The following is a 72,089-nucleotide window of genomic DNA, read 5'->3' on the forward strand; positions in this document are numbered from 1 at the left end:
TAGAACACCTTCTTGTTATTCCTTGCAGCCCTTGTGAAGTTAATTCTGTCAGTGCATTGGCTTTCCTGATCCCATCCCTGCGTGTTTGGACAATGTTTCTGTACTCTTTCCAGGGCACCATCCATCCATCCATCCATGCTTTCCACCATCCGAGCATTTCCTTCTTTTGCCTAAGTTTGACCAGCAGGTACTTGTTCAGCCATTCTGGTTTCCTACCTTTCCTACTTGACTTATTACATATGGGACTAAAGAGCTCTTGCACTCTAAGAAAAATTAAAGATACATTATATACTAAATTATGTATATTACAGATATATTAGATGTCTTCATCTGGTTACCCACTGTATTTCAAAAAGGCACAGGTCTTAAGTCCTGTGTCACACCTATGAATCAGACATCTCAGATACCCAGGGCATCTGAAATGAAACTGGAAGTCTGTGTCTGGGTAAAAGAAAATCAGCCTTGGCGAGATGAATTATTTTCTAGGCTCCACTGACCCTAAGCTGTCATTGTTTTTTCAGAAGCTTGAATAGTTCTCTGGACAGCTCTAACCAGTTGCTATAATGTTAAAGTGAAAACTACTACAATAGGCCTAATTGCCTTTTGATATCATAAGATAATTCATCTCTTCGTGACACTGCTGTAGTTAATGACATTTCTGTCACCATACTGCCACAAGGAGGTAGATATTGCCAAAGAATTGCTGAGTGAAGGCTTTATGTTGACCTCTCTCACTATACCTGTGCTAGAAAGGCCATTCTTTCTTTTGCCCTTCAGATAAGATAACTTATCTTCTTTCCCAGGATGATCTAGAAGTATATCTGTAGTCTAAAATAGCAGAGTACCTTCATATCAAGGTACTGCTCTCCATGACTCCTGAGTGACTACTGGTATGCCACTAACCTTATGATTCATTACCTCTGCATGATGGGTATCAGTATGATGCAGCATCAAAAATACAAGGCAGAAATTTGAATATATGAGATAATTTGATCTTTACAATGCCCAGAGATACAGAACTGGAAAACAACAACAACAACAAAAAACATTCTGGGGTTTAATTTTATGAATAATTTGTCTGGCATTAAATTTATAATATCAAAGTTATCTGGACTCCCAGGTAGGTATTTCTAGAGTATCTAAGAATAAATTAAATTATATTAAATGTTTCAAGCTTAACTGTCTAATTTTAGCCACCAGCACAAAATTTGCTGTAAATGCTGTTAAGTGTTGATAAGTACAATTATGTGTTGTTAAGTACAATTCAACTTCTATACAGTCATTCTTTGATTTACTTACTAAAATAAATGTCAAATAAAATGATAAAGTTATGTTGCTTTGTTGAGTAATGGATAGACAACAGAATTCTAGCATTCAGGTCATAAGTTATATGGTTAATCTATGCAATAGGGCAGTTGAACCATGAATGTTGTGAGTTGAACCATGAATGTTGTGGGTCACCACTTTTGTTGTGCGATGAAGAAAAGACAGTGTTTTTCATAAACTGGTATCCAGTTCTCTTTGATCCATGCTTTTGTGCAGCCTATATCCCAGGTGAAATACAGATCTTAAGCTAAAACATTGTATTTCTGCTTTTTTTTTTTTTTTTGTAGTTGTTGATATGTGTGACAGGGATCAGTGAAAAAGTAGCTATTTCCTAGTCAACCCTTAAAATCTAGTTCATTTCCTAGAAATGAAAGAGTCTTTTAGAAGATAAATTGAAAATTTGTTTGTTTGTTTCTCATTTTCTTCTAAATACTTTCTCATTCTTTACTGTGTAACTTTCTTCATTGGTAAAGTTTGCTGTCATTAAATACAAGAACATTTCCCCATCTTTTACCCAGACTGCTCAGTTACCCTGTTGTGGCTGCCTCTGCTGCCACATTCTGTTCTTAATTAGGTTTAAAGATATTTTGACTTGTTTCATGGTGTCACTAATGGTCTCTGGACTGTAATTGTCTTTTGTCACTAGTTTAATTGTTCTCTCTTTGGCTTTTCTGAGTGAGTTGAAGAGTCAGGAAATTGTTCTTTTTGTTTATATTTCAGATGGTTCCATCCACTTTTCATTTTAATTCTTATAAGGTTGCAGACATCTTCAATGCTGCTTCATTCTTCCTTATGTTATCCATTCCTCTCCTTAATGTGGACTTTGTGAGGACTTGACTTACTAAGTCTTCATTGGTGTTGCTTGCTAATTTTTGCTGCATGTCAGCTCATTGGATCATTTCCTTCACAGGAGAAAGGAGTGCACACATGTATGTGATTGTCTTAGCTATCATGCTAGAGAGTTACTATTGCTCTTCCTCTAAATTATAATATATATAAAGAAGAAATTCTTTACTCAGAGGATGGTGGAACCTGGAACAGGTTTCCCAGAAAAGTTGTGGATGCCCCATTCATTGTTTCTGTGATTCTACAATTCTATGATTTTATGAATTTGCCACTGCTTTTTTCCTGAGAACTCGTTTCTACAATAGGCTTGGGTTAAAGCACTCTCATGCCCTAAGGCCTTTCATGTTTGCAATATACTTTTTTTGCTACTGTGCTTGTTAGTATTGCTCATAACCTTTCTTTCTACATTTAGATGAGTAGTTATACTGATGGTCTGTCAGATGTGGAAACAAATAATTAGGCAATAACCACAAGCAATGGAAATAAAAGAAATCTCATAAGTTGACATGTTCTTAGGGAAGTACAGCTCAGTTTTACAACTGTGAATGTTATGGCTATTTTACAACATTTGCTAATATATCCTAATTGTTCTGTGGCCAACACCATAGAGCCCTATGTCAAAATAGATTTTAAATACTGCCACAGGGTGAGTATGAGGAAATAATGATAGCAATCTAAAATGTGACTAACTAATAAAATTTACCCTCTGAGCTTTCTGAAATATTATTTTTGAGTCTTTCTTTTGGTAATTGCAGCACCGTTGAAATCAAACGACCTGTGGCAATTCAAAGGATCTGAGAATTGTTCCCATTGTACTCAAACAATGGGATGAAGTTCTCGACATTAACATAAGCAAATATCCACTTCATTTCAGAAGAAAACTGGATGAAATCAATTATCCAACTTCTACTCCTGCAAAGACAAATGATGTGTTAAAATTTCTTGTATAATCATGTAAAGGAATACCTGCAGCTACGCTTCAAGCAGCAGTTTTTGTTTGGCTGGGTATAGATAGAGTAATATAACTAGTGATGATACTTTATACTCATTTAACACCTTTCATCACAAACTACATTACCAAACACTAGTTATTTGAGCCTTACAACATGTCTGTAAAAGGCTATTATACCATTGTGCAGATTGCACACAAAGATTAAATGGCTTGAGTTAGGCCACACAGAGAGTGAGTAGCAGAGCCAAAAGGAGAGTGTGAGCATTGGCTCCCAGCCCTGTGCTCTAACTACTGGACTCCACTTCCTTAATACTGAATTCCCATATCGTTTCTCTAAAAGAGCTACAGAAACTTTTGAGCACTTGATAATTTTTAGTGTAATGCTGAACTGGTTGTGCCTCTCTCCACTGCTCCTGCATGACACTGCATGATGTTATTCCTACATTTTTAAAGGTCTCATTTTTACAGGTTGTCCCAGGTTACCTGGCTCTGGGGGTCGATCAACCTGACATTGTGGTGCTCCTATTCCCTGTCCCCAATATACAACTGTTGCCTGCCGCAGCTTTGCTCTGCTAGCTTTTCTCATGGCCTCAGCGCTATGCCCTGAGCTCCATTGTGTGAGTGGCTGGACCATTCTGTGCCTAAATAATTCCTGCTATATGCTAGCTAATGTGAAACAGATGTCTCGTAGGCACTGGAGACAGCTTTTGGTCCTGCTGCAGCTGTCATTTCCCACAGGCAGGCAGGTAACAGATATTTGCCAGGCACAACCTTCCTAAAGGTTTGTGCTGCACCTAGTGTGTGCGTGCACCTCTGAGTGAGGAAGTGGGACCAGTGAGGAGCAATTCTTCATGTTCTGAGCATCTCCGGTGCCCAGAGATGAACAGCATCAATGACGCTTGCCCTGGCAGCTGTAGGCATGCCCAGACACCTCCCAGTGCATCACAGTCTGAGCTGGGGCTGAGCCATGTCGTGCCAGGCAATGTGGCATTGGCTCTGTTTCCCACAACCAGGACAAGAGTGCACTTTGAGCTGCAGGCTGCTCCTTTTGTGTTCAAAAAGAAGAAGAAAATAGCATTCACCAAGCCAGCATGATGTTGCTGAAATGAGGAAGAACAAACGTGGAGGAAAATAATAACAATAATGAAAATAAACGTAGGAAGTACCGGAAATAAAAGGGAGTCTTGCATGTTGCCTTTTTGTACTATAGGAACGGGGGGTGTGACTGAATATCCAAACCACCTCCGCCACAGAGATGCCACCCAATCACTGTGTGTGTGCTTTGCAGAGCTCCTCCCCTCTCCTTCTGGCTGAGCGGAGACCTTTACAGAAACTGCCTGTTCTGGATCATGCAGACTGTAACATATAAAAGCTGTTAGCAGCTCCTGTGGCCAGAAAGCTTCACAACCAGCAGAGTTTTGTTCTTTGGGGGTTTGTAATAAGAGACATTCCTTCACAAAGGTTCATATCACCACATAGGAGAGTGCTATATATACTGGGAGAACAATAGACTGTATTCTTTTTTGATATTATCCAGAGGTAAGCCATTTAGCTCAATAAGCTTGCTTTGCATGCACTTTTAACAATGCTCATCACATTTTGCTGTAGTTATGATCTGAATGCTATTTCTAAGATGTTTTCATGCTTTATATGTGTTCTTTTGCCTACTAGTTTATCTGTGCCACAGGATGTCAAAACAACCCATGCATAAAGGACAGGCATAACCTGGGATGTATTTTTTTTTGTTTTCAGAGCATAACATTCTGTGAGGTTTCTTGCAGTCTCCAAATTTAAGATATATAGTGTGGTTTATGGACTGAGCTGGTGTGCTACCACTGTCACTCTTTCAGGAGCACTACTAGCTCTGATCATGTAATTCAGGGTATAATGATATTTCATCTGCTGTGTTCATAGTAAGAAGATATTATCATTTAATGATAATATGGTAAGTGAAAATTGCTCAGAAATATGTGTTCTGACTGGATTGTTTTTGTAATTGAGCTGACAGAATCATTTTTCAGACCACAGCCTGTCAATTCACTTTGTCTTGCTAACCGGATGTTCAGAATCACATCTTTGACATCTTCTCTTCTACAGATCTGTTCCCTACTGCCCTGACTTAAAGCAGAGTACCTCTGTGTCCTTTCTCCTCTGGTCCCAAAATGACAGCAATCACTGCAATCAGTTGTGCTTTCTTATTTTCCATTCTCTGTGAAACAAGTGCATTAGTGTTACCCAACTCCACTGACCTACTCCTGTCAAACAATAATTTCACTGACATTGAGACGGCTTTGGCAGCTCATCTGGACTCTGCAAAAATTCCCAAAGCCAGGCGGAAGCGCTACATTTCACAGAATGACATGATTGCCATTCTTGATTATCATAATCAAGTCAGAGGCAAAGTCTTCCCACCTGCTTCCAACATGGAATATATGGTAAGTGAACTTCATTTACCTCATAGTAAAACAAACTGTAAGCCTGTGATTTTGTTTTCTTAAGTTGTGGGGATTTAATTAGGCAGACAAAATATTTTTAACTCTTATTGCTTAATAAAACATTATTTTTTTGCATCTTTTAGAGTTGTACTAAAATATCTAAATACCAAACTCTGAACCTTTTACGAGCCCTGTTGATTTGCCAATTCCATGAGTAGTTCAAGTGAAACTGCTGGGACCCCAAGTAATGAAGTTGTGATTTAACTGCTAGTTGGCCTGAAGTGGCATAGGATCATAGTGTATATGATCATAACATGTGATCACATGTGCCTAAAGTGCTAACCATTAGCAGTCCCATTGTTTTTGTGGAGTACATTGAAAGTCATTGTCCTGTTGTATGCCAAAAAATATAGTTAATATTTCTAATTTATTTCACAAATAGTACTTTCAGACACAATATGGTAAAACTGCATTTGTAAAGCAATTCATTTGATGCACTGTGTGTATCATGCTCATGGTTTTTACTTACTGCATATTGTTCACCTAATATTCTTATTTTTTCTCCATCAAATACAATGCTTATTTTAGATGCTTTTCTACTATGCAGGATTGCAATGTGTTTGAATGTTATGTTTGTAGCAGACACCTTTTCACCTTATTGGCAAATACTCATTATGTGAATTGTGTGTTCCTGCAGGTATGATACAAGTTACTCATTCTCCATGATTTCATACTTGGCACTTATAGCTAAAGCAGCATGTTTGCTGTTTCGTGTTCCAACTTTGAATGCGTGCATGTGAAGCTCTAATGTTAAATGTAGGTTGGCCAAGCAAAAAATATTTTACTTTCACAGCTAAGACAAGTTGTGTCAGCATCATAATATCTGCTTAAAGTCACAAAGCATCTCAGATGATGACAGTTAACAGTTTTGAGAAAACACAACACCATCAGCATGACATAAAAATGGGATAATAGTAATAACTTCTCCTTTTTAGCAGCTAATGACTAACGGTTTGGACATCTCTCTATCACAGATGTTACCTAAATCTGGATTTGATCATTTAATTTCTTAGCACATCCCAACAACACCTCAAAATGCTGAATGCATTCAAAACATTGCAGGATGAAGTCCTATAGCCATACCATAGTCTGAGTTTGAAGTTTGTGAAGTGGAAAGGTCAGAGACAGAAAAATAGAGAGGTCAGAAGTCAAGCTCAGTCATCATTTTTATTGCTGAGCTCTCCACTGACGTTTCCTTTGATTCTGCATAAATAAACTTTGTTGTAATGTCTGAGGGAATGGCAGCCTACCATGTCTTTCCTTGGCTTGTGTGTTTTAGAAATGTGCTCCTGCAGTTTGCTTAAGTGAAGCCAGCACCCTGTTGTATTCCCAAAAGTTTTGTGAGTGCAGTGTTCTTAGCCTGTTCAGTAAAAAAAATACTTCATAGAGAAAATCTTCTTTGATTAAATCTACATTTATTTCACTCACATGCTAAAACTGCCAAGGTTTCACATATATTTGTTGTGTGTTCTGCTGCAGCTTTCCTCTGCAATGGTACTGTGTGAGGTACTGTGTGAGGTACTTGATACAGAATCAAGACTGGGTCCATGCTCTTTACAACGTACGCATTACTTTTTTTCCTTGCTATTCTTACTATTGCTTTTACCAGTACCACCCAGCCATGGGATGTGCCTGTGTTTCTATCATCATCAGCCCCATCAATAGTCACAAGGTCAAGGTCTAAGGCTTTCTTTCACCTTTGTTTTCCCAGTTTGAAAATAGTTTGTTCTTTCATGCAGCAGAATTCAGAGCACCACATCAATTTACTTAGGTAATGCTCTAGAATGCAACTCCAGCTTGAATCTCCAAGTGGAAGGTAACCTCTTGGCTACTAATTATATTTCAGAATTAACCAATCCATGTCTGACTTATATAATGTTACAGAAAAAAAAAAAAAAGCCCGGTGAGCAACATCACACATAGGTGTGACAGCAACCTCAATTTAACTTCTTAACTTTGAGGCTTCAGAAAGGTTTTGGTCAGAAGGTCTAGAAGATGGCATGGTGTTGTAAGCCTACCAAAGCTGGGGACCCGTGTATCATTAATGCCCAAGTGAACTTGATCAGTTCATTCTTTAGTCTCTGTCTAATTATGTGTATGGCACAGCATCTGCTTTGTATTATGTGAACATAAGATTACTGCTGTTATATATAAATGAGACTGTGCCATTCAATATGCATTTCCAGAAACAACAAGCATATTACCATTACCAGCAGACAATATGCACAGTGCTGAAAGACTGTTACAGAGTGTGTGTTCCTGTTCTGAACACTATGGAAAAGTGCAGTGATAGTGATGAAAGTGGCCTTTTCCCATTAGCGATATGGTTTAGTGGAGGACTTGTTAGTGTTAGGCCAGAGGTTGGACTCGATGATCTTGAGGTCTCTTCCAACCTAGACAATTATATGATTCTCTGATATAAGTATCTATAGGTGCATTAGATTGTGGAAACCTCTTGTAAGTGTAATGAAGTAGAGATGGCCTACGCATGAAGTAGAGATGGCCTAAGCAGTTCAGAAACACACACACACAAAAATATTTTCAATTCTATTCTCTGTCCACAGTCCTACTAAATCGTGTTTTGTTCTGTTTTCCTAATTCTGTTAGGATCTCTTTTCATGAATGTCTGTCACATTCTTACCTCTATAAAAATCTGTTTTATTTTCTTCTTCACTGGTAAGAGCTTAGGGTTTAGCAATATGGGTTGGTTCTTTAATCTGTACCTGTTGTCTTGAAACTTTGTGTGCTTAGGACTTTTGATGAGAGGTCACAAAAAATGTCAAACAATGCACACAATAGGCAAGGAAGGTTCATCTGAACACTGCAATATCAGAAGTGGGGAGCATTTTACCTCCTTCTGGGAGAGGTGGGAGTTAGTGCTGCTCCATCCTGCTGTTGTATGCAGTCTCTGAAGTAAGTAGACAGATGGGGTGTCAAAAGCAACGATGGGAAGCATTGTTCAATTGTTAGTCCATAGAGAAAGAAACTGCATGTTTTATGCACTGTGGGTCAATAAGACTTTGGGTAATCTTTCTCTTGGGATGTTAGTACTCTATGAGTCATACTCCCCCTTCCCCTTTCTTTTTTTTCTTTTTCCTGGTGCTGGTAGTGCTGATGCCTTTGATTTGAAGTTTTTCTGCAAGTACAAGTCTAGACTTAGTGAGTGAGGAAAGGAAAGCAAATGAAAAAGGAAACAAGAACTTCCAAACCTATAATGTAGAAATAATGTCCTCTGCTTTTAATTTGGGTCTTTTTATATCCTTTATTCCTTTTCATCCAAAACTGTCATTCTGAAGCCTTCACTTGTGCCCTAAAAACTGATGCCATACCTGCAGAATAAAGGATGACATAATACTTTTGATCTGGTGGAGGCTGGGTCATGTGAGGTTCTGCAAAGATGAGTCCTGAGCCCAGTACTGATCAACGCAGTAATTAATAGACTGGCAGTAGCATGTCAAAAGTATAAAAGATGGGACAAGATTATACACTCAAAAATATGAAGCTAGATGTTTGTGGAATGCTGCCTGAAGAGCAGAGAAATGTTCTAGATAAACTTGAGCCTATTAATGTATGGAAGACGGTCTGATAGAGTTTCAATTCCTTTTTGTTCAGTGATTGCATAAGTTCTTTTATATTTAGGGAAACATGGCCTTCAGTGAATGTGTCACTTTTTAGGACTCAAAGTACTAACAGATTTCCAGACTAGCATGAAATCAATTAGCTTGGATATCCAGAAGTAGCTTCATGGCAACACAACAGAAGAGAGTTTCTCATGAGCCGGTGGCAGAGGAGTTGAAAGGAATGGAGAATCTTAGCTAACTCATCTTCTACTGAATTCCATATGAAGGAATGTGATAATATGGACAAAATAAATCAATAGTTGCTCTAAAATAAAAGTAATTGTGTTCCAAAAGAAACTCCTATAGTGTGGGCTAAGGCAAAATCACAAAGGAAATCTGTTCACTCTGTAATGCCCAGGGGTGGCCTTTCTTTTGCTAAGTGCTGAATATGGAGACTGCTTTGTGTCCACAAAGGTCTGCAGGCAATATGCAAGGTCAGTTCAGAGAAGGAAGAAAATAGTCTACTTAGTGGTCACAGATATAAATAACTTCAATACTGTTTCGTTCCTGAATGTGAAAGTCTTCATAAAATTTTCTTGCTGTCAAGGTGATCTTAAAAATGTTTTTTGAATATGCTACAGGTTCTGGGTAAGAAAAACAAAAAATAAAATGTTTTCTAACTACTTCACATTTTCCAAAGTCCTATTAATACCTGAAAGCCTTTCATATGAACATGGAAAAAGTGAGTTAGTGTGTTTTTCACTCCAATGCAAGAGTATTTCTGATAAATAAACTTCTCAACTTGTTTACCTATTTTTGCTGTTGTCAGTTTGGTTTCTTACAAACCAGTCTAAATCTTGGAGGACATTTTGTACTTGAGTTGTTTGCCCTGGCTCATCTACATTGTCCCACTGAAATCATCCATGCCTGTAAGGACTACATGACTAGTTTCTTCAAGATTTATGTCTATTGAGTTGGATAGGATCTCTTAATTCATATAGTTTATCCCCACCCTGTTGCAGGACTTCCTTCTGCATTAAGTACATATGGTTTTCATCTTGTCTGCTCCTGAACACATATAGTGATGCTGTCTCAGTCACATCTCTTGGCAAATATTTTACCTTAGGAATAGAAATGATTTCCAAATGTCTAACCTAAATATTTCCTTCCAAAACTCAGATAATTAATCTTTATATTCACTTTAACTGTCCAGTAGAACTTCTCTCCTTGTTTCATTTCAAACATTATTTTTCATATATTTACTGCCAGTTTTCTTGGAATTAATTAAGTTGCATTAGTAATGTATGTATATAATGGTTCCCTAATTTCCATGTGCATGTCTTATAATATTTCTGCATATTGGAGCCAATTACTGTTGCATTCTATTTAGAGCTTCTTTATTAGATAAGGGAACAGCAGTGTCAAACCAGGTTAGACATGTATTTAACTACGCATGTTTAAAGAGATAAGTACCATAATACAATGAAGAATTAACCCTAGACCTACTTTTTCCATTGAATAGATCTGTTCCCTTAAATCCTATATACACAGTGAAGGCTGAAATGAGCCAAGGCATAAAGATCTTAATCTGGTTTTCATCATGCTAGAGCACAAAGTAAATCTAAGTATACTCCACTGTAGTCTTCTAGGAGGAAAGATACCAAGGAGCTTGGAGCTTCTCCAGTGTAATTCACCTTTCTCAGTTGGCCATAGCTTTTAGATTGCTCTGTGCTGGTGATTCACAAGTGAGGTGAATGCAAGTGGGGTGTAATGATGAAATATATTGACTGGCTCCAGTTTTTCCTTCCTACGACTTGTATTTATGTTTAGACAGCTGAGTATGTCCCTTCCATCTGGTGCCCCAATGCACCAACAGGCGTGTCTGAAGATAATGAATGTCACGAATATGATTCCTCTCAGGAAATTAAAAGAAAGCAGAAAGCATTGAACTGATCTCTATGGTTATAGTTTGAGGTTTCTGTCTGCATGCCAACTTTGAAAGGAAGCAGTCATTTTACAGCATACCCAGCCTTTTATCCCAGCAAAGGCAAAACATGGTATCTGAAAGTAAGCTGAAAGAAGACAAGAGTAGATGGAGTTACTTTCTCTTAATTTTGTCAGAGTAGAGTTACCTAGCTTTCCTTTATCCATCAGGTGCATTTATCCACTTACCTATTTCCTACTGCACCACTCTCAATAATGGAATACTGTACTACTATTAGTGGCTATCAGTGAGATACAGGATGCTGCCCATTCTTCTAGCAGAATTTCAACTACAAACCTCTAGGAACCACATTCAGTATCAGTAACTAAACTGGTGTTTAGGGTGAAGACAAAGTTGATGCTAGCTCTGTGAGGTATAAAAGACACAAGTTATTTTCAGGAAGAATGACAGAAAGACCTGCTTAGGAGACGAAAAGAAAAGACCTTTCCTGGAAAGTACTTCTTGAAATATCTGAAGAACTTCCCCAGAAATTACATTGTTGATAAATACTATGATAAAGAATGACTGTGTTGAATATGTTTTGCTATGAGACCTCCTTTCCAATGTTTTGTATGTATTTTTAAAACACACATCACTTGATGATATTTTAAAACAGAATATTTACATTATTTAAATTTAGTGTTAGCAGAAAGCCTTCTAGGAGTTTAAGCAAACAAAAAACAACTTGGTAAAGTCTCTAATAGAAAAGCAGCCTGCCCAGGGTCCTCAGAATTAGACATTCCTTTATTATTAAATGTAGCACCTCTTGAACTTTTTGGCTGAAAACAGAGACAGGGCATTTTTCACAAGAATCTCAATCCAAAATACACAGCACTTTGCTTCATACATGAATGGAGAAGATAGTAACCTTAAACTTCTCAACATTTTTATCCTCTTTCTGTATCTGTAAAGAAGATCTGAAAAAGAGAATAGACTGTCCAAGTCTATGGAAAAGTGTCTCCTAAAACCAAAGCAAAGAATGTCAAACCCAAGATAACCACTTGCTTTAGGATGGAGAGAACCATCAGCACAGGCACCTACACCTGCAAATGCATCTGCAGGTACCCTGTGACAGGGTCTGAGGTCTATTTTAACTGAACTGAAAGTGAACTGTTTTTCCATCTCCATCTGTACAGTGTTATCTGTTAATCTGTATAAAGATAAACCAATCTTAAATTGAGATGCCTTCTTATGAGAATAAAGAACTATTGTTCTTGCTCTTTATCCTGAAGAAAGAAGAAGCTGTGTTTTCTTTTATGTCATGCTGCTATATCTTTCAGTTAAAGCTACTTTGAAAATAATAAGTGTTTTCTTTGAAAACTTTTAAAGAAATTAAGAACATTTTTGTTTTAATGAAAAACTTTGGTGGTTAGTAATAAAAAAGTAAAAAATGTAGATTATTTCCGTATAGAAGAGAAACAAAACACTACACTATGAAACAAATATTTTTTCTATTCACATGTTGTGGTTTAGATAAAAGGCAATTTGCACAGATGATATTTAAATTGATAAAGGTCAGAGACTTTACTCTTCAGACTTACGACAAATTGTCAGGGTGACATGGAGCTAGATGAAGTTTGGTCCTTTTTGTTACCAGTTCTGTGATAAGCTCTTGCCAACCAAAACATGCCTTGCAGTAGGTTAGGAAAGCACTAAATATTTTAAGATATGTAGCTCTGATATTTAACTTTTCCAAAAGCTAAACAAATAATAGCATATCAGGGAAGCTTATTGTTATTAAATATGACAGCCTACTAATTCTCTTTGTTTCTTATTGCTTAAAAGCCTGGTGCCAAACATGATAAGAAATGTGGACAAGCTTTAGAAGAAACAAATTGAGTATTAGCAATGGTCAAGCTTCAAATAATAGGAGTTTGAATTTGCACCAAATAGACAACCAGAAATACAAACTTCTATAAAATACAGACTTGAAATTGTCTTGAATTTTCATAAGAAAAGAATTTCTGGCAATGAGTTTTCTTGGACATCTGTTTGGTGATGCCCTAAGTTCTGTAAGTTAGACCTTCTAATACTGAGCCCTTCAAAAGTGTGAATCAGATGTTTGGAGGTTTGTTTATATGAAAGTAAATTGACTATAAACCATTGCACAATTTTACTTTGAGTTGCAGTGGAGTATTGGACAAGCAGCTTGATGTATTAACTGTGTTAATACAATCTGCAAAAAAAAGTACAGAACTGCAGTTCCCATCAAGACTTTTTCTCTAGGGGACAGACTTTGGGAATTTTCTGTGTAAAGTTCTAATTAGTACCTAATACGGTACCCATTTATTACCTAATGGGGAAGGATGTGTACATGCAGTAGGCACCAATTACAGTATGCACAGTAAAATGTCTAACAGGTGGCAGTTGAGAGCAAAAAGTATTTGTATTCTTAGAGAGAGAGAGAGCGCCTGGAGTCCAAATGATCTCAGAGACCAAACAAATACAAAAAGTTTGCCAAATCTGTCTATAAATTCCAATGACCTCATATGTTTTCATGACAGTATGTATTGAAAAAAGTGAAGGCAAAAAGACGAGGCTCTTTCAGTGACTCTAGAAAAAGCGAGCAGGTAGAAAGGCTGGTGGGTAGTTTTGTTAAGCTTTGTAATTTAGGGTAGTGGATGTGGTGGGGGGTCCTACAGAAAATTCCTGAACCTTAAAAAGCTACAGGTTCAGCTATACAAAAGAGAAGGGAAGAAGCTGTTCCAGGGACTCCTGCATGCCCTGCACGCTTCTGTGGGATTTCTGAGAAATGGCCACCACACGTGTGAGCATTATGGCCGGTGCAAGTATATACAGATGAATAACGTATGAGGACAAGACCTGCATATTGGGGGTAGGAGCCTACATCTGCTAATTAACTCTGGAACTTGAACTAGCAGCTGTGGAGTGCAGCTGCACAGATGGGCTGGAAATGTTGGATTTCATCTTTCAGCATCCCAATGTTTTTCTCATAGGTCGAAACTGTTTTAATTGAGGTTTTCTTCTTTCCTACTCTTTGCCATTCTGAAAATAAGTGTGGCTGATCTTCAGCTGGACAAACAAGCAAAAGAACAGGGTTAATAGAGAATAAAATTAGAAGTCTGATATAGAAAGGTTAATTTTTTGATCACTGCTAGAAGATGATCCTACTGGCCACCTTCTGAGGTAGATAGGAACTACTGTGGATTTGTTTGTGCTATTGGTACCAAAAAGAAATCTGAAGATACTAGTATGAGTAAACATATATTAATGACAAATAAGATGCCAAAACTGACAAATTGCCACTTTATATTATTATTACTGCAAAATGTAACTTAATATAGTATCTGGAGCTTGTCACTCCAGATGGACAGCTGGTGGCAGCAGGTTAAGGGGTGAGACACAGCACGCTTGCTTAATATTAAGGTCAGCAGCCCTTGACTGCTGGGTGCCCTGGGGGATTCTTGAGAGGATTGTGAGTGACTGAGAGGTGTGTGTTTTGCTTAAAATACTTGCTTTGCCACTGGGAAATTAGTAGAATATTACCCCAGCTGATATGTCATTAAAAACAAACAAACACAACAAAGTCCAATGTAAAGTACAGAGGACTGCTGCTAGTATTTAATATTTCAAGCAATGCCCCTTGTGCAGGTGAGGGGAGCTTCTGTGGTACTGACAAAGATGAGTCAGGGAAGTTTAAGGATTATGATGACTGCAGAAGAATGGAAGTATGGTTCTGCATTGTCTGAATGCTTTAAAATGATCTTTAGAAGACCCTCTGTTCGCCCAGGTTGAAAATATATCTTTATTTCCCAGTGAATGAATCTCTTCTAGCTACACAATATGCCTGCTGGCAATCTGAAGGAAGCAGTGCTCCTACTTCTTAGTTTTTTCCATGTTATCTCTGGGACACTGAAGGCAGTAAACTTGAATGCTTCAGTTTACACAGATATCCACAAGGAAAGAGAAACACTTTAATACAGTGTATTACAAAATATTCTGCTCACTTTTTGTCTAGATCACAAAGTCTTGTGATCCATTGCCATGAGTAATGATTTCAGGATATTTGCAGAGAAGGAGAGAATTAAATTTGCTTTGGTAATGGTGTCTCTTATACAGCAAGGAGTGTATAAGGGTATTGCCACATTAAATCAGATCAAGATATTTTTCCTGATATTTTCTTTTGTCACTGGAAATCTGCACTGTGAAGGGAAGGTATATGTTTGCCCTGAAAAGAAAACAGATAATTTTTGGCTCTGAAAATCAGGAAATCAAGAAAAGTTAAATGAAAATGTTTCAGCTTTCTCATAGAAAGTCGTCTTTACCTAAATAGTCAACCACATCTCAATAATGCTTGCATTATGAAGAAATGGACTACCAAGGGATAGACTGATTTTTTTCTCACTCTACATTTTCCAGGAGTAACAGATCCTAAATCTTTCTGCTTCCTAATTCTTAACTTACACAACTTTCAAATGGATATCATTACAGATGAATGTATCAGTTATATGTTCTCAGGTGTGGCCTCTCTAGTGGGGGCAAATAAAAATTAAGTCTTTAATTTACCTTTTTAGCTCTAAACATATTACTGTTTTATGTATCTGTTTTACTTGAAAGCTATTTCACTGCTTGAATCAGATTTTTTTTTTTTTGTCTACCTGTAAGGAAATTGAAATAAACATTTTATCTGTGCAAATTTTATTTTTACACTTGAAGTGGTGAGTCATTAGAAAAAGGCAATGTGAAATTATTCTTAGGGCTTGCAAATGGAGTATAGTGTTGACAGATATTACTGGTGGCTTTGGTAGAAGGCATTAATTGCTTTATGAGGAAAAAAAACACAACACACCACATCAACAACAAAAAAACAGACCATGTCTTCCAGATTTTACCAGTCAGATAAAAAATTTGAGGATAAGTACCGGCAACATGGAAAATGAAAATCATGATTTTGTTTTTATTATTTTTCTTTGATAGTATGTTGAAGAGTTGCAAGAGAAACAGGCACACATATTCATATTTATATAGTAAAAATGGTTTTTGTTTGTTTGCTTGTTGTTTTATTTTCTTTTTTTTTTTTTTTTCTCTCCTATTGAAAACCTATGAAATGTTGAGATCCTTATTTTTCAAATGAGGAGATGATATATTGCAGAAATAGGAAACAAGTAACTAGTATATTCTGCTATATATAAAAGCAATTTAAGAATATAGCAGTTTTACCTTTGCAGGGGTAGGTATTGTCAGTTTATCAAAAGAAAAGCATCTGTCAAGGGTCAATGAGATTTTCAAGACATTTGTCCTTTCCTTTCTTGACTTAGCTAGCCATAGTTTGCATGACCTAAAACATCTTAGAACTCATTTGCAGCACTCAAAATATGAGAGAAGGCCTTGGCAGGGGAAGGAAACCCTCTCTGTCTTTTTTTTTATCAAAATATTTAAAATGTTCTCTCTAAAGCAATAAGAAACCTCGAGGTGTGTGATCAGGAAACTGAAGTAATAGTAATACATTGCCACTGTTCTGTTTGAGCTTTTCAGACAATTCAGAAAATTAGGATCTTTCATTAAATGTACTTTCATAATGTAGTATGTTTCTGGTTCTTCAAGCTATGGAAAATCTCTCAGAATATCACCTGACATAGCCTTTTCTCCAGGTGTTGGCAGTCCTTTGGTTGGCCAAGCTGAATTCTCAGAAAGAAAGATCACATCCTAGAGTTCTGTGGGCTGCAAGCTGACATCTCACAAAGGCAACTTGGAGCCCAATGTTTTAATATTGGTTCCTGGCATAAATGTTGTGTAGCTTATATTTGGACCACCTCACTGAGGTTAATCAAGGAAAAAGCAGTTGTATGATGAGCTCTACTGATATGCACAGGTCCTGAGTCAGACCTTACACAAGAGAAAGTTTTTCTGACCTGTATGGAATTACATAGTACAGATACTATGAAGCCAGACTACAAGGACTCCAACCTATTGTACAGCAAAACTGAGTGGTGCACAGTGGAAAGATAAAGTCCGTAAAGGAAGATTTGGCATTAATTATTTTGCCTATAAACAGTTGTACCTATAGTATATACACACACACACACACGTGCGTTGGTAAAGTTACAGGTCAGAAATGACACAATCCCTTAATACCTTCAAAAGGCCGAGGCTCGATTTCACTGTCACTGAAGGTGAGCTCCAGAAACTGACAATGATGCCTTGAGTCCTTACTCTGTTTCAGACAGAATAGTTTAAATAATGGATATATGACTTCATTTATCCGTCATTCACAAATGTTCTCAGCAAAGTTTGCATATACAAGATGTGGTAATAAATGTTGCTGTAGTGCATTTAAAACTAGAAATAAGAAACTACAAATAAGACAGTAAACAATGAAGGTTAGTGTTCATTCTTGAAAAAAATACAACAGGGTAAATGTAGCCAGCATAGTGATATATTCACAGTAATTCAGCAGTCCGTTAGAAGGTTTGCAATAAGAATAAGTGAGGCAGAATAAGAAAGCTCCATTTAATCTGTTTCATGTAGACTTACTCAATGTGTTCTACTTGCAGATAAAATAGTGAAGTTTCTGTGTGAAGTAATCTGCTACTTTCAGCTTTAGCTTCCCCTCTGTATCAGGATTTGCCCCATAAGACGTGTTAATCAGGGTCAAAAGAGAAAAATACTGCATTTGAACTATAAATATTAGGAGTACAGTTATGACACAGTGAGAAAGAGTGGAAGAATTTTGTTTCTAAGTTCAGTTCATAGTTACAGTGGTTATATACACCATTCTTCAAATTAAAGCATAGCTATCAATGTGGAAAGGGAACAGCCAGTTATTCTTCTACAAATGTTTTGAAAAAGTCTTTGTAATACTGTAGTTGCTTCTAGTTTTTTTTTTTTTTCATTGTAATGCTTCTTCAACTTCATGATCATTTTATTACCTAAGAGGACAGTGGTGATTAGGACCTTATGGTAATAAAAGATAAACCAGCAAAGAACAAAAGGACATCTCCCTCCCCTCTACATATGTAAGAGTGACAATGACAGCAAACAACTACAGAAAGACAGAAAGGTGTGAGGGCACCATGACCCACTTTACAAGGTTTTCTTTGAGAAAGGAAGCTTCCTTTGCGGTCTTTGAGAAATTTCATTTAATATTAAAGAGATTTCATTTTATTCTCCATTGCTTATTATAGATTATTGGAATAACAAAATTTATTTGACTGTTTGTTTACAGAGTGGGGAAAATGATAACCTTGGGTTAAAGTCTAGCCTCACTGACAAAATTCCCACTGACTTTATTAATGCTTAGATCACATGTTGTATGAGTGCACAGAACACCCTACAACAACCTCATAGAACCTCAGAAAAGAGCTTTCTTGGTGTGGAAATGCTCTGTATAAAAGCACTAGCCTCTTCCCTATATTCGGTCCATTTGACAATTTTCAAGTGAAATGTAGTTTTGAAGTGTAGTTTTTCAGGGAGACAGAGCAGTGTAGAGAGCACAGTCAGACAGCTTTCTAGGAAAATAATCATTGGCAGAAGAAAGAAAAATAAATTGGCCAAAGGATGTTGACTTCGAGTTGCCAGTGGAAGTGTGATGAGACACTTTAACTCTATCACAGCTTAGTTAGATCCAGTTAGGATCCTCTCCAGGTGGAGGAGATTTCCGAGATCGACCGAATCAATGGTCTGGAGAGTTCAGGAGGGATATTGTGTGGCAGGAAGACAATTGCTTTCCCAACCATTAATGACTTAGCAAACAAAGGTTTGCTATCCCTGAGGAGAGAATGAGCAAAGTTTGGCACTGTGAGCCTGCATGATTAGTACGAGGATGAGTCACATCCTCAGATCTTGACCCACTCTGCATGCAAATCTTTTTTCTTTTTCCTTTTCCTTTTTGCAATTTTTTGTTCATATCAGGCAGCTTTCTCTGACATATTTAATAGAAAGCCTGTATTGGCCATCATTACACAGTTTAAAATTTTATTTATCAGATCTTTTTAAACATTTGTTTATTGTTTAAAATTCAGCTAGCTTTTTAATTTCTTCTCACACTGAAACTGCCCCTCTGTCTTTCGAGTTACTTCAGTTTCTCTTTTTAGGATATTTTTCTATTTCCATATATCCTATTTCTTTGTGTATAACAGTTAAGCCTTACATGTTCAAAAAGCCATAAATCCATTTGCCGCATTGTCCTACATGCCCAAAATGGGACCAAACTGAGATAAAAATTAATATAAGTGTTGACTCAGGATCAGACTTCTTTTGAAAGGGGAGAACTAGCAGTGCAGTCTCTCGCAGTTTAGAAAGTTTAGATTTTAGATCATTATAAGATAATTTTTATCTGATTCACAATCATTTTTTTCTGCCTCAGCCTATATTATTTGCCTTTACTTGTGCAGAGGATCTAGAGGTAGTCCTAAATGTACTGAGATCACTTTTCTGAGAGAGAGAGGGAGGAGGAAAAAAAAAAGTTTTTGGTGAAGTGTTTTGTTCTCTCCCATGAAATCCAAATGATTTGCCTAGTAGAAGGGGACTCCATAAAAGGGAAATTCACCAGCCTGTTAATGAAGGAGTGGAGGTAATTAAAAGAAGCTGCTGCTGATACTCCCTCCCTCCTCTCTCTCCCTCCCCCTTTATTCCTTATTCAGTGATTATATTTTCTCTTTCTCTTTCATGTTGGCCAAAAATGTCATATGTTCAGAGAATGGTTGAGATTGAGTAGATAACGGCAAGAAGAGTGAAATATATATATATATCGCAGTAATGTTTACCTGCCAAACCCATGATTTTTAAATGAGTTTGAAACAACCCCATATAACTTTCCCAGTCTAATGCTGCAAATGATTTCTGAGAACCAGAAAATGAAGCTAAAGAGAAAGAAAGTGGATTACCAATGTTCTCACTGTTCAAGGGGGAAGAATTCCCAGTTTTTAGAGGGTATTAATGGTGAAAACCTAATCCAGTCTTCACAGTTCTTTTAAACAGCTAACATACTACTTTGCAAGGCAATTCAGTATGCAAAAATACGCTGGGTGAAAAGCAGGAGCTTGGTGCTATTTGTGCAAATACAGTACACATTCAAATTATTGTGGGACTGCAGCCAGGTCACTTGGGAGCAAGCACACAAACCTCATGTTCAGCCTCCTGGCAGAGAGCACTCATGCCAGAGGCATGATTAATCTCAGCAAAGGAGAGTGTTTATGGGGTGTCACTGTACTGGCTGAGTTGCCCGTTATGGATGCACACCAGGCAGCTGTGTTTGGACCCACATGCTGGGTTCATATGCTTCTCCATTCCCCTGGGCCTGGGCAGCTCCAAGCATCGTCTGTGGCCCTGGCCTCTCAAGCACACTTCCCATGCACACTTTTATGCTAGTGCCTACTGTTGCCTCCTCTTTTAGCCCTCTTTTTGGGACCACTGTTAAACCACAGAGATTATAAAGGGTTATTTTTATGCTGGCTGCATTCAGCTATTTGGCTTAACAGCAGAGATAGAAATCAGAACAAATATCTGTACAGTTTTCTTCCTCTTGGACACTGGAGCATTCTCTGGGTTATGGACAGTGCCAAAGCAGCTCCAGGTCCCTTTCTTTTGTATGGTAGCGTGCCAGCTTAGCCTTCTTTACCTAAGGTATAGATATATCTCCTCCATGAAAATCCTCTGAGAAACTCCCTTCATTTTTCAGAGGTAAAGTCAAAGCTCTCTCTGGCTCAAAGACTATTCCTTCTTAGTATGCTTCTTCCTAACTCTTCTGTTTTGTCCTTTTTACTGGTGATTTTCTCTGACTTCAGTCTGGGACATTTCATGATCAAAATGTAAAGTAAATCTCTCCTTTAACCACCATTATCTTACTTTCCCTAAGGTGATTCACATTGAAGATCATTTGTGCTAAGGGTTCATATTGATCTGTGTTGCACTTCTTCAGCTTTAATCTAGGAAGTACCTCACCCACTCCATATTCGGAAAAGCTTTGTTGAATGATAATGGCAATTCCATAAAATTTACTAAAGTTTGTTCTGTTCACTTAGAGAAATGTCACAAACTACCAGGCAGAGTCAGGGACGTAAATTAATGTCCAAGTTCATGATCTGTGGTCAGCTCATTCACTCTGAGATTTTTTGGGAACTTAAAACTATGAAATCAGTGTTTTGGAAATCTGTATTAGCACATAGTACAGAAAATATTTGTGTTGTGGGCCACCTTATCCTTTGATAAGTTTATTTCTGACTTTGCTTCTTATTTCATACTTTACAGAACATACTCTTTATTTCGTAACCAGTCGAGATTTATGAGTTTAACTTTGTGTATAAAAAGATGTAATGGGCTGGGTAAGCATTTTTACCATATTTTGTTCCTGCTTTTCTACCTGTAATTCACTAAAACTCTCCTGCACCAAAACAGTCCAAACGGATTATTCAAAATTCATGTCTAATTCCAGGATCTAGAGCCTATTTGGGTGTCACTTAAACACTTAGATATTTATGCATGGTAGGATATTCTTCATCTGGAGCTCCAGTGGTGCAGCAGGTTCTACTGATGATAACTGTGTTATTGCTGAGGCCAGCCTATTTGTTGTGGAAAAAACAGCATGTAAGCAAACACGCAAAGTATATAAAGGAGACAGTGTTACTGTCATGTTTTTACCACTGGACTAGAACATAAGAAGTTGAAACAGGTCTTCTTACCGAACTGCTATCTTTTTATTTCAGTCAGGTAGCAGTGTCAGCTCGAACACAGAACAAAGTAGTGAAACTCATACTGCACCTGGAAACTACCCACAGTCTTTGTTTTTATGGAATCTCTTTTCTTGACCTTGTGGCCTCAAATATGAAAAGCTGCCACACACACTCTCGCTGGCTATAGATATTCCTGAGATCCTATTTCAAAAATGTTGGGGTTTTGCAGGGTATGTAATACCTGTGCTGAACTTTTCTTCCCTATGCGCCTGTACTTCTCTTTAACCTTCTGTGTTCTATCCAATGTTTCACTCCCCTCCACACATGGATCTCATAAATTCAGGAGGGAAAATGGCAGGTGAATGCCTGCTCCAGATAAAAAGGAGAAATATGAATACCTGCCTTCCTCTGATGATATAGGCAGGGATTCTGCCTACCTTTAGGGCAAATGCTGAAATACTGTTGCTGTTACTGTGCTGACCCATGATTTTCTGGATTCAGGAGGTCTTTGCCTAGGTTATAAATCTGTTTTTTCTTAAGTATGTTTTTGACTTAAGATATGTGTTATATTCTTTCACCATGATTGCTTTTTTTTTTTTTTTTCTGCATACTACTGCCTACTGGTACTTTTACTGGTGCTGGGGCCGGTCCTCTTTAATATCTTCATCAATGATCTGGATGAGGGCATTGAGTGCACCCTCAGTAAGTTTAAAGATGACACCAAGCTATGTGCATGTGTCGATCTGCTCAAGGGTAGGAAGGCTCTACAGGAGGATCTGGATAGGCTGCACCGATGGGCTGAGGTCAACTGCATGAAGTTCAACAAGGCCAAGTGCCGGGTCCTGCACCTGGGGCGCAATAACCCCAAGCAGAGCTACAGGCTGGGAGATGAGCGGTTGGAGAGCTGCCTGGCGGAGAAAGACCTGGGAGTGATGGTGGATAGTCGGCTGAATATGAGCCAGCGGTGTGCTCAGGTGGCCAAGAAGGCCAACAGCATCCTGGCTTGCATAAGAAACAGTGTGACCAGCAGGGCTAGGGAGGTGATTGTCCCCCTGTACTCGGCTCTGGTGAGGCCGCATGTTGAGTACTGTGTTCAGTTTTGGGCCCCTCGCTACAAGAAGGACATCGAGGTGCTTGAGCGGGTCCAGAGAAGGGCGATGAAGCTGGTGAGGGGCCTGGAGAACAAGTCCTACGAGGAGCGGCTGAGGGAGCTGGGCTTGTTCAGCCTGGAGAAAAGGAGGCTCAGGGGTGACCTTATTGCTCTTTACAGATACCTTAAAGGAGGCTGTAGCGAGGTGGGGGTTGGTCTATTCTCCCATGTGCCTGGTGACAGAATGTGGGGGAATGGGCTAAAGTTGTGCCAGGGGAGTTTTAGGTTGGATGTTAGGAAGAACTTCTTTACCGAAAGGGTTGTTAGACATTGGAACAGGATGCCCAGGGAAGTGGTGGAGTCACCATCCCTGGAAGTCTTTAAAAGACGTTTAGATGTAGAGCTTAGGGATATGGTTTAGTGGGGACTGTTAGTGTTAAGTCAGAGGTTGGACTCGATGATCTTGAGGTCTCTTCCAACCTAGAAATTCTGTGATTCTGTGATTATTTTGTCAGGTTTGGGATGAAACTCTGGCCAAATCTGCAGAGGCTTGGGCTGCTACTTGCATTTGGGACCATGGACCTTCCTACTTACTGAGATTCTTGGGCCAGAACCTGTCTGTAAGAACTGGAAGGTAAGCAAATACTATGAAATAGTTATTTTGTTACCCTTTGTAAAGCCTTTGGGATTCAGATCTTAAACTGATACAAGACTCATCCAGTATTATAGCAATAATTGATATCCATCTATAATTCACAGAGATTTTTCACTTGGGTTGGGTATTGGCTTAATACTATGCTCCTAATGATGTTTTGAGAAATGTACTTTTAGGTGACTTGCATCATGGGGATTGGCAGCAGAAAGTTCCAAAGTACCTTAATCTGAAATGACATATTTTTCTTTCTGCCTTTTAAATAAACATAGGTATCGATCTATTCTCCAGCTGGTAAAGCCATGGTACGATGAGGTGAAGGATTATGCTTTCCCTTATCCTCAGGATTGCAACCCCAGGTGTCCCATGCGATGCTATGGACCCATGTGCACCCATTACACACAGGTTACATAAATTACATTCTTCTATTCAAAATGTTCTGTCCAAAGATGGACTTTTCTGTGATGTATTTATAGCTTTCTGTCATATAAATGTATATATAATACATATGTATTTCTTTTCAATTTGGACTTCACCAATAATGAATATTTATTCAGATGGTTTGGGCCACTTCCAACCGTATAGGCTGCGCAATCCACACATGCCACAATATGAACGTCTGGGGATCTGTTTGGCGACGAGCTGTTTACTTGGTATGCAACTATGCCCCAAAGTGAGTTACTTTCTTTTAATATTGTTTATTTTTATACTGCATGCATGTTTGGGTATTCTCATAGGACTGCTAACTCATTTTTCTGCAGCCTGATCTCTATTTATGCTTTTTTTCTGCAGACTGCTCATTCATTCTAACATCACATTTGAACATGTTGCAAATGCATGTCTTTGGTATACAAAGAGAAAAAAAGAGAGAAAAAAATAACCTGATGTGCACAGAACAAAAGAAAAAAAACATTTTTTATGATTATTACTGTCACCATTCTCCTTGTCCTCTTCGTATGTGTTTGCTTAGCTTTACTTTTAATTCCTCATTTCTTCACTCTGTTGCATACTGCTATATGAGTTAGACTTCCTCAGGTAAGCTACAGGACTGTGTATCAAGCTGTTGATTTACTGTGAACCCACGTTTTTGCCCACAGGACACCTTTGCTTATAACCATGCTGCATAAGGGCAGCCCTAGCATAGATTTTTCTATAAAGCTCAGTGTCTACAAATCTCATCTTACCTTTCAAATTTGGGTCCATCAAATTATCTGTCATAGTCACCTGTGGATGACCCCTATTATGAGATAGCTGTGATAGTCTGTGTTAGGTTGAAATGAAGAAATTATTTTTTTCCCCAGTGTTCACTAGACATCAACTCAAGCGCATGTCTGGGTGCAGAATGAATCACTGAAGTGTGGATCGGGGAGAGCTTCAATTTAAGGTTTGGTTTGGACCAGTGCTTCAGAAGCAACATGGACAGTGTAAATGAATGGTCTCTCTGACCATTCATTTAATATATAATAGGCAGAGACATAGTTCTGTATAGAAGGCTAAGTATAATTAACTGAGCATGTTTTCCATAAAATTTTGGTCCAGGCACAGGTCCATTTGTGGTAAAGAATATGCATGAATATGTCATTATTCTAGCTGATACATGAGTAAAAGAAGTTTTAAAGATTTTGCAAATTAAAAGAAGATAGGATTTACTAAGAAAACTGGCTTGAAAAAATGGCCCTTTTCCTTTGGAAATAAGTATCTCTTTTTTCTTTTCTCTTTAATATATACTATAAAAGGATGTTAAGAAATGAAGATGAGGGTTATCAGGCAACAAAAACTGAACTGAAATCAAAGTTTATAAGAGAAACACAGATACTATTTTTTGTATCACTCAATTTGGAAAAACAAAAATAAAATCTTCCTAGGATAAATCTCTCATTGTGTTAAGAAACAGCAAAAGAATGGTTTCAAGCATTAGGCATTACTGAAAATTGGCACACTGTTTATCTATCAGGTAGCAATTAAAGACATTTTATATTTTTGCAGCCTAAAAATCCATGTTTCTCAAAAGGCAAACCAAAACCTGGAGTTACAATCTTCTTCTCTGGAGGAGATTTTTCAGTATTTATTTGTTTCTTAGGTTGTAGAATCAGGGTTTTGACATCTACTTCTTGCACAGTTTCAAGAAAGAGTACTAAGTGGACTTCCCTGGTTTAAGGTTATATTCCTAAGAGTTAATTAAAATTCAGTTAAGGACACTGAGTTTAGAGACCTGGAGCATACATTCTGAAGTCTCTTTCTCAGTCAATAAAGGCTGCATCTGTCTGAGTAACACAGAACATCAGAAGCTTCTCTAAAGGAGAAGGAGATGTTATTATTACCTACTTGAGTTATTAAGATTGGAATTTGGTAAAGATTTGGGGTTTAAAACTCCAATAACTTTCACTAATACCATGTTGTAATGCTGAAAAAATACATATGCTTCAGAAATCAGGAGAAAAAAAAGAAAGGTTAAGGAGGATAATTATAAAATTTACAAAGATCCTGCACCTGGTTAACTAGAATGGACTCACAGAAGTCAGCCATGTGTTGCATTGAAAGTGAAGCAGAAATCAGCTTTCAGCAAACTCTTCCTGGATTTCCGTATCTGTTATCAAACTAAATATATTTCCTGAGCACTCAGTCTGCTGTACCCATTTGGAAGAGAAGTAGAAACGAGCAAATTATTTGAGAGATTCCTGCTTTCTTCCAAGGCACAATCCAAACCAGGGCCTTTGATCCAGTGTTATTGTCTGGGAGGTGGGGGGATGAGAAAATGTTGCATAAATAATTTTGTTACACACTGGTATATCACGTCCCATGCAAACTAGAGGAAAGATCTCTCATGAGTGAGACGTAATGTTTAAATGGAAATCTAATTTTAACTTTTTGCCTACCTCACTTTAAAAGCCTGGGAATTTATATAAGCACCTAAAAGTCTGAAAATGTTTTTCAGGCATTTCTAGATCTTCCAGTTACCTCTAAGTCTGGACCACTCTCCAGACTTCTATTCTTTTTCCCCAGGGCTCTGTCACAAACTCTAGAGATCTATTCACCAAGTGGGAGCCCTCCACCTCCCAGTAATACCTGAGGCCCCTACAAGTTACAAGTGCCCCAATATAGTTCTTTTTAATATAGTATTATTATTACTGTATTAATACTTGTCATCTTCCTTTTTTTTTTTAATTTTTTTTTTTTGAACTGTGAATTCAGCCTCAGAGCTTCACAATGTGGACCCAAGGCAATGAAACCTGATACTCACTGAAGACATATAAAGGATATGGAATGAACCACTGTCCTGGGATGACATGGTCATTCTTCTACTGCTTTTTTGGGGGGGATCAGTATATTATTTTTCCATCAGTAACCTACAGAAATATATTCATGTATGTTTTCAGTAATGGAGCATTTGGAGCATATCATGCAAAACATTCACTTTAATCACTCAAAACATGTGCTGTTAATGAATATTTGTTCTTCCTCTCTCAAATTGCTAAGTATTTTGTTTCCTTTCTTATTTTCAGGGGGAATTGGATTGGAGAAGCACCATATAAAGTAGGAGTGCCGTGTTCTGCTTGCCCTCCAAGCTATGGAGGCTCTTGTACCAACAACCTTTGTTTCCCAGGAGTAACATCAAATTACTTATATTGGTTTAAATAAGTTAATGTTTACATTATTTAAAAACAAAACAAACAAAAAAAAATGGATGAGTAACAAGAAGCTTGTATATTGAATTTTGCACATGTTATATATAGAGAGATCCTGTAATAATACTCTGATGTTTTCTTTTTGTATTCTTTTGTATAATTAGCTTTCAAAGTATAGTATAATTTGTTTTAAACCCTTTGGGATTTATGACTCACGTTAACCTGTTTAGATGAACATTTTGTAAAGGTGAACAAACTAATTTTCACCTTAGCAAGTGTAGCTTCCTGAAGATAGGTTCCGTTAAAAGCACATGGAAAGGTACTGTCAACTTATACTTAAAATATAATCTCCTTTTAAAAATAATAGGTCTAGAAAGAGAAGGGTCATTGTTTAATACTGTGCTTTAAAAATGGAGTGTGACATGCAAAGAAACAATTTGTCCTCACATTACCAATGTTTCTTCCTATTTACACCTGTGCTTTCATCTGCAGTGTCAATGGGACTCTGAGCAGAGGAAAACATATGTGCAAGAGAAACTGCAGGATATTACCTACCTCATGCACAACATTAATTCATTTATAGTGTTTCAAGAGTTCAGCACATGGCTGCTGCTATCATCAATGATGCCTGTGTGTGGACAGGAAAAGTAGAATAAGAAACCACACCGGCCAAGAGGCAGTAGCTGTTAACTCACATGCATAATCTTATCTAGGTAGAAAGCTACATCACTATATATATACTGGTATAATCAGTACAGCCAAACTTTATATTCCCGTGTTTTTGAACATTACATTCACGATGGTATAAATGTGCTTTGCTGCAGTTTTTCCTGTACAGGAAGGAAAATAAATATATTTCTACAAAGCAGTCTATATCAATACATGACATCCAAACTAAGCCTTTTACACTATTATCTCACCAGTATATATGCTAATCCCCTGACTGAAACTCATCCGGGTAAAACTTTAAGATGAACCTAAATGTAGACAATAGGATTTCCAAATAAAATATTAAAAATTAATTAAGTGACCTTAAAATTTCATACAGATTTGTGATAAATATTTCAAATTTCTAAAGCAATTGGCAGTGCCCTTTAAAATATGTTTTGCTATTTCCTGAAAATATCTGTATGAATTATTACAAAACAAATTATTCACACCCTTTCTATAAAAAACTGAACGTCTTATGTGTGCTTACTATAATCTATAGCATACACCCATAAAGAGGGCATACATTTCAAGCTAGACTACTATACAGGTAGTTCTCTTGAAAAAGAGATTGTAAAAAGGAGGAAATCCAATGTCTACCACAACTAGTATGCCATTGAAATAGCCGAGTCTTGGCTTTATATTACATGGTGGAATGTACTCCACTTTAAGTATATATGTTTACTGTGCTTGCACTGCTACATTTAGACCTCTGAAGTTTACAAACTTTGAAAAGTAATATTGAGGAGAGCAAGCAGAACAACAGAGGATAATTCCACTGGTGCTATGTGTCTTTAAGTCACTAATTAAGACCTTTTGAAGGTGTTTGAGACAGTCTTTTACCAGAATATGAAATATCATATTGGTGCTAAAACAAACAAACAAACAGAAAAACAAACACAAAGATGCCAGACCCTCTCCATCTGTCCATAATATGATCCCTCAGAGAATGCCAGCAACTGATCTGTGGCTCTTCAGACTTCTGATTAATGACACTCCTGTATTTGACAGGACCATAAACAGAGAATTATATTGTCTTAATATGTGTCCATGTTTTAAAGGGACAACACTTGTAATATTCTACTTTTATCCTAAAAATTATAATATGTATCATTTTCTTTGTGGTTTCAAATGGACCTGGACTTAGCCAATGCTCAGTGAAACGCTTTGGCTGAGTAAAATCCAGTACTGTTTTGAGAGTGAAACACAATCTCTTTGTGTCATTTACATACACATTGAAAGAAGTCAGTGAGACAAAACTACTATATGTGTAACTAGTCCTCAGCTAGCACAGCTTTTGACAAAGATGCATGGAACAGATACATTTTTATTCCACATAAGAATTCTTCCCCATAGGTAAAGACAGTACAGTTAGAACAGTGCACCTTGAAATTTTCTTATATTTATTAAACATATATACAAGATAGGAAGCAGAGCATAAGCAAAAGTTCAGGTTAAGCCATGGAGCCTACAGCAGTAGGTCTATTAAGAAATGACTATGCACTTTGGAACTTACAACTTATATGTTGTACGGTACACTTTCCAAACAGGACTAGACGTTGTAAATTAATTTATAATTCTGTAATTCAACTGAAATTATTATAACGGGTATATATGTTATTGTATCTGTTATTTTTTAACTTGCTACAAATACCTTGAGTTTGTGGAATATTTTGTTTTCTGTGGATATAGAAAACTTCACTTTTAACAAATAGGTTCACAGGTTTTTCACAACATCCTGTAATGGTGCTAGGCATTAACTATTGTAATCACACTGTAACTAACAACAGCAAAAAATTATCTGGGTATAAGCTATTTCTTATGAGCAGCTCCTGATAAAACCAGCCACTAGCACTCAAGCATTAGATGAATATTTTTAATTGAATGGAGACAATTACAGCAAATCAGAAATTTGATTAACACACAAGATGTTTATTTCCACTGTATTTAATTATTAGTTTACTATCTGAATCTCCCCACTTTTGATCTTATTTTTCTTTTGGGTTGGATAATGACAACAACAGCAAATAACTACTTTGCTTGCCAGTGTCAGGGCTGCCTGATTGTTTGCCTGATGCAAAGTGCTGCTGGAACAGAAGTACTGAAATACGCTGAAAATTTCAGATGTTTTCAGCAGTTCTCTGATACATGTTGATGAAAGTTCTTGATGAGTTCAAGGTTATGCTGAAGCAAACTACCCCTGGTTGCTATTCTCATAGCCTTAAATATTTGTAGTAATTCTTTCTGAGGACAGTAGTGTGCCTTTAAAGAAATCCTGGCTGTCAAAGAAATTAGCTCAGACTTTTGTTCCATTCTAAATATAAAATTATGAAAGTATACACAGACTAGAATAAAGCTAAAAATATTCATGTTCAAAATACTGTGAGAGGTATAAGAGTAATAATGAAGTAGTTGTCATGAACTATTGAGTGCAACTGTTTATACGATAATATCTGCTTGTGATTTTTTTCTCTTTTTTTGCTTCATTTAAACATTTCAGATGATGGGTAGCAATTGATACATTTTGGTGCTAACCTATTTGTTCTGGTGCTGAAGTTATACACTATGTTTGTGGAAGAGGAGTTTTACTTCCAATATTACTGTATACACTCCAGGGTTTTTGAGATCTTTTCCAGCTAAGCATATAATGCTTTCAAAGTACATTTTTATGGTTTATTCAGGCTCTAATGAGAGTTTTATTTGCAGCAGAGAAGAAAATGTATTCCTGTTCAAAACCAAAACAAACATCATCACAACAGCGAGGTGCCTGTGGAAAAAAATATGTGGAGAGTAAGACCTCTGAGAGCTATGATCTCAAACTGATGCTGAGCAGATCTGAGTGATCCCAAATCCTCTCTCTGGAGTAATAAATGACTTCAGAAAATCCAAGCTTGACCTTGCACACTTAGTCTTGAGAAGCTGTGTGTTCCTCTTCTCTGAGATCAGTTTGTTCCACTCTGAATTTGAGATGAGCTGGACCAGGCCTCAGTGAAGACCACAGGAGAGTTGATATAACCTTTATAGGGCTGAGAAAGTTGAATTCCACTAGAGATTTGGAGACAGCAAAATGAGACTTGAAGTTCCCTACCAACACGGGGAAATACCACAGTAATCTGAACGAGGAGACCTTCCAGAGCAAAGGTGCTCTATAACATAGCCAGGATCTAATAGAAAGAAATATATCCATATCCATACCTTATAGATAAATGGATAGATAGGTAGATAGGTATATGTATTTATAGATTGCCTGTGAGGATCTGGTTGCAAGCATGGATGCCCTCTTGTGGTTAAGAATGCTAATACATATTTAGATTAGATTTGACTTCCAAAAGTTTTTTTTTTGTTTTTTTTTTTTTTTTAAAGAAATAGATATACATTTTGTTAATTTTCTTTAAAGTTTATGGCCTTGATTTTAAAGATATGTGACTTAGTCTATCCATTATCTTTGAGAAAAGTGGTCCATCACAAAAATCTTCTATTTCTTAATTTTTTGTCATTTGTAAATACAGAACTAAATCAAAATTATATTGGCTGTTGCTTATCTACCATACAAAGTTCTAAAAGTAAGAGGTAAGGCAGCTATTCAGATGTCAGATGAATTTTTGATTACATTACTTCAGATTCAGCAGTTCTCAAAAAGTAGGGGGTGGAAGTCTCCTTACTTAGATAATACATTCTACTGATGCCTAATAAAATGTGGATTTTAAAGGTCCAAATTACACTTGCAATTTGCCCATTATTGGGCAAAGATTTCAAGATTTTTTTGTTTTCAAGATTTTTTTGTTTTCAAGATTTTTTTTTTTTTTTTTTTCTTCTGGAATAAAATGATATCACAGAATTTGAGCACACAGCATATTTATGGTGCTTTTTAAAATAGAGAATTCTTAGGCTCTAAGAAGAGCATGAAATTACTGTCAATAGAAAACTGAAATAACAATAACCTTCTCAAACTGCTTTATTTCAATAGAAAATAAATTGAAAAAAGCAATAAAAAGAATAACATATCTGATTGATTCAACATAGAAAAAAATATAATTACTAATGATGGCTTCAAGATTTTCTTGCTGACCTTCAGTTGCTGAGTTTGTCTCAGGATATATTTATTTTCTGTTAGAGAAGAATCTTTTGCTCGTATTATAAGGGAATGCATTCTAAAATTTATGTAAGTTAATGGAGCAGGCATAAACTTTAGGTAGTTGCCCCACTCTGCTGAGCTCCTCCAGGTGTGAAGTGTGAGAAAACCAGACTGAAATGGTTTCAATTCAGTATCATTTTCTTGTCTTCTGCCAAAGAGAAAATTAAGAGTGAAAAAGAATTTATTATTCCTGCAGCTTTTGGCATCTTATCATTTGGCAATCAGATTGTAAATTCTTTTAATACCCCTCATACTGACAATCCCTATAAATTATGCTTAGGTTGTTTTGGACGGCAGGAGAATAGAAGGGCTGTCCCTCAGCTTATATGTTTAACTCACTACAGCAATTCTTTTTCAAATCACTCAGCTGTTTATCATATTACAAACTCATTAGAGCTTCAGTACATCATAAGTGAGAAATCATCTTAGATATGTTATTTAAGGTAAAAAAACCTGTTCTTCAAGAGTGAGTGGTAATTTTGGAAGGTAGTAGCTCTGAGGAGTTAAACATCTTGTTTCATGTAGGGTGCTCCTAAGTAATAAATGGTGCTTAAAAGCAGGGTTCATTTAAAAAGCAAACCATTTACAGTTGCTTTTCTACTTCTATATGCTTTACAGTAAGGAAGGAAGATTTTTCTGAGAACTGAATGTGCTGGGGATTGGAAAATAATTACATTTTTAATCTTTCTATGTGAACCCAAGCTCCCCCATCCCCCCCCCCCAAAAAAAAAAAAAAAAGTATTTATACAGTGAAATGTCCTTTCTACCCCTCTCATGTATCTTCAACATTTCTGGTTTAGACGTTATTTTTTTCCAATAATTGTGTATGTGACATTTTATCTTTTTTTTTTTTTTTTTTTTTTTTTTTTTTGAGAAGAAAGCTTGTGTAACACATACAGTGAACAATATACTGTTTTTTTCATATTGTCGTTTGGTACTATATACATGCTATACATGAGATATAAATTTGTATCCCTGTTTCAGCCTTTACTACTTTGAAACTATAAAGAAATGTACGTCATTTTGATCTATTTTGTAACATCTATGCAGTTAAATAAATAAGTGAAATGATCAATACTTACACTTGATGTTCTTTTGAGGCATCTTTTGTTGTTTCTTTTATTCATTTGCTCTGTGGAGAAGACAAGTTTTCAGAGAGCTAGTAGAAGACATATCTAACTGAATTCAGTTTGAATATGTTTATATAAAGGTGTATGCTTTATATGTGAGCTTCATTAAATACTTGGAAGTCACCAGAATTGTGACATATAACAGTACTGAGAACCTGAACTCTTCAGTAGAGTTAGTGGTCAGGGGATGTTTTCTTCTGTGCCTCTGGGTAAGCTGACAAACTGGAACTCAGTCCAAAGACAATCATAGAATGTTTGAATCACAGAATGGCTTGGATTGGAAGCGACCTTAAAGATCATCTAATTCCACCCCCCTCTGCCCTTGGCAGGGATACCTCCCACTAGACCAGTTTGCTCAAAGTCCCATCGAGACTGGCCTTGAACACTTCTAGGGATGGGGCATCCACAGCTTCTCTGGGCAACCTGTGCCAGTGCCTCATCACCCTCATAGTAAATAATTTCTTTCTAACATCTAATCTAAATCTCCCTTCTTTTAGTTTAAAGCCATTACTCCTTGTCCTATGACTACACTCCCTGACAAAGAGTCACTCCCTAGCTTTCCTATAGGCCCCCTTTAGGTATTGGAAGGCTATAAGGTCTCAGTGGAGCCTTCTCCACTGAGCTAAACAACCCCAAATCCCTCAACCTGCCTTTATAGAACTTGTTCTTCAGTCCCTTGATCATATTTGTGGCCCTCCTCTGGACTCATTCTAACCTGTACAATGTCCAGGTTTTGGCTGAGATAGGGTTAATTTTCTACCTAGTCACTGGTACGGTGCTAATAATAATGTTGAAAATAATGCTTTATAACACACTAATGCTTTAGTTGTTGCAGAATAGTGCTTACACAGACTCAAAGACTTTTCTGCTTCTCATGATGCTCTGGCAGCGAGGAGACTGGGGGTGCACAAGGAGCTGGGAGGATACAGAACCAGGACATTTGACATATACTGACTGTGGCATACCACACCATATGATGGCATACTCAGCAGTAAAATCTGGGGGAAGGAAGGTGTAGGAGAATGTTCAGAATGATGGCACTTGTCTTCCCAATAAACTATTATCCCTAATGAACCCTGCTTTCCTGCAAGTGGCTGAACACCTGCCTGCCAATGGAAAGTAGCAAATGAAATTCTGATTTTGCTTTACTTGCACAAACAGATTTTGCTTTACTTAGCAAATGGTTTGTATCACAACACACAAATTTTCTCACTTTTATACTTCAGATTCTCTGCCATTACACCTGGGCGGGTAGTGTGTGAGAGGCTGTGTGGGGCCGAGCTGACTTCTGGGATCAATCCATAACAGAGGATATCCACTGAGGCACTATAATTGACTTGGCCAAGTTCTCTTCCATGGAAAGAACTGCAGACAGAAAAAGAAATTCTTCAGTACCTGAGCATTTCTTCCTCCTGGGATGGTACCAAAGCTGTAAGAACTACATTTGAAAACTAAAAGCCAGAAATATATATTTAAAAGAAAGAAGCAAGCTATGTCATGAGAACAAAGGAGAAAAAAAGGAGGGACATAAGGCAATTTAAAAATATTAAGAGTTGTCATCACAAAGGCTATTCAAACTCATTGTGAAAATGCTTGGTTTTCTTTGGTTCATTCTTCACATGCAGGAAAATTTGAACACAACAAAATTCATTTTTCTTATAATTCAACATGACATAAAGTTATTTTACAAATTGTTAAGGGTTGATGTCCAGAGATGTGCTAGTCCAAGTGCAGGAGAAACTTTCTGAAAATTTCCCCCCTGGATACAAGAAAGATCTGAAAAAAAAATTTAGAGATTCAGTTGGGAAGATATGATGGGAAAGAATAGAAGGAAGAACAGATTCTTTCAGAATACCACAATGAATTTCTCTAATACGCTCTTTTCTTTTTAATGATATTGTGTACTTTTCATTATACCTGTTTATGATGTAGACATTCGCTGAAATTTGGGATGAATAAATACAGCCCAAATGTTGGCACTCTCTGGAAATGATTGTAATAGCATTACATCAAATATAAGTAGATAGCCAACAATATTCAGTGTTGTTGCTCATCTCTTCCTAACATGAGCACAGTACTATTTGAACTGTAACAAAAATAATTTGGTTTTGCCTAATTGCTTACTTTTGGATAGACTTGATTTGATTTCCTGTTCTCTCCTCCTCTCTTGTTTCTCCACCATCTTTCTCTTGAACTATGAATTAGTCTGCAGTGTTTGGAAAGACAATGTTAAGTCAAATCAATCCACTATATTCTTTTTCTTTTCCCTCTGTTGCCCCTTTCTTTGCATCTGATGCTGAAACAGAACTAACAGATGGTCCCCAGTGTGGGTCTCCCATAATTTCCATCAGTTAATCATAATTTTCATCATTTTCACACCCTGATTTTCTGTCTACAGAAACCAGGAGAAGCTGATGTGTATGTAACTCTCACCTGATATGGAGGCTGGTTGCAGGTGGGGAGTGTTTTCTCAAGTGTGGGAACTTGAAATCAGTTGCATAGCCCATACTTCAGATACAGGACAGGCAGACAGTCCACATGTAGTTGCACTATGGCTTGGAGTGCTTCTGTGTTATTGTGTAGTGGTCATTGTAAACTCATGTACTACTGGATTATTTTATTTTATGTTATTTATTTTATTTTATTTTATTTTATTTTATTTTATTTTATTTTATTTTATTTTATTTTATTTTATTTTATTTTATTTTATTTTATTTTATGTTATGTTATTTTATTTTATTTTATTTTATTTTATTTATTATAATTTTATTCTGGAGAAAGTGTCTTCTATTGCAAGACAGTATGTGTCCCCAGAGTAACAAAGTGATACGATAGGTAGTCAATGTGGCATCCCAGCCATTTACAGACTAGGAGAGAGGGAGACAGCTTCTTCATGAAATCACACAGTGCTTGGAGGCCCAGTCATATTCTTTGACATTAGTATTTGTGTGTGTGTGTGTGTGTGTTTGTAGGTTCTGTGTGTTTTCTTTCATGTTAGTAACACAATAAACTAAAAATTAGAGGGACAAACAGGCAGTTTTGTCCTATTTGATCCTTTTGTTGAACAAGGGGAATATAATAATAGTTGCATTCCTTACATATACATTATAACAGGCCTTTATAGCAACCTCATGAAAATAGGTAATGGAAAATAAAATGAAGAGTTATCCATAATGGGTAATAGGAATTGAGAATATATTTCCTCAACTTGGCAGTGCTTATAGCATTTTTTACTTTCTGTGGGATTTCTTCTCGAGCTCTAACTCCATCACTTTGAATTCTCTTTTCATCTGAGGCAAGACAGGTTTATTCGATTTGGTCTGTAAAATCTAGCACTGGACTTGCTCCACTGTATTTTTGTCAAAAAAGCTTGAAAGTATGTCTGTAAGCCCCAAACTCTTGAGTTCTTGCTCAATTTGCAGTACATACATCTGTAGCTGCAGCCTGTTTTCTGTAGATATTGGCAACAGTGAGAAATGGTAGTTTCAACCAACACAGACCTCGCATAGTGACAGGAGCTTATTGCACCTAGATCACATCCAGAGTCTCCCCTGTAACTGAATGAGCATATAGAATTTCACCATTATTAGAAGCCAAGGTAGATGAATCTACATGTTTTACAATATCATTTTACTATCATGTAGAACAGCGCAGAGAGTGGCGTGTTAATATCCATGTAGGAGACTAAATGTATTTATGTTTTTTAAATACCATTTTTTCTACTATATGCTCTTAATATCTTTGTGGCTTTTCAGGCACTGTAGAATCCTTGGCTTTCTGCTTTTGGTTAGATTTAAGTTTGGCACCATTTTTTTTCTGCATTATTCTTCAAAGAGTCTTTGGATCTTTTCCTTGTTTTAGGGATCAGATATGTTAATATATTCTTCATATTTAATGGGATCTACCTGATGACCTTTCCAGATAATATTCTCTTTTGTATGTTATTTTTTATTTTTACCTTTCTCAAAACCTCCAGTTCTTCCCATAGTTGTAGACATCTTCATAGTTCTTCCTATAGTTCCCTGCAGCTCTTCCCCTATTTCTAGACATCTTCACTCCTCCCCAATAGAAAGTGTACTACTTTCCAAGTATTATGCTTTATACAAAAATTTTCTATTTTACAATTGGAAAAAAAAAAAAAAAAAAAGCAAACCACCACCATATGTACAAGCATAACAGAGATGGAAGTCTGAAACAACAACACCAAAAAACAATGTCTCCCTAAGGGTGTGTTAAATGTGCACAGACATGTGGTCTATTTTCCTATGGGTAATGCCAGAATCCTGCTGTTATATCAGACATGGAAAAATATTTGGAATTAGCCATCTAAAGGATTTTTCCCCTAGCAGGTAGTGGAAAATAATATATATATATATTTTACGTATCTGTTTGATTATTTTAGGTATGTCCATAAACAAAAGTAAGCACATTGTTTTTCTACAATGACCATTGAGTGTGTCTATTTTATTCATTCTTCTAACAACACTGCAGTCACTCAGAGCTGTATTTCAAAATGTAGGAACAGCATAGTTCAGTGAGATGAATGCAAGAGTATCTCAAAATTAGATGTCTTCATCAGTCTCAGGGTACCTCTATTTCCTTTCTAGACAAGGACAAATGCAGCTGGACCTCATGATGATGCAGCAATATTTACATCTCTAGTATCTGCTTCACTTGCTTCCACAGTTATATTTTGAAACCTTCACACTAATATAGCCTTGATGGTTATATAAAAAAAGCACTAGAAAAAGGTCTGAATGTACCTTTCAAACTGTACTGCAACTCAAGATTCATAGGTAGGAAATATCTGTCCATTACTTTGACCCTATCCATTATCTCTGGAAACTCATCTTAAAGTGAAGGTACTTGCAATGGGTACCCAGACTGTGGTACAACCTGGCTGGATGGTGCACAGTAGGCAAAGGTCCTTCGCACATTGAAAACAGAGTCAAATTCCTTACTTGTTTTATTTCTTTTATTTCCAAAGCATGAACATTTTTCTCAAAATGAATGGAGTGACATACTTTTAATCCAAAAACATATGTTCTTTATTGAAGTTCTGTTATAAGGTTGCTATCATTTCCATTATTTACTCATCCATTTAGGTATTCTTTTGTAGAAATAAGCTTACCCTGATTTTTAGCTATTTATCTTCTATTACCCATAGCTTCTCTGGCAATAATATGAGGAATGCTTCAGGAAAAATCAATGATTTTTTTTGACTTTTTGACTATCTTTCCTTTTATTTGTATCCATTTATCATTGCCTTTCCATGTCAAAAAATGTTTCAGCTACAGTCTGCAATCTTTTTGATATTTTTGATATATTTTCACCTTTGCTCTTTTATTTCTTTTCCAGGTTTTAATTACTCCAGACAAGGTATTTTCTTTCTTTTTTAGCAGGGGACTAGATGACCTGCAGAGGCTCTTTTTCTTTCTTTCTTTTTCTTTCTTTCTTTCTTTCTTTCTTTCTTTCTTTCTTTCTTTCTTTCTTTCTTTCTTTCTTTCTTTCTTTCTTTCTTTCTTTCTTTCTTTCTTTCTTTCTTTCTTTCTTTCTTTCTTTTTCCTTTCTTTCTTTCTTTCTTTCTCTTCCTTTCTTTCTTTCTTTCTTCCTTCCTTCCTTCCTTCCTTTCTTTCTCTCTCTCTCTCTCTCTTTCTCTCTCTCTTTCTCTCTTTTCTTTCTCCCTCCACTCTCCACCTCAGTTGGTACCCTAGTGTCTGTGGATATTAATAATAACTTCATAGAGCCCCAAGTAGTGGTACTTTCTGGAAAACTCTTTCCCGTAAATACTGCTATTTGTGTACACATACCATTATATACACCTACAGCTATGGAGTAAAAGAGCAACCCTTTGAAGTCAATGAAAGTTGTTAATTCCATTGGAGCAGGAATTTCTCCTCCACTAAACCTATGACTTCTGCTTTTCAAGACCTTTCTAAGTAGTATTACTTCACATCGGCTAAAGAGAAAAGGACCTTTAAAGATATCTGCAAGCTCTATCTAGTTCTCCAAAACGTATAAAAGTAAGTATTATTGAGAGAGGGAGTTATACAAAGGGGAACAAACATCAGAAGGAGCAAACTGCCAGCTGAACCAAACTAAGCAAATGCAAAATAATTAATTTTAATTAATTTAATAATTAAATTTAATTAAATTTAATTAAATAATTAAATTTAATAATTAAAATAATTTAATTTTAAGACTTTGGAAAGTTCTTCTCTATAACATGCTACTTATTTAAGTTTTTGTGCAATGAAGACATCATAATTTGGAGCTTGCTTTAAATGTAAAGACTTTTACTGCATTTACAAAACAAACAGAGACATCAAAGTCTTTAAACTGAAAAGGACAAAATAAGTAAAGTATTTGATAGGGGTAAAAATTGACTCCATTAAAGGTCTTTATTTTCTAAAGATAAACAATCTTGTTTGTATGCAGAAAACCTTTTTCTTCTGACTGGTGCTTTCAGAAATGATTTTCTATTCTAGATTCTCATTATTATATATATATATATATATTGTGCCTCATGTTTTCTCCAAAAGTATTTTAATTTTTATCATTATTTTAAAATATTTCCTCTACCTCAACTTATTTTATGGTATATCGCTTGGTATGCCTGACAATGTTAAGACACTCTTTTGAATCTTTTCAAATTAGAAAATATTGGTACTTAAAACTGTAACTTTTTTTTAATTTATTATTATGTATTTTTTTCAATTAATATGAATTCAATTAGTTTTAAGTGGTATTTCAAAGACTTATTTCCATGTATTTTCAAAATTTCTCACAATTATGTTAATTAAAATTTTATTCCTCTTCACAAAGAGGAGGAATAGGAAAATAAAATAGGAGAGGAAATAAAATAATAGTCCGTGCACCATATGGTAGAGCACCTGGGTAAAAAAGGCAAGATCCCCAAATGCCACTTGATTTTTTGAAGGGATAACTAGACAGAATATAAATTCCTTAATCCAGGAAAGTGATAAATAATCTTACCTTCATACCGACTATGCCTGCTAGTGTATGAGCACAGCCTGTTAATCTCTTTTCAGAGGTGCAAGCAAAAGTGAATTTTGCCATCCCAAGCATGAAGGGCTGGAGCCTTCTTCCCAGGAAAAAAAAAAAAAAAAAAAAAAAAAAAAAAGTTTTCTATTGGTGTTTGTTCCTTCTGCTGCCAGGGAAAAAGAAAGAAGGCTAAAATGGTGGCAGCTAGTGCTGCTTCTATAAATATTTAGTTTGTTTCCATACTGTCTGTTTGTTATATAACTCTAACAGTCTGATGGGCAAAAGGGGTCTTAGAGGTAATTTCTCCCTCACCCTGAGAGGATTCAGCTTCTCTCTCACACTTTCAATAGACTTCTAAATAGCATAGTTTTCATGGCCAGATAAGCTTTTATAAAGGCTAGATAGGCAAGTAATGAAAAGCCAGGTATGCCAGACTCATGTGAGAAGACCAAGGGATAACAAAAGCAGTCTCCTAGTGTGGTTTGGTTTAAATAGAAAAGTTACAAATCCCAGCCACAGCTGTCAGGTCTGTGGCTGCTATAGGCAGTGATTTTAGCAAGCAAAATGTGTAACATTATGCATTTCTTTTAAAACATAGAAAGTAAATGCAACTGTCCTGGGAACATAGACTGGAACTCACCAGCCACTGAAGAAGAATGTGAGTGGAGAGATTTCATGTCCTCACATAGGTTGGGTGAGCCCCAAAAAGAGCTAAGCAGAAGCTAGCTCTGAAATGTATTTTTTACCTTATCCACTCATACAGGAAAGAAGTGGAAATAAAACCAAATGCTTGTTAAACTAACAGTAATGCTCTCTTGGGTGTTTTGAAATGTAAAATGAAGGAATGCCTCATCAGATAATCATGGGTCTTATCCCACATATAAGGTGGGGGAGGGAAGGAAGTGAACTCGCTTTTTCATAGGATCACTGAAAGCCAGATTTTGACACTTTTACTCCAGTCGTGTAGTTGAAAGGGTTACTGGATGAATTTAATGGAATTAAGAGTGGAGTAAGATAATACAGTGGCAAAGTCATGGTGGCAAAACACAGACTGCTCTATTTATCTGTGCGTGTAAAAGTATATGCAGATCTGCACATATTCCTAAGCTTTCACATTCCTCATCCATGAGAAGTTTGGCAAATCTTAACATTACTACAAAGAGTATATATATCAATCCATAGAATTAACATTGTAACTTTTTTTCTCCTGTGGTTTAGCCAAGCCTGACCATGTGTGTGCATTAGAAAGCCTTGACAAAAGCCAGCTGAGGGCTGAAATGTTGGGAATTTGCCCTCTTTACTCTTATGAATAAATCTTTATTTAAAAGCAAGGAAAAAATCCTCTTGGCTCAGAATATCTCAGCATGCTGACTGTGCACAAACCAAGGTTGGAATAATCATGAGTTACTGTGAGTTGTTTTTTTTATTGACTCCTTGTCATGTTTTTTAAAAAAGAAGTATTATAATTTCTTATTGCTGTACATCAGGTGCTTGCCAGATAGTTAAAGAGGGACAGCTGCTAGCTTTCAGAAGATGCCAGTGGAAGATCTGATATATATTGTTTTAATTTTTATTTTTAACCAGTGTGTTCAGAAACCAGTGTATTAATATGTTTAACCAGTGTATTCAGATAACATTCCTGTAAGAATATAGAATCTGCTTGCCTAGAATCTCCTAGAAGGAGCACTAGGAATTTTAGACATCTTTTTAGAAAAGAGGAGAAAGGCAGTGAAATTTGCACTGTGTGGTGAGCTAACTCTTCAAGGACCAGCAGCAAGTGTTCTGCAGGCTTCGTTTTGAAAACTGTTTATGTAAATGATGCCAAATGAATGCATATTCTTATATAACTGGTGAGTTTTTATCTGTCTCTTTTTACCAACCCATAAGGTGTGCACTGAAATCATCAGTGCTCATCCCACTGCTACTCTTGGCATCTAGGTGCCAAGACAACTGGAGGCCCATAAAGAGAGCTTAGAGTGAAAAAAAATCAAAACACTGGCTGTCATAAAATCTAAGCACAAGCTCTATTAGTGTTGTTATTAAAGCAACTATTTCAAAAGGATGCTTTCAGTTTTCCTTCAGTTTAAAGATTAATTCTCATTATTTTCCAATATTTTCTTGGTTTATAATGCCAGATAAGCTTTCTCCTGTTTGTGCAGATATTATAATAACCATAGGTGTTCTCTCTTGTTCTATCCTACTTCTTACATTAAACATCTTTCAGTTAGCTACAGCTCCATTGATCTGATTTGGCACTAGCCCAAACAGCAAAGTTTGCCAGCAACTGGTGGGAGCTGGTTCGGATCTACCCAGCAATGCATGTCCCGGGAGCAGCCCTACAGGTTTCTCCCTTTAATGTCATGTTACACCACCGTGGCTAGGGGGTGTGAGAATTTATCAGAAAGGTGGACGTGGAGAAGACCACAACTTCATTAAAAAAAAAATATGTGATTTGAGAAGATCCAGGACAAGGCTTCAATGCTTCTACTGTGTAACAACAATGTAGCTTTCCTACAATATCCCTCTAACACCTTGACTGTCCTCCCCACTTTTATTGTTAAGAATTGAGTATAATAGGGACCTCACAAAGCAACACTTGAATGCTTATGCTTCTTATGGCTTATGGTCTACTAGCAAAATCACAGTTCTCTTTTGCTCCTGGTACCTGACTCTTATTTTTCTATACAAACTCTAACTTAGAAGGATCTAAAATGTTCCCAGAGGAAAGACCAGGATTCAAGTCTAAGTCCTGCAGCAATTTTGCTTTTCCTACTGACATTGTGAAGAAGATGAAAAATCTGCCAGATTAACTCGCAGCAACAAAACCAAGAATGCTGCTGGCCTTCCATAATTAAGCACTAATCAGAATCAAAGTATTTTAAAACTACACAATATCTGTAATTCACCTGTAAGTCGGCAGCAACGAGGAAAGTTACAGATACAAAAAGGAAGAGTCTAAACCCTGAGGAAATTTTAGTGAAGTAAGTAACAGTTGCTCTGTGACTGAACCATGGGAGACCAAGATGTTTTAGAAGAGCTGGGATCCACACTCAGTTGTTTATTATGTGCTCTCTCTCTTCCTTCTAGACATAGCCATAGAATAATAAATTTATCCCACTTAAAAATCAGTTCTGTAGCAATCATTTCACTTTGAATTAGGAGGTAAGCTGACTGTGAGTACAGTCAAGCTTAATGGCAGTATTAGCAGCAAAGCTGCACATCCATAAAGAAAACATGAGGGAAAAAAAATGCTTAAATACAGATATATAAAAAGCTTACCTGGATAAGAGAAAAGAGATTACAGATCCTAGCATCTGGCAAGTCCCGTTATTGACGAGGTCCACTCAAATTAAATAGACAAATCTATCCCAAATAGCCTACAGGTCCCCATTTTCCTGAATAGTTTCCTGTTCTTTCAGCATAATAGAAATATATTTTGAGACATACAAGTTCTGAGAAGATAAACCAGTTAAGTTATTAGAAGGAAGGTTCTCTTTCATATATTGAATTGGTCCTGAGACTGCACATGCTTAGGCCCAGATGTTGAACAAATACTTATGCTACTTCTTTCAGCAAGTAGCTTCCCCTTATATTTCAAAAGTTTAAAGTTTGCATACATTTGAACTGTGCACCTAAACTCTAGATATTCTAACAAGTGGAAAGTATGATCCTACTTTTTTTTTTTTTCTTTCCTGTTACCTGCACTCCAAATCAGAAGGTGATATTAAATACAAAGAAAAGACTTAAATCTGTCTGGATATAGAGATTAGAACTTGAGGAAGAAATGAAAAGTACATTTTGACATTTTGGGAATTGTTTGTAGGTAAACTAGCTGATAAGTCAGTAAGAGCAGGATGAATAAGAAGCAAGGATGCAACTGCAAGACTTGATCAACAAACTGGAGATGGCTCCAAATGATACATCAGGTCAGTGAGGAGATGAGTAAGCCTGGAAGTCAAGAGAAGACAGAAATCAGAGAAAGTGTGAGAAAGAGGAAATGCATAAAAGGTAGAAGGCAGAGTAATCATAAAGGTGATAGAAACATGCCCATTAGATTTAACTGAAGTGACGGTTATAATAAACCTCTAGTTTAGATTATCTGCTGTCAAGGATAAACATTTTTTGGCAAGGATAAACAATTTTTTGGCAAAATAAATTTTAATCCTCATAATTTATAGTTCTACGGTACCCTTTATATACCAAAAAAACATTTCTCCTACATTCTCTATCACTCTATCATTAGGACTGTTATTTTAACTTTTTGTTTTGAAAAACATTCAGCCCTCTAATAGCCGGTCAGAGACAGAAGATTTATTTTATCCCTGCTTTAAAAGAAAATGGTCTTAGATGGCAAAGTTTACAGAAGAAAAGTGCAGTGAAGTAGTTCCAATACACACCAGTTTTTCCAAATGCAGTGAAGCTACAAGGTAAGTCAGCCACATGAAGTGCAAGACAGTACTGAACAACAGAAAGAAGTGATATATTGTTAAGACCAATCCTGCCTTGGCAGTTGGCAGGGAGACAGTTTAATGACCTAATGGGTCTTTTCCAATTCTCACTTTTACTCTATGCTAGCTTTTCTGACTGAGCAAGTTAAAAAAAAAAAAAAAAAAAAAGTGGGGGGGGGCAACCAACCACTGAGCTCTGCTCCATGGCTTTCAGCACAGAGGCTCCTGTTTTCCATACATGTAAGAGAGAAAAAAAAAAGTAATGATCTAGGTATTTTGTCTTCTGCTCTGCTTACTCATCTCCTCACTGACCTGATGTATCATTTGGAGCCATCTCCAGTTTCTGGTAGCTGTGGATATTCATTATCTCAGTCAAGCCTCAAGGGCTGGCAGTCAGCCTGGAGGTAGCTTTGTCACCGGCCTCTGTGGGACAAAGAACCCCATTATAAGAATGACAAACAAGAATGAGTTCCAGATTGTGTTCAATATTGGACATGAATTACAACAATTTTCTGCTAATGGAGATTGACTGAAGAGGATAATTAATTTACTCACTCAGCCACTAATTCGATCAATGAATCCTTATTTTGGAAAGCAAAATATGGGTCAGACTTGAGCTTTGAGATGTTTACCCTACCAAGGAAGATTTTCAGGGAAGGAAAAATATTCCTTATCCTCCAAGTTCACCATCTGGTGTTCATGTACGTTGTTTTAAGGAGAGGGAAGAAGCTGACAACATTGCTGGTGATATTAGAGTGACTTACAGCCATGGTCTGTCAGATATAAACTTCTTTCCATGATCTACATTTACGTCAAAACAGATAGAAAGTGTTATGATGTATTTCATGTAGAGAGGAGTTTTATTTAGAAACAGAAGAGTAGATCTCTATAGACCACTGCAGTTTGCATTCAGTCAGTGAAGACAAAGACAAACTTCAAATGTTTTGGGGAACTAAAGGGATAAGAAAGAGAGAGACATCATATTGGGTAAGAGGATATGAGCATATTTGAAACAAGTGTGGTTAAAGTCTGTGTAGGTCAGGATAACATTTTTTATATATATATATATATGCTTCTTCTAAATGACTTTTTTTTTTTTTTTTTTTTTTTTTTTAAGTGGCTTAAATTTTAAAGATTTGTGCTGACTTTATATGTTCTGCCTATGGCCTAGACAGAACACATAACTGCTAGTAACTTCAGTCAAACAGTGGAAGCCTTACTGCTGTACCTTTAGCAGAGAGAGCATATCATATCCACATGAGGTGAAAATGAGAAGAAGAAAAAAAACCTCCCTACAGGGTCTGATCTAAGGTTTCACTATATAATAAGTCTTCTTGTTCTCTGTCTACTTAATGAGGTGCTAGTAAGAGAATATCTTGAAGATCATATGAAAATCAACATGACTAACCAAACATAATTTCACCACCTACTCTTCTTCCTTTAAACAAAGTATTTTAGAAAAGTATGTGTAAATCCATGGGATACAGTACTGCAGCTGTCATCACAGCAAGTCAGACAATGCAAGAATTATCTTTTCAGAAGCTGTATTAGACAAAATGTATGTTATATGATTTTTATTGCTTTTTAATTATGCAATATTTGTTTTGGATTAACAGCACAAAGTGCTGAGACTATGCAATGCAGCCCATTTTATGCTGCTCCTGGAGTGTTAATGATTGCATTTCGTCCAATTAAGTCATTCTAGTTGTGTAATCTTTAAATTTCAACAATTTATTTTTCCTCTCATTATTTATTAACATCCCATAATCAGATATTACAAAATCCTATAAAAAACAGACTGTACAAAACCTAATATTTATTCTGTAAGTGGAATGTCATTCTTCTCTAAATAAAACCCAGTAATTGTATTAATATTCTAGAACAGTAAAAAACTGTTCTAGAGCCTGTTCTAGGAGTCTTAGGAATCTAGTTTGCACTTTCCTGCTAATGCTTTATTTTCCTGATGGCCATATGTGGAAGCCCAGATGATCATTCTGACAAGATGCACTGATCATAAAAGGTTCATAAGGTACAGCAACAAAATAGGTAGTGCCAAACCATCTGCCTTCAAAATTAGATATTGAAAATACATTATTTTGTAACATCTTGGTCTATATTTTATTTTCTTTTGGAAAATAAAAGAATTTGGGGAATTTAAGCACAAGGTTTTCCTATGATGTTATTTTATAATACAAATACAATGTCATAATATACATGTATGTGGTCAAAATCAGAAAAACAAAAACAAAAGAAAAAACACAAAATATTTTGATTGATTCAAAGTGAATTATTAAAAAAAAAAAAAAAAAAAAAAAACATATTTTCTTTTTATTTTTTTTCCAAAAGTTTTCATTTCATTAAATGTTGTAAAATATCAGAATTTCATTTCTCCAGTTTAATTTCTTTTATTATATAATAGTCCTTGGGATTATTTTTTTTTTTTAATTCTAAAAACCATATATTTTTTTTAATCTTTACTTGCAACATTCTGTTTGAAATTATGCATAACCCTGCTTTTTTCATATAAGTTTCCTTTTTCAAAATCTTAAGTAGAGGAGAAATTTATTTAAAAGTCTCTTTACAGTTTCTAATTCTAGAATTGCTAAGATGAAAGAAGACAGGAACAACTGTTAGCTTATCAATGTTGGTAACTTGCTATAGATGGTATAATTTTTGCCTATATAATTCAGTTGATCCATGTCTACTTTTCAGAAGAGAGGACTGACACAACCTGTTAGCATACGAGAACTGTAGCTTCTTCTGTCTATCCTAAAGTCACAACCTTACTAGTTACCATGTCAGCTAGCACTGCCAACGAATATCTGCTATGGAAGACGGAAAATCACGGAATTCTTAAAGACCTTCTAAGTGGCCTTATCTAAGGAGCACAGTCTTGGATCCATCTCTCTTCTGCAGCAGGGAAGGAAAATGAGGTTAGCAGTGAGAAAGTACAGGGAGTGTAACATTTCCTGCTGTGTATACTACTGCATCTACCAACATGCCAGCATGAGAAGAAACTTTCACATTGCTTTTCTTCTCTTTTCTCACAGATTTTGGGATTTTCTGCAGGAACACTTATGGTCCTTTGACAGTGAACCCCCTGCTGACACTTGCTGAGGACATTTTACAGTTGTGCAAAATGACTTATCTATATTGAGAATGGGTACTGCAGCATTTTTAACTTCCTGCCTAGAGGAATTTATGGACTTAGTTTCAGTCTGTTGAGGGAGTGACCAAGAAGTATGAAGCAGCTAACACTAGGTCAGAAAACGTCTAAGGTATTCATTAAGAAATGTTGAGGTGTGCTCTCATAATTGTTTATTAATTGGGTGGCTTGATTAGGCCCTTCACAAGAAGCAGAAAATCATGGTAAAAGCATTGTAGTGGCACTTAAGGATCTGCTTAGCTCTGTTAGGAGGTAGCTTCATATAAGTACACCTAGATTTATAGGGAAAATGTGCTTCATCATATATAGCAGGGCTACAATAGTGGTCTGAAGATCTATGTTTTTTTGTAGTCTCTTAAGAGGCTCCATTTTTTTTTTTCTTGTGGATCAACTGCAAGCACAGGGAAAGTTTGGACATGAACTGCTGTGAAGGAATAGCTTGAAAACCATGATTAAGGCCAAAGCAAGTCCCCTACTGAGAAATGCAAAGAGATGTTTATTTTCAAAGGAAAATAACAGTTGGTTTCAAAACAATCTTGTGTTTCCAACAGAGTTATTTGTAAGAAAAAAAGTATAAAAATATTGGAATGAAGTGCAATCACAAGAATGTAGGGTAAAGTTAGCATTTTTACAAGAGCAACATTGTCATTATGAAAAATTCTAGGATTCTGTCTACCTTGCCAAAATATACATAAATATATATAATGTTGTTAATGACAAATATACCTCTAACACCAGACAGTATAATTATGTGTGAGCATTATTATAAAAGCTAAATAGGTGTTAATTGAGAATTTCCTTTTTTGCAGGCCCCTCCCCTTGTCTCCAAGATCATTAGATCCTTGTCAATTGCCAAGTCCCCTCACCACAAGTCTGGACTGAACTCAGGGCAGTCAAGAGATGGAATTGACCCAACAATTCCACTGTGTGACTCCATTTGCAGTGTTGAATAGAAGACAGTCTTTTTAATTATGCTCTAGCACCTGTTTGAGATCAATCTGTAGCCGTAGCTGTTGTATTCCCTTGGAGCTGGCAGAAGTACATCATAAACACATTGTTCATTTAGTTGAAGGCAAAGCAAACAAACAAACAATCTAACAACAACAACAACAAGAAATCCACACACCTATCAACTGAAAGAACTCTATCCTTCATGTACAGACAGGAAACTATCAGTGGAAACAAATCTCCCACAGTGTTGAGTTAACTGCACCTCATTCTAAGGGTATTCATGGTGAGCTGTGTAATCATAGAATCATAGAACAGCTGTCATAGGCAGGGTTGCCACCCACTAAATCAGGTTGCCCAGGGCCTCATCCAGCCTTGCCTTGAACACCTCCAGGGATGGGGCATCCACAGCTTCTCTGGGTAAACAGTGCCAGTGCCTCACCACCTTCTGAGTGAAGATTTTCCTCCTAACATCTCATCTAAATCTACCCTCTTTTAGTTTAAAACCAATTTTAAATCCTTTTCCAATCATTATCTGCATGAGCAAACAGTTGTTCTCTGTATTTTTTATAAGCCCTCTTTAGGTATTGAAAAACTGCAATGAGATGGCCCCGGAGCCTTCTTTTTTACAGGCTGAACATCCCCAGCTCTCTCATCCTTTCTTCATAGGAGAGGTGCTCCAGCCATTTGCAGTTCCAGGACGCAAGTACACATTGCTGGCTCATGTTGAGCTTTTTGTCCACCAGAACCCCCAAGTCTGCAGGGCTGCTCTCAATGAGCACTCCACCCAGTCTCTATACGTCTGTGATTGCCCCGGCCCAGGTGCAGCACCTTTCAGTTGGACTTGTTGAACCTCATTAAGTTCATGTAGGCCCACTTCTCTAGCTTGTCCAGGTCCCTTTGGATGGTATCTCTTCCTTCTGTTGTATCAACTGCACCACTCAGCTTGTTATCTGCAAGCTTGCTGAGAGTGCACTCAATCTCATTGTCTATATCATTGGTAAAAATATTAAACAATACCAGTCCTAAGACAGACCCCTGAGGGACACCACTAGTCACCAGCCTCCACATGGTCATAGAGCCATAATCATGTTATTATAGTTTCATAAATACAAAAGCAACATTTAATACAATTAATTGCCTCTTGGGTACAGATAGTGACTATTCTTGGTTGTCAAATACTTTTGATCTAAGATTTATATTACTAAGTTCTTGCATAAGATAATGAATGTGATTGTTAGGAAATTCCTGGAGCCTCTCAAGTATCATTCAAAACTTTCAAAGGAATGTGTTTCTGTTATTTTCTCTGCTAAACCAGAAAAAAGTATGACCCAAGTTCTTTCACCAGAAAAAAAACTTAAGATTTGCTTTATAAAAATAATTCTGCTTTTGCTCCTGTGTCCAATGTTTGGGGACACTATATTTTTTAGAACATAAACACGTACATGTTACATATACATATATATATATATATATATATATATATACATATATATATAACACATATATGTTACATGCCCTATGTATAAAAAACATTACTACATATTTCTCAGTCAAAGATTTAGAGACTTTTATTCAAAACAAAGTACAAAGGAAATGAACTTACTGACTATTTTTATAAAGGTATAAATCAGCAAAAGTAGGTTTTCTAACTCTGTAAGACAGGAAAAAAAAAGATATTACTGGAATAAATAACTAGACTGGTAAATAAAAATGGAGGCAAAATTGTAAGCTCTCAAGACTCTTCTGGTTGACATTTAATCTGAATATATAATCAGAGAAAATCACTGCTAAGATGCTGTCACTGCTCTGCATTATTAAGGACAGCAAAGGAGCTGAAGTCCTTTTTTAATAACGGAACAGTAGGACTAAAGGATTTCACAGGGTCCTAACCAACACAAGGATTATACTGGGTGGGACAATGCACAGATAAGGATTTTGAAGCTACCCAAGGAATCTCACCATTCAGGTTTATGAAAGGCATTATATGAAAGACAAACAGGAGCAGGGGTGAGAGACCCAAGTGATTGGTTTTTGCATAACAGACTGCATTTAACAGGTTGTCTCATAAATTTATACTTTTAGCTATTTGTTTGAAAGCAAAAGAAAAAACAAACAAACAAACAAAATAATGAGAAGTACATCTCTCTTAAGTGTAAAGAGACTGATTCTAACAAAAAGAGATGATGCACTTAGGAAACTAATCTTTCCTCAGCGCCATAAGACAGCTGTTGTGGTCAGACTGCAAGCTTGACATCTGACTCTCAGAAGGAATTTTTCAAGTTCCTCACAGGTAAACGAGGTACAAAAGGGAGAGAAAAAGGTAGCCCAAGACTAGTAATAGATATCTATGTCACTTCTCAGCATCTTAGTTTTGAGTGTAACAACAGGGTTTCAAAGTCTATTCCCCTTCCTGACCTGAAGGCAGCATAAAAGATGATACAATAATGCTATGACTTAGTGATATGACTTTATCCATAGCTTTGGTGAAGATGCTTCAGTATACAGGAAGCTTGCAGGTCCCAGTCTACCCTTTCCAGGAAGTCCCTTAATTCATGGGCAATCATTCTCATATCCTCATGCATTTTTTTTTTAGTACAAAGTTATATATTCTGTTTGAATTACAAGAGAATTGACACAGAGACCGTGCTTGAATATACCACATCCTGGCTGTTTATATTGTCTTCTGAGAGTGGGAAAAAACTTCCCACTGCTAAAGGATGAATCAAAAATGTTAAAAGCACACAGAGCTTTAATCACTGGATGATTGAGTAAAACAGGAATTACTCTTTCAGCCGGCTTGGGAATGTGTGTGGGAAGGGGGTACACAGGGAAGTGTTGATAGGTATGATTGCCTACCAAATCAAACTGTATTTTGAAGGAAGTGGAGGAATGCATGTTTTATGAGCCCTGAAGGAGTTGAGCTATGAGAGAGAACTAGGCAGTTCACTGCTGTCAGATTAAGGCAGATATGTACATATCTACTAAAAAAGGTTTTGGGGCCATAGCAACATTAGTAATGGAAATATGAGCTCTGAAAGAGCTCGGTTTTGATAGTGTTACTTGGCAGTTTCATGACTACCAGTGTTAGAATCATAGAATATCCTGAGTTGGAAGTGATCCATAAGTATCATCCAACTCCTAGCTCCACACAGGTCTACTCAAAAATTCAGACCAAGTGCACAGTCCAAACAGTTATTAAACTCCGACAGGGTTGGTGCCATGACTACGTCCCTGGGGAGCTTGTTCCACTGCATGACAAACCTTTCAGTGACGAACTTCTTCCTGATGTCCAGCCTGAACCTCCCCTGTTGCAGCTTGACACCATTCCCATGGGTCCTATCACTGGTCATTAAAAAGAATAGATCGGTGCCTGCCCCTCCAGTCCCCCACATGACGAAGCTGTAGGCTGCGATGTGGTCTCCCCTCAGCCTCCTTTTTTTCCAGGCTGAACAGGACAAGTGGCCTCAGCTGCTCCTCATTCCCCTCTAAGCCCTTTACCATCTTAATAGCTGTTCTCTGGACACTCTCCAATAGTTTCACATCCTTTTTGTACTGTGGTGCCCAGAACTGCACACAGTACTCGAGGTGAGGCTGCACCAGCACAGAGCAGAGTGGGACAATCCCTTACTTTGACCAACTAGCAATGCCGTGCTTGATGCACCCCAGGATACGGTCCACCCTCCTAGCTGCCAGGGCACATTGCTGGCTCATATTCAGCTTGCTATCAACCTAAACCCCTAGATCCCTCTCTGCAGGGTTGCTCCCCAGCAGTGTTGACCAGAAACAAAGTTTAAATGAAATTTAGATGCCTAGGTAGCCCTTGTATATCCAATAATTGAAAAGGCAGTCAAAAGACAGGTAAAAGACAAGGAAATAAACATTAGAGCTGATTTTATTTGTATTTTTTAAGTAGTTCCACCTGGGCTAACCCTATTTCCTACTGATCCAGAATCAACAGAATTCACATATTTTATACCCATTGAAGATCTGGATTTTACTTGCTAATAAGATTTTCACTGAAAATACTTGAAAGCTTTATGAAAATGTCTTTGAGGCACACAGACCCCTCTTAACTAAACTCAGCCAATTACACAACTAATTCAACAAGATGAACAGACTCATTTCAGATCCTTTGGAATTGGAGATTTTAAGTGCATTTTTTGTGTTTTTTAATGTTTATTATTATTATTATTATTTAACCCAGTTATTTCTAGCTAGTTACATTTCTGTAATATGGTGACATCATCTGATTTAAAAAGAAACGTGTTGTCTGTGCATACAAGGAAATATGACATAGAACATCCTAATTCATCAGCATTTTAGTACTTGAAGGACAGTTTGCTAAGCTTTATTTAGCTGGTGTGAGTCTTTCAGCCTCTCAGAGTTTTCACCAAACATGTCTTCTTTTTTTTTTTTTTTTTATGTTTATCATAATAGTGGCACAAATGAACTGAGAAGTGTGACAAAGGTTCCCTCCTGATAAAGGCTAGCCAGATGAAGCATTTTGCTTTCTTCAGTTTTAATATGCTTTTATGGAAACCTGGCAAGGCAGATTCATCTAATTCATCGTTGGAGTTGATAATGTTGAGTGACATCTCTTGGTTTATGAAAATTATATCCTCTGTCCTTTTTTTTTTTTTTTTCCCAGATAAGAGTTATGGTTTTATCGACTTTGCTGTTTTGCCTTTTGAACCCTTCATTTTCTCCATTACTTCCCTATTTATTTGTCTCTGTCACAGAACTCCACCTCTAGTTATGAAGGCAGAAAGCACTGAATCATTATGAATTAGGCAGGGCTGAGAAGACGCTCCAAAGGGATTGCTAGCCAGGGAGAATGATGGTCTATTTCAAAAGGGATCAAGCATGTTCCAAGGTTGCTTTCAAATATAGATCTCCCTCTGTACTGCCTCTGTTTGTGTGTGTGAAGCTTTTATTTTGCTTAACCTCCTGGTACCTGCTAATGATGTGATTATTGAAGCACATGTGTGCTGCAATAAAAACATGATGCACTTCCTCATATGTTTGTTCATCAGTCCTCTCTATTAGCTGATCTAGTAGAGTTGCTGTTTTAGCTCAGTGGGTGGAGGTTTGTGGTTTTGGAACCCACATTTAAATCCCAGTGCTGTGTTTGTGGTTGGCTGATGATCCTGGGGTCAGTATGTCTGTGGTCACAGATCATTACACCCTGCAGACAGCAACTCTCATAGCACAGCACCAGAAATTATACCCTGTGAACACAGTTGTGTCTTCTGAACCATCTGGATATTTTAAACTCCTAATATTTTGAAAATTGTGCACAATAATTGGTTTTAAAAAGAAGCTTTTAAATAAATTTTACCATTTTATACATTGTAAGAATTTTGTGTTTCTACATACATTAGTTTTCTCGAGTCTGGTGATGAACAGCAAATAAAGTTAATATTTTTTCCTAACACATAACAAATAAAGTAATTTGAGAGCATCTATGTAAAAAAAGCACAATGCTTCCACTGTCTCCAGAAGATATTGGATCTGTCCATGGGTACAAGACTATGTCAAATTCAGACCAGGCACAAAAATAATGGGCCAGTTTTTATTCATATTGAGTATTAGTACAGTTAACTACATTGCCAAAATCTCTACATAAACAATTTCTATATCCCTACCTAAAGAAACACAGAATCAAATCATATAGCTTATACTTTTGGAGTAAGGCAAAAGAACACATGCAGCAGACTCTTGTACTTGGTAAATATGGGTTGGATGTTCTTTACAAGCTTGAAGACTAAGCTGTAACCTGAAGTTACAACATCTGTGACTCACAGATCTGAGTAAATATTTGTTTGTTTTAGTTCATTTCTGCTTTACCAGAAAAGGAAGAGGTTTTCTTATGAGTCTCTGGATGTCCTGCAACTTTCTGTAATTGCTGTCTTTATATATACAAATATTATTTAAAATGACCTGGCATATATGAATATTCTAACCAGACAAAATAAGATAAAATAGTGGGACTTTTTTTTTTTTTTTTAACGTACATGTGCTTCCAAAAATACACATAAGTTTTTTAATACTCCCTTTTGACCACTGGATAAAAATGTATGCATTGGAGCTCAAAGCATGTAATCAGAGTTTGATTTTATTAATCTTTTGCTTATCAGAGCTCCTAAAAAAGGAGAAAAAATGTGATGAAAAGTTATAAACAAGTTGACTTATTTCATGATATATCAGGATTCTCAAGGGTGACATTTTTTAAAGATTTTCTGGAAGAGAAATCAATAAGAGCTCTCAAAACTAATTTTATAAATTGATACAACTCCCTTCAGCTATGATCTTTAAAGGGCCATATGTTGTACATGGTATAGATCTATTAATAAAGTAACCACAGTAAAACAACCAACCCAGCAATCAACCAAAAAACCCAGGCACTTCAGAGGCAACATGTTTTGGACTGTGCAATACTTTAGTGTTTGCAGACTATTATACACTGTAAAAACATATCTCAACTTCCAAAATTCAAATCTGAACAATTTTAATTAATTCATCTTTAGGTGCCCTATTTACACACATGCACATACACACATACATATTTAAACCTAACTGATTTCTAATAAATTAAGTGAACAAATAAGGTCTATACCCTTGTCTGGGACAGAAACAAAACAAAAACAAAACAACAACAACAACAAGAAAAACACCTTCATTTTTTCAGTGAGTTTATTCACATTAAGGCTAAAAAGTTGTGTTAAAAAGTTGTGTTTGTAACTGCTCTCTTTACAGTAGGTGGATTTTTAGGAAGAAATGATGAATTTAGCTGAGTCTCATATTCCATTTAGCTGAGACCCATATTCATTTAGCTGAGTCCCATGAGTTTAATGAGTCCCATATTCCCATGCTCAAAAGAGCATTATTAGGCTCTATATCTTTTTATTTTTGAACAAAGGTATTATCTCAGACCTTTCACTGATGCCTGGTGTGCCACCGCTTTCCTACTTGACCCAATGCACATGACAAGTTTCAGGAGGAAATAGATGACTCTTGACTATTTGAATTCCAATCTCCGTCTGGTTCTGTCTAAAGCCACTCCTACTGCTAAATATCCTTAACTGTTATCTCCTATTGCCTAGTGTTTTGATTGGTCTTGTTTGGGCACCTGCCTATCCCAAGCTCTGCCTTTTATTGCGCAGCCTGGAGCAGCTCAGGAAGCTGTAGTCTGAAATCAGAGACAGAGTAGAGACAGGTAATTATCACTTAAAAAGTGATGCACTTGTGCTAGCTCTGAGTTGCCCTGTTTGGAACATGTTCAGTACCATCTGGAGAACTAACAGGATGCAGACATTCTTACACAAATATTATAGAGTAAGGAAAAAAAAAAAAAAAAAAAAAAGGAAGGGGGGGCGGGGAGTTTTATGAAGCTTAAAGGAGCTTATGTTGTCCAAATGGTGAAGAAGTTGAGTGACTGAACTGACTCTGTTACTACAAATGTGCTCTACCCTCAAATGAGAAATATTCATTACCTTAAGATATGATAAAAACCCACCATGTAGTATGGGATTCCCTCATATTAACAACCTCTAAAGAACTGTCCCTGAAAGTCATGGGCCCCATCCACATAGCGTTTAATCATAGAAACACAAAACTCAGTAACTTTACTGATATAGACATTGCTTTTCTCAATCATGGAGACAGCCACAACTCCACTGTGGTTATCAGGAACTTTCTGCAGAACAAACATGAGAATGCTACGTTATGCTTGTAGGTATTTTGTGTAGCATTACCTAAACATAACCGTTTTCACTGTTTTCTGAACTTGGGTTATACATTCCTGTGCTAGGCAGAACTAAAAGCTTATCTCATTGTGCTCTATAGGTAGCTTTCTTCTCATCATTCTCCACCTCTGCACTTTTTCTCAACTTGTTTAAATGGTGTACTTGTAAAACTCCAATATTTAATTTCCTGTGAAAGTAATTGTCCCAGCATTTAGTTCCACCATCTTCTCCCCAGCCTGCTTTCTGCATACTCTCCCTTTGCTTACTCTCCCTTTTAACCATCTTTGCCTACCATATCCTCCTACCCTTTTAGCCTCTATAGCCATCTTTTAACTAATAGATTATGAAGGTCAATATGTATCTGTCTAAAAATAGCAATAACTGTATTGTGAAGTAATTCAGTAGTAAACAGAAAAGGCAGAAAAGCAATCAAAATACTGTCTCATTCTTGAACTAGTATATATCAGAATGCAGACTGCAAGGCAGAAATCATACAGATTGAGTTTCTCATCTATACCTAGTCTATCTCAGTGCAAATTGTTATGGTAAACAGCAACATAGTATCTGCTATTATTTTGTTCATTTTCTTTTCTTTCAATGTCCTTCTGATATCTCCTGAAAACTTATATCAGGTAATAAAGTTTCCTGTAAAGGATAACTTATTAAGGTGCACATGCAATTACTAAACTGTCTCATAGTCACTTAAACCATCAAAATCATAGATTCCCAACTACATTTTGTAGCCTCAAAATCAATTACCTCACAATTATTCACCTATTGTTAGAAAGGCTATTTTTTTTTTTCTGGAAAAAAAAATATTATTATTGACTAAGTAATATTCCATAACAATAGAGGATAGAATGTCAAAACTGGAGAGAAGGGAATAAAGAGTTTAAAAAAAAAAAAAAAAAGGGGGTAGATTACCACTGAAATACTAGTGTCATGGTTGGATGGCCCACCCTTGTGTCACGGACCAAGCCCATTATTCACTGCTAGCAGATCATGTCCACAAAAATATCTCTGTTGAAAAAGTTGGTTCAGAAATATGTTGTATTTTATTCCTCTTCTTTTTCCATTTCCCTTCTTGTAATGACATTAAAAACCATGAAATTGCAAAGGCAAATCCAGTGGCTGTAAAATAAATACAAAAAAATTGCTTTAGTTTCATCTAAGAAAGTAGAGTGGACATTTCTGAGTCAAATGTTGTACACCTAAGTGAACAGATACAGTGTGTAGATACACCAAAAATTGTAGGCAAGGATTGAAGGATAAGAAGAGAATAGGACAGTCAGGTGTATTCAAAAGTTATGGAACATGAGGATCTTTGGATAAAAAGAGGGAAGAAATTTATATTTTGGTCTCATCTCATTGAACTAATCTTGGTTTACTGCTAGTTGTTTGCTGAAATAGAGTAGGATTTTCTTGCAGCACACTAAACTCAGATTTGTCCATAGCAAAGAGTCTCGTTACTTTAACATTGTAATTAATGTCCTCATGGAAGGTGCTTATTATCATTGGCTCTACCTTGTCTGTAATTCTGACAAACTAACAGATTGAAGGAGACTGTGTTGATGTTGCCTATAGCTGTTTGTGGCTTTCCCATTTGAAAGAGTATATTAAAGTTGGATCCAGATTACAAATGTTTAACCTGGCAAAGAGATTTGGTGGCCTCTTAAACAAATATTGTGTCATTAATATAGCAGTATCCATAAATGGGACTGGCGACATATAATGCTGCGTCTGTGGATATTTTCAAACTCTGTTTTGGATCCTTAACTAACCCCATTCTGTGTAGGTATTGCAGTTTTACCTCTTCAATATCTAAGCATAACAAAATAAATTAAGACTGTATTTTTAGCCTTAACTCAAAATTCTCAGGAGTTTGTGGTTTTAAATGAGACCGTTAGTATTATCTGGACTTAGACTTTTGTGGTTCAGTAGAAAATATACAGTATTCAGTTTTTCACTTTTGGTACATACTTACAATGGCATTAAAAATAGTGAAACCTTTCAAGTTTATTCAAGTTGACATAATGAACCATAATTACATTGTTTAGCACAGTTTATTGTATAAATACAAGTTTAGTACTTTTTATTTATTTATTTATTTATTTATTTATTTATTTTATTTTTTCCAAATGAATTTTGACCCAATGGCAGAACAGTTCTTTGAACTATTTATGCTGATTTTTGACATGATACTCAGAGATGTATTATCTCCTTCCAAACCACTGAGCTATAACAATGTTGTTACAGGAAAGAAGATAGGGCCAAAAAGATATGTGTATTGAAGTTAGGAAAAAGTTGCTGCATGGTAACTAATGTTTAAACAAGAGCATGGTCTTTTTTAATTTAACTAATTTAATTTATTTTAATATTTATTTTATTTTATTTTATTTTATTTTATTTTATTTTATTTTATTTTATTTTATTTTATTTTATTTTATTTTATTTTATTTTATTTTATTTTATTTTATTTTATTTTATTTTAATTTTTACTACCAAAGCAAAAAGAGCTGTCTCTCTTTTGCAAACTGTAATCTTTAGTGACTAGGTTGAACAGCTCCATGCCACGGAAGGGACCACAAAATGGCAGGTCTGTCTTTTGGCCTTTTACTGTTAGAAAGGCATCAGTGGTACATGCCACTAGTGGCAAGTCCCCTACACTTTTGCCTACAAATTGCTGTTAAAATATTCTGTATCACAAGACACATGTTAAATTCAGTCCTTATGGAGGCAGCTGAGGTCAACAAATGAAATCAGTAAGTGGAAATCTTCTTTTGCAGAGAATTTCAGCATGTGACAAGAAAAATCACTGATTAGGAATGTTTTTTACCTTGATTTTCAGATTATCTTTGTTTTGTTTTTCTTCCCCTTTCTTAATGGTCTTCTTGTCAAGGGCTCTTCTCTTTATGAATACCATTCAAAAAAGCTAGTCAACCATCTGAAGAAAGTGAGGACAAAATTTTTCCAGAAAAAGTTTTGTGCTTCTGCAACCATCCACAAAGCAACTCTTTTAATAACTATAGGAAATTAGGAAATACAAATACGAGTTCTTTATTAAAGATACATATGTTCCACATGGCAGAAAAAAAGAGATTCATGTTGTGTGGAACAAATCATAAGTATGTTTATGAAGTGTGTGTCTTTTTTTCATTTATCAGATGTCACCTGTGTACCTTTTCTGAAATATCTTACACAGTCTACCCTTTCAGGTAGTTTTTGAATAGCAAACATTCCTTTGATGGTACTTTTCTGTGAAGAGTTCCTACTGCTACCAAATAAAACTTGGCATATTGCACATAGTGGAAAAGAACCTTCCTTCTCCAGGCTCCAGACTAAACTCCATGCCTGGATTGCTGCAAAACCTATGATTTTATAAAGTAGATATACAAACTTCCAGTAAGACAGTTTTCTTATGGCTTCTACATTTATTAGAATCATAGAATCATTAAGGTTGGAAGAGACCTTCAAGATCATCTGGTCCAACCATCACCTTATGGTTGACATTATGGACCATAATGTCACCCCCTAAACCATGTCCCTAAGCACTATGTCTAACCTTTCTTTGAACTCCCCCAGGGACAGTGACACCACCACCTCCTTGGGCAACTCGTTCCAATGCCTGACTACTATTTCTAGAAAGAAATGTCCCCTAATTTTCAACCTAAATCTCCACTGGTGCAACTTGACACTATTCCCTCTAGTCCTATCACTAGTTATCTGTGAGAAGAGGCCAACCCCCAGGTCCCCACATCTTCCTTTCACTTAGCTGTAGAGAGCAATAAGGAAGGTCCCCTGACCCTCCTCTTCTTCAGACTAAACAACTCCAGTTTCCTCAGCTGCTCCTCATAGGATGTGGTTCCAGGTCTTTCACCATCTTTGTAGCCCTTCTCTGGACACGTTCCAGGGCCTCGATGTCCTTGTACCGAAGGGCCCAAAGCTGAACAAAGTACTTGAGGTCCGTCCTCACCAGAGCTGAATACAGGGGGGACAATCACCTCCCTGGTCCTGCTGGCTACACTGTTCCTGATACAAATTGAAAGGGCCAACACAGAAAGATCTGTATATACATTAGCATGTCAGACAACCAGCATTCTATAGGTACAGAAGAGATTATGCTACTTAAAGAGACAACCACTAGAAGGAATGTCTCATCAACTTCTCAACAGTGATCAATATCTAATCACAGAAGAGACACAGACTTCTGTGAGAAACAAAAGTTAACAGAACAGAACTGTTAACAGAACCAAAGAAAACAATCACCCAAAAAGATCAGAGAGTACAGGATAGATTCTGATGTTTATGAAAATGTTGGATTCCTATGAAACAGAAGCTCATAATCTGGGGGACAGTGTTAACTTGCTGGATGTTGAGGGGAATGATTGGGCAGCAGCTGGTTGGTTACATTCACTGCAGAAATATTACAAATAAATAAATAAATAAAAATAATAAAAGTTAGTAGCTTTTCAGTGTTTCACTGCCATCTACTGGGCATATAGTGTATTGAGAGTTTTTACAATTTAAAAAATAAAATAATTAAAGAAGTGGGTAAAACAGCTTAAACATAATTTTCCTGAACTAATTTCTTCCATGAAAGAAGTTGACCTCTTGATATCTATTGTGATTATCTTGTAGTAAATGCAAGTGAAAGACTTAATGCATGAAACTAGTATGTCAGTAATTTAAGAATTCAGGCCAGGCAGATCTGATGGAGCCCCAGAAGGAAATGAAAATGGAACATCCTTGAATAGTCTCTCATTCTGGAAAGACAGGTAACACGGGGCTTTCTCATTTACAAAGAGATCAAGGTAAGGCAATTCTATAATAACAGTGTAGTTTAAATGTTTATTACACTGCATATAGGAAAAGCAAAGTTTAAAAAACAAAACAAAATAAACACAAAAAACAGTACCTTCTTTACACAGACTTTCCTCAAGGAAAGTAGAGTTCACCTCATTTGTGTTTTCTTTTTGAAGTATAAAATCATTAATATATTTATTCATGATTCATATCTAGACTTACTCCTCAGTTAGGCTAGGGATCCTTGAGGCTTGCAGAAGGTCATCATTCCCTCAAGAAAACTGTAATAAAATTACTAAATTCATTCCCAAAATTTTTTCTTTATTCTATTTTGTAACTGTAATTTTGTGTACTTTCTATCTATTCTTATCTGGGCAAACTAGAATTAGGTATTATTCACCAGTTACTACCACTTAGAAAAAATACTGATATTCTGTTACTTAAAGACATGAGTAAAGCCAACAGAAACAAAGTGCCTCCTAACTTTTAATCACTCATGAGTTACTTTTTATTGTAACATTTACTCAAACTCTAGTCTAGGTTTCCTTAGACTTAAGTTGTTAGGAAACTACTAGATGTAGGTGAGAGATGCAAAATATGGATAGATAGATTCATAGATTCATACATTCATAGAATGATTTGGGTTGGAAGGGACCATAAAGGTCATACTGTTCCAACCCCCTCAAGCGGCAAGGATGTTCAAGTACATTTTGTGCTAAGCATTCCCTTCAAAACAGAAAACAAACAAAAAAAACAAACAACAACAACAACAAAAAAAAAAAAAATCTTTTTTCTTCATTTACCATTTAGAAGTTGCACATTCTCCAGGGCAATCATTTTCAAGTTAAAAATGACAAGTCATCATTAAATGTTTTATGGAAGTAGTCAAGGAGACTGGTATTTCAGTTAGGAGAAGGAAAACCTAAGACTATGATTTGATACTGAAAACTTTGGATGTACTGTATGTATCTACATGTAGATATCTGTATGTAGATACTGTATGTATCTACAGTATGTACTGTAATGTCTTGTTATTTCAAAACAACTCAAATTACAAACACCCTTTTATAAGATGTCTGAATATTTACTTAAATTTTTACATTTTGATTATCCTCAAATAATTGGTGGGTTCTATTTATTTATTTATTTTAATTTTGTATTGTGGGTCATTGCAACCTTTCCAGGTTTGTTCCACTTTGAAGGAGAAAAGAACTTCACACCATGGGATTTTCTCATACAGTTCCTTTTTCACCCTACAAATAAACAAACTAGAAACCAGTCTCATAATAATGGAAAATGCAATGTGACATTGCATAGGGCATGAAATTATTCCCTGTTTTCCAAGTCTGCTGACTATGTTTCATAATCTGAAGGTTAACTGTATCTTTTGCATAGCATCAAGAAGTCAATGCAATAAGAGCATTGGAATTACTGGGACAGATCTCCACAGGAAGTCATAAAAACGAAAGGTCAAGAAACCATCTGTATAATATTTACAGCTCTACAGTAGCACAGAAACACAGATAGTATAAAGGAGGCAGCCTCCTTTCTCATTAACTATAATCTCATGTGCTGGTACTCTGGGTCTCACAGGTGTTGGCCACCCACTCTGTGCTCATCTGGAGAGCACCCAACTGTCCTTAATCTTTTAAATTAGATTATACTATGAGCATAATACTTGCAGAAAAAATACCAGCAGTTTTTTACTGGCATAAAGAACACTACGACTGAACTAGAGACTCTTAAAGCCCAAAGAGAAATAACCGAGTTATTGAGTTCCACACAATGAATAAGAAACTCATACATTATGACTGTCTTTCATGCACAAAGAAGTCAAAGACATGTTGAATTTGTGAGAAACCAACACCTAACCCCCACACATCATTCTGCAGCAGATTCACTCCCAGTAGAAATACAAGCCTTCAAAATTATCATATTAATAAATTCTTTTATGCTGTTGAACAGAGAACATAATTTCAAAATATCTATTTCTTTTGGATCATGAATTTTCAAAATATCCAAGGAAAACTTTTAAAAACATAGTTCTTAGACAATGTTCAGGTTTAGAAAGAAATGTAAATATATATATATATATATATAAATTATTATATAATTTTATATTATGTATCTATCTATATCTATATCTATATCTATATCTATATCTATATCTATATCTATATCTATATCTATATCTATATCTATATCTATATAAATTATTCTTTACATCCATAACAGAAGCTAGAAGTTATTTATAATACAGATGGCCACTTCCTCCTCTGCCATCACAGCACATGCCACATAACCAAAGATTTCACTAGCTAAGGAGAGAACAGCTTCTAATTGTTTTACTATACTTTGGCCTTCTTTAAATAGCTTATTCAAGCATTACAGCCTTATTGCCTATGTTTTCCTGACAGTGAGGTTATGTCTGTTTACATGTTCTGTAGTCTGGAACATGACCAATGCAGTTCTTTGAAAGGTAAGCTTCCTTCTGCTTCCTGTAAAATTTCTGCTGGATTAAGTCCATGGCTCAGAAAGGCTTTATGATGTTTTATACTAGCTATCTTTTCAGAAGGAAAGCACAGGACTGACAGGTTTGCTTAGTTCTTTTTGTTAGCCTCACACAGTGAATTAAAGTCTTTACATTTAAATTTAGGTTTGCCTTTAGATATCCTAACTCACAATAAATAACATATTGATAGAGTAGATAAGACTGCTAGCATATGGCCCTTATGAAATAATGCCTACTGGACACATGAAGAAATAGGACAGATGTGCATAAAAAGACTGCATAAAGCCATTGTCTTATAAGTATGACATTCCCAAATTCTTTTTAACTGATTCAGGAAAACATAAATAGATTTTTGAGTTATATCTATATTTAAACTGATCCTAGTTTAAATAGTTAACTCAGCCACAGGTAAATGTAACATGTCCAGAAGGTTGAGGGAGGTGATTCTGCCTTTCTACTTTGCTCTCATGAAACCCAACCTGGAGCCCTGTGTTCAGCTTCAGGTCCTCCAGCATACAAGTTGCAAAATGAACTATGAGCTCCATAAAGTTAATGAATATAATATATAAATGTCACATAACATCATAAAAATGTCTTTAGGTAGAGCAGTTACTACATTTTGAAAGTGAGCGGTTTGTGAAGAAATGAAGGTCAGCAGTGTAAAATAAGCTGTGTACATTGTTTTTTTCCAGAGAACTCAGAATATTTGAAGAAGTCTAATATTTGAAGAAGTCTAATTAGAATAAGAAATCTAATTAGAATAAGAAGTGAGATGATTCAGCGTCTGGAATTCAAGCAAAAGTAAATCAAGCTGTTATTCACATATAAAATATAATGGTGAAAACCAAATATCTCATCTGGCTCTCCACTTGCTAAGAAATACAGATTTGCTAAAATACCTCTATATAGTAAAATATTTGATAAAGTATTAAAAAAAACAACAAACTACAACAAACAACAACTACTACAATCAAGGTTCAAGAAGTTTGTCTTCACAAAAAAAAAAAAAAAAAAAAAAAAAAAAAAAAAACGCCACAACAACAACAGCAACAAAAACATGGCTTTACAGTCCAAAATTTCAGAAAATTTACATATATTCAGACAAATATCTCATCTGTGATATCTGTTGAAAAATTGGTTCAGAACTTTTCCAAAGCTCAGTATCATTTGATATCATTGGCATCAGGAAGAACAGTCTGTGGAAGTACTATAGTACCAAGATCAGTTAAAGTATCTGTTCCACATTAAACATATTATCAGACATGCACATACGTACTGAAACCTGTTAAAATGTATTTAATTGTTTTCCAATAGGGAAATCTTTTGTATCTATGTCTGTTTTTATCTTCAGTCACATTTAATTACATCATGAAAACACAGGAAAGACAGGGGACAGGTTTATCTAACCTGCTCTTCTTGCTCTAAATGTAGGCCCAGAGATGGGCAAAAGATGGACAAATGTGCATAATATTTTTTTCTAGTACTATGTTGTCTTCCAGTAATTTTATCTTAAAGCAGATGGATTTTTGTACTGCTGTGCTTCTAGTAACATTTTAAAGTACTGTTGTTGTTGTTTTGATTTTGCTTCCATGAACTTTTCCTTTTTCCTCTCCATCCCATGCAACTACTAGTATCCAGAATTGCCTCTAGGGAGGAGTCTATAGGAAAACTACCAGCTGTGCTAAAAAAAAGAAAAAAAAAAAAAAAGCTGGTATTTCTTTTGGTGTTTCAGTCTTGAACTCCCTTAACATTTCTGCAGCAATGTCTACATTCTTGTTACTGCTGTCAAAATAGTTACACTTTTTGCAGAAAATAGTTCTCCCTTTGCAATTCAATAACTCAAAACAGAAACAAAGCAAGGAAAAAAATTAATGCCATGAAGTCAAGCAATAAAATAAACAGAAAAATTCTGGTAGCTATGCAGGAAAGTGTTAGGCAGCTTTACTGATATTATGATCATATGTTCAAGGAAGGACATAAAAAAATAACACAGGAATGAACATAACAACGTACATCCACTCCAGGATCCTGTTTACCTGTTTACCTATGGAAGACTAAGAGTATAGAATAAGCAAGAAGAGATAGAAACAGTGAATACAGGACTCTCTTCAAAATGTAATTTTCACGTCTTTGAGAGGTCTAGAATCTGTCTTGGACTATGAGCTAGTTTTTAATGTATATATCAGATCTTCACATATACTTAACTTTTCCATGTAAGCAATAATTCAGAGCCTTTTCCTCTTTGGATGGGGAATTATTTATTAGTTAATGTTTATTTTCAGTGACTGCAAGTGACTTACAGTCATGTAACAAAACTTGATTGAGAAGAAAGTAATAAAATTTCTTTAGTGTTAAGAGTGAATTCTGACCACACCTGTTTTGGATGTTAGACAAGAAAGAGGAAAGTTGTTTGTCTTGGGGAATATGAAGAAATGGCACAACTAGTGTACTAGGAATAAGGAAAAAAATAATTGTGGAAAAATTTTAGAGTGGAACTGGGACAGTAACCATAAGGATTTCCTACAACACTGACTATTTCATCTTGATGAATGGTGCTTATGTACTGAGGATTAGAAGCAAGAGTGGAGAAAACCAACAGATGGATTGCTGACAGCAGCATGGGGCAGATCTAGCTTCACAGTGAGAAGCAGGTGTTCTGCTGAGGATCTGACATCAATGTAATATATACTCAGAACAGAAACTGCTACATATCATATCAGGAAAAACTTCAACAACAATCCAGAAATCCCAAAAGACTGGGAAAATTTGACTTGATATGGGAACACAAATTAGCACCACAAATGTCAAATTGCTGTTTATGTAATCCATGACAGCAATTAATTGTTCATTAAACAAATAAAGCTGGAAAATATTTTGATTTTTTTTTTTCATGTGGGACATTCACTGATTTCAGTTACTTTTCCTGAATAATCCATCTTTGCTATAAAGGAACAGTTGAAATAACTTTTATAAATTTTCTTCTGCATTTCATGCAGATGCTGAAATGGTTTGTTAAATGGCTATGCACATAAAACAAATTAGGCCTTTGAAAAGGAACCTGTCTATTTTTATACAGCATTACTAACAGTTGTGATAATATTTGTAGCAATCTTTTCCATTATTCAAAGGAAGTGCCTATTGATTGGAGTCTGTTTAAATTAGGTCAAAGCAGAGTTGGTGCTCTACTGGGAGGGGACATCCACAAATGTTGATACTGAGTTATTCCCTTTTTATAGGAAACTGCCTTCTTTTTCTTTTTCCTTGTCTTTTTTTTTTGTTTCTTCTTGCAGGAACTGAGTGTATTTTATAAATCTTCAAAAGGACCTTTCAATTGTATTAGCAATCAAGATGCAGCTATGGGGCTCTGCCTTGTACTGTGGTGCCTCTGGACAACTTCAAATATATAAGCCAACAAGAATTGTGGTCATGGAGACCGTACCAAGAAACATTAAGAAAATCACAAAATCAGGACCATTCCTCTGTATTTTTGCTTAGTTATTTTTCACAGATAATGAGAGTTCAAGCCCTCCTGCTATTCCTTCCTACTTCCAACAGTAATGGGTGGGCTGTTTAGATATGAGAACTAAAGACAGCAGAGGAAATAATCAGCAAGTCAGCTTATTTTTAAGAAATACTCTTCTAAATATACCTGTTTTTTTTTGTTTTTTTTTTTTTTTTTTGTTTGTTTGTTTGTTTGTTTAAATGTAATCTTCTTTTTCACAGACTAAAATGACTTTCACAATAAATTTGTTATCCTCTGCAAATTTCAAGACATTTGCTAGGTGTGTTTGATGACTGATCCTTGTATTTCTGCTTCTAAATACCTTCTTAGAGCCAACTGGCACTGAAATACAAGGAAAGAGAGGGAGGCAGAATGAAAGAACAAAAGAAACAGAGCAAGGGAGGGAGGAAGGGAAGAAGGGAGGGAGGAAGGGAGGGAGGGAGGGAGGGAGGGAGGGAGGAAGGAAGGAAGGAAGGAAGGAAGGAAGGAAGGAAGGAAGGAAGGAAGGAAGGAAGGAAGGAAGGAAGGAAGGAAGGAAGGAAGGAAGGAAGGAATAAAAAATTTAAACCACAAAAACAAAATAAATCTAGGCACAGTTGTCTCACACAATAGACTTAGGTACCAAAAGAAACATGTTTATCTGAAGTACTGTTTATTTTCAGTTTTCATCTAGTTTTAAAAGTTGTTAACTTTGGTGTGCTTTTTAGCTATCGAATGGAAATCTTTCTTTTCAGCAAAGCTTTTCCCTTCAAAGCAGAAAGAGTTAAGGTGCAAGATGCTGAATATTTTTTTAAGACAATGCTCAAAGTTTCCATAGGAGCCTATGGGACTTGAGTGCTCTTAGTTCCTGGAAAAAAACAAATAAATAAATAAAGTGCTACTATCTTGCAAATGTAATTCCAGATCTACAGTTTCTCATGTCAAAAAAGACAAACTTTACCAACTTTCTTCATGATGCTCTGGAAGATGTATTTGCAGTACAAAACTGCTGTTTTTGTCACTATAAGAATCTGGTTTTGCCTCTTCCATCTTTAGATATTTAGTTTTCGTAAGAAGGACACTTTCAAGAAAGTGCACACTAGATCTTACTCACAGGATGTTTATAGTAGTCAGATTTTTAAAACTGCAATTTTTTGTCTGCCTTCCCCCCCCCCTTTTTTTTTCAGAAAATTAAAAAATATTGAAGCTTTTATTTACTTACAGAAATCAATGTAACTATATGACAGTTTTCAATAAGACATGGAGTCACCATCCCTGGAAGTCTTTAAAAGACGTTTAGATGTAGAGCTTAGGGATATGGTTTAGTGGGGACTGTTAGTGTTAGCTCAGAGGTTGGACTCAATGATCTTGAGGTCTCTTCCAACCTAGAAATTCTGTGATTCTGTGATTCTGTAACTTGTTTCCTAATATGATTTAATTGTATACTTTTAAAGGCAAGTTCTTGTCTTATTCAGGTGAGACCTTATGTAAACCCACAGAATTGCATATAGATGTGAAATCCAGATTCTTGCCTGAATCTGAATTGCCAAGGCAAGATCACAATATTAACTCTAAAAATTTTAGGGTGCTTCATTTTTCTTGTTGTTTGGTTCCTTGCTCTTTAAATGTTCTGTCTTGGATTCTAGCCTATGAATGCTTACTCTTCTCTAAATCTAACTGGTGGTAATAAAGGGTGTATAGGTCTGCACCATAAAAAAAAATTGACTTTAGCTATATAATTCGAGGGTGGGAGAAGCCTAAAGACCATGTGCCAGAACCCGTTTTCTTGGCTCTGTCTCCCTCTGTCTCAAACCCACCAAGACTGTTCTTCACTTCCAGGCTTTGAAGAAAATGAGACTTTCTATTTTTATGTAGCATTACTAACAGTTGTTAAAATATTTTCCACTATTCATCATTCAAAGGAAATGTCTATTGACTGGAGTGTGCTTAAGCCATGGAGGCTCTGATGGGGAACATCCAATTTGGTGATAATGAGTCATGAAATTATTGGAGGAAACATTGTCATATTTTCTAACAAACCATGAAGTTCCCCTGTGAAATCAACACTAACAATATTACCATGGATATTGTCTGTCTCCTCTGGAAGGTGAGTCAAAGGTTTGGAGAGGAATCTAACTGAACAGAGAAGGCCTAAGTCAGCCTTTCTCATTCATCCAGGAGAACTGAACTTCCACATAAATTGTAATTAGCAGACTTGAATTAGGATCAGAAACTGTCTCTTCAGGATGTATTCACCTCTTAAGAGGAATATGTTAATGACCCCTTCTGCAACAGGAAAGAAAATTCACAGAAATTTCTCCCTGATGTTGGATGATAAACACTGTGCTCTTCCAGATGTCCACCATCAAATTCTGGCAGTAGAAGATCCTTCGTGGCATGTGTCTTTCTCCCCCTACCCCTTTCCTTCCCAGTGCTGCTCAGGGTCAGGATTTATGGCTCCAGTCTGGGCCCCCAGACATGACTCGTCACATGCTTCCTTCTGGGGTATACTCTGTCTGAAGTACCCTTTCCAAATACTCCTAAGGAGAAGTGGGAACATTTCCTTTTCCCTTCTTTGCTAGTGTCTATGAGTGACACAGACTTTTACTACATGTTCAGCTCATAATAAAAACTGGTTTTATTGACTCTCATAATATTTATTAATTTTACATATGTTCTGAAATGTGGAAATCAGTGATTTGTTGTAAATCTCAGCTTCTTACCCACAAAGAAAAAAAGCACCTCTAGGCCACATGGTTCTAGAAGGGCAATATAAATTTGAGTCCAACTCATGATTTTTGATAATTTTTCAGTGGTGTTGAGATTTTGGGGAATTACTGGGATTATTTTCACAGACAAAAAATAGCTAACATAACTCTATCAATAGTGAAAGTCTTCAGGGGATAATGACAGTCTCAAGCTTTGGAAAACAACCAAAGCCCCCACAAGTCAAATCTTCAGACATGGTATTAACTTTAAAATTGACCAGATTTGGAGGTTTGTTCTCCCAGATTTTTGAGCTCTCAGGGTTTATTTTTCTGATTTTTTTTTTTCCAGCTGCTTCTTAAACATCTCAAAATGAAAGTTTAGTTTCTTGATGGACACTTGGCTCCATACTGTGGCTATACAGAAAAAAAAAAAAAAAAAAGAGTTTCATATCAAAATTGTGGAGCACTGGCAATGCTCAAAATAGCATTTGTGTCCATTCTGCAACTAATGCATCAAGATATTATTGATTGGGAGATATGCAGAAATACAGGTTTCTGAGTTGTTTTAGGTCATAGCTAAGAATATACAATATAGGAGAAGGTTCAGAACTGATCAGGAACAGGTGATATCAAACTCCGAGAAGAAAATATAACCTTATGTTGGTTGAGGCTGTAGCACAGAGTGCACAAGATAAAGATATCCTGGTAAAGTAATGCCCTAGTTTTCGTAGAGCCTGTAATAGTTTCCTAACTTCTTTTCCTGTATATGTATGTTAAAGATCTTATGTATCTGCTTCACATCTTCTTAACAAAAACAAATGGCAGATTTGGTTAGAAATGGACATTTATAAATAGTCGTATCAATATAACTATTTATTTTATGTGTTTAGAGGTGCTATTTTCCTTATCATAACAGGTATAATGTAATACCTGTTCCAATGCAATATATTTTATTCTGAAATATTTCAGAATTTATAGAAATCTGTGATAATAAGTGATCTGAAAACAAAACAAAACAAAACAAAACAAAACCAAAAAAACACCTCCGACAGTAGAACAGATATACAGATGTCTCATTTTTGGTAACTAAAAAATAGTCCTGCAATATGCAAATTTCCCAGAAGAGGGAGCAATCTACCTATGGACGCGTTGTTTCAGCAACCTTCCCCCCATTTTAAAAAACTTCGTATTTATACAATCGAGGAAGAAATGGGACTTCTACTCTTTCTTTTAGAAATCCGGCATTTGACACAGTTTCCTTCATGTTAATACCGACAACAGACTGGGAAGGACAAGAAAGAGAATCGGCTGAGGAAATTGTTTGTGAAATAATTTTGAATATCCCAAAAAGGAAAGGCTTGCTGCAGCTGAAGTCTTGCAGGGTGGGAGGCCTCGCAATGAAAGCTGAAATGAGTGGTAGCAAAATCATCATGGTGCTTTGCAGATCATTCTCTAAGCATTTTACATGTACTTGTTTGGGCAAGTATTTTCTACACATAGCAAGATTTTTTACCTGTGTGAGAAAAAATGTCCTCATATGAATGAAAGCATGAGCCTTTTAACATTTCGAGAGCACAAAGACAATATTGGACATTTAAACTTTCTATTAAATGGGTTTCACTATGTATTTGAGGTTTAAATATAAAAGCACTGTCTTTTCCCCCCCCGTGTAATACAGACTCTGTGTTCCCCTTAAGTAAACATCACTCTTTACTTAAAAGAAGAAATAAATAAAAACAATTATAATAATATTATTGAAATTCCTTTAAATACCTTTTTTATTATTTTATTATTATTATTATTTTTCTTTGTGGTGTCGGTGATATTTTTGCTGTTGTTTGCCTTTTATATGAAAAGTCTAGAAAATGTATGTGCAAGCATATTGCCTTGAGTGACCCCCCCATCAAGTTAATATGCACAACTTTTCCACTTGTACCAAGCAAAATTCTTCCAACACCAGTCTGAAGGGTTTCATTAAGCACATTTGTTGGCAGGCTAAATTATTAGTACACTTTAAAAATGTTTGCTTTGCAGCTTTAAGAATATGTATTTATATTTTAAGATTTATTTATTGATGGCTTTCCTAATGATGGACGAACTGCAATTCTTACTCATGTGAGTAGTACTCTGGAACT

General features: G+C 36.2%; 1 protein-coding gene across 1 annotated transcript; it reads left to right on the plus strand.

The window, feature by feature from the left end:
- Window positions 1–4,442: 4,442 nt before the first annotated feature.
- PI15 (peptidase inhibitor 15) lies at window positions 4,443–33,086 on the plus strand. Its single transcript, XM_068672122.1, has 6 exons — window positions 4,443–4,663; window positions 5,222–5,559; window positions 23,400–23,518; window positions 23,809–23,941; window positions 24,094–24,209; window positions 27,040–33,086. Exons 2-6 carry the CDS (start codon window positions 5,287–5,289, stop codon window positions 27,173–27,175), a joined length of 777 nt encoding a protein of 258 aa, XP_068528223.1. The 5' UTR covers window positions 4,443–4,663; window positions 5,222–5,286; the 3' UTR covers window positions 27,176–33,086.
- Window positions 33,087–72,089: the final 39,003 nt, after the last annotated feature.

Source organism: Anas acuta, chromosome 2, assembly GCF_963932015.1.
Source record: "Anas acuta chromosome 2, bAnaAcu1.1, whole genome shotgun sequence".
Classification (NCBI taxonomy): domain Eukaryota; kingdom Metazoa; phylum Chordata; class Aves; order Anseriformes; family Anatidae; genus Anas; species Anas acuta.

Bases quoted from the DNA above. Each gene is read 5' to 3' on its own strand.
- PI15 (XM_068672122.1), top strand. From the start codon at position 5,287: ATGACAGCAATCACTGCAATCAGTTGTGCTTTCTTATTTTCCATTCTC. The intron at 5,560-23,399 runs GTAAGTGAACTT...TTATTTTGTCAG, and splicing joins CTTCCAACATGGAATATATG to GTTTGGGATGAAACTCTGGC. The intron at 23,942-24,093 runs GTTACATAAATT...ATATTTATTCAG, and splicing joins TGTGCACCCATTACACACAG to ATGGTTTGGGCCACTTCCAA.